Below are 72,089 nucleotides of genomic sequence, written 5' to 3' on the forward strand. Positions count from 1 at the left end.
AAAGAATGCCTTCTTACAGATCAAACTGTTGCCTCAATGTTTGAGAAGTTCAGTTCCATAAAGAATATTCTGGATTTATTGAATATGATTTCTGGGCATTTGTCCAAAAATATGCAGGAATTTTTTCTGCTTTTACTGAAAAAAAAAGAGAAATCCCAATTAAGCCCCATGCCTTAGAACAAAGAACCAATAATAATGTTAATAAAGCAGCCATTAAAATAACCTAATAACCTAATTCATCAATACCTATTGTGATTTGTGAACATTAATATTGGTAGTTTATACACTCTAAAAATTCTTTAATTTCAAAATAAGGAGCTATCCCTTGCACACAAAATTGCTTTCTTCAAGCAAAACAGATTTCTCTTCATATCTGTTTGAACTGACTCAGTTCTGTTTGCTATGTCTCTAAATGTCATAATAACCTTGTGAGACAGAGGAAGATCTGTAGCCTAGACAACTATCAGATAAATTAAATCTGAGTCCAAGCGAGAAATATAACCTGAGAAAGCATCTCAGAATTGACCCTCCTGGAAAGTAAAGTGCGGGGTAGGAAGTGCTTTCAGATTTGCAAGATTACCATAATCTTAATAATAAAAGTAGTACCTGTATTAGTATTTATGATTTTGGTTTTCAGTTTTAGACTACCTTCTAGGACTGACATCAATTTTGCATCTGTCCTGGAATGCACATTTTTCTTATGAGGCTAGTGTTTCTTGCCAGCATTGTTTCATTGTATTTAAGGTGTTTTTTCATTCAAAGGGAGTTTATTATATATTATGAATAAGACAAGTTAGAGCAAGTTTAAATGTCAAGAAATTAGCTTTCAGTTGAACAAGAAAACAAATTAACAATATGAGTACCAATGGAACAAGACTGTCTTGGGAGATGATGCACTCTTAGTTGTTGGAGGTGTTTCAACAGGGTTGGGCCATCTATCAGGGACATCACAAAAGTAGATATTTAGACAGAGTTGAGAATTGAGCTAGATCCCATCTAATCTTTCTTCTTTTGTGGATTAAAATATGAAACTCTAGAATGCAATACTACAAGAGCACTTTTAGTGATTGGATGTTGACAATGTGAACCACAAGATAGCATCAAATTATCACACTTCTAGCAATTTAAAAGGAAATACTGTACACTACTCAAAAAATAAATAAAGGGAACACTTAAACAACACAATATAACTCCAAGTAAATCAAACTTCTATGAAATCAAACTGTCTACTTAGGAAGCAACACTGATTGATAATCAATTTCACATGCTGTTGTGCACATTCAACTTTGTACAGAACAAAGTATTCAATTAGAATATTTCATTCATTCAGATCTAGGATGTGTTATTTGAGTGTCCCCTTTATTTTTTTTGAGCAGTATACACTTAGTAAAAAGAGATTAAATTGTCACTCAGTACCCTGTTGAAAAATAACATAGATGGTTTAGCTGAAATTGTGACAGGATGTATTCTTTAATTGCCACAATAAAAATTGTTTTTTATAGTTTTAGTCTCAAAACACATTATTATTATATTGATGGTGTTTTCAAGATTGCCTTATGAATTAAAAAAAAATATAATTGGATAACTTTGTTATTTATTAAATAGAGATTTATTAATGGGTTTGTTTTATGCTACTGTCATAGATAATTAGAAATTATGCTGTTTATTTCTGCTTCTAGGAAGTGGAAACATAATAGAAATGAATAGTAACTACTTTATTCACTCTAATCAGTGTCCGGCAACAAACTTGATACATAGGAGATTTGACAGTAGTTTTAATGTGATTGTTATGTATCTCAATTGTTTCTGAATAATCCTTTCTACCTTTGAAATGCAAATCAGTCAGTCAGCTAGTGCAAGTTTTCTATTGTCTCTATGCATGAAGATGAATCAAATGGACACTGGCTGAGCTAACCCAGTTTTGGTAATTAATAAACACTAGTATTCAAGTACCAGTTAAGTTTAACATAGGTCCCCCTGTCTTTGCATCCTATAAACTAATAATTATGGCTGTATATAGTGAGGAACAAACGACAAAATGAGCATCATAATGTAATTATATACTGATTTTTTTTTCTATATGTGTCCCAATAGCATGTGAACCTTAATGCACATGAATAGTCTCAAGCAAAATCTTTATTCTACATTGCAAGAATCTCAACAGACTGACTGACTGACTAGGAACAATCAGATAAGGCTTCAGGGATTCTGAGGGAAGTCAGCCCTGTGTCAGTTCCTACAGTGCAAAGTACTAAACTTGGTCTTCTTTTATCACCTCACTCCAGTCTTGCTAGCGATTCTATCAAGGCTTATTATTGTTCATCTTGGTTTGTGATGGTGGATGCGATGTGCTGGTGCCTGGAGGCTGTGAGGATCTGGATGGATGTCAACAGGCTCAAACTCAACCCAGATAAGACTGAATGTCTGTAGGCATTGCCTCCAAAGGACGGTTCAATCTATCCATCCTTGGCTTTGGAAGGGGAAATATTAACCCCCCCAGAGCAGGTCTGCAACTTGGGTGTCCTCCTAGTTCCACAGCTGAGGTTAGACCACCATCTCTTGGCTGTGGCTGGGGGGGGGGTGTCCTTGCAAAAGTTCATCTTGTGCACCAGTTGCAGCCCTACTTGGACCAGGTATCTCTGCTCACAGTCACTCAAGCCCTTATCACCTCACATTTCAACTATTGCAATGCGCTCTACATGGGGCTACCCTTGAAAAGTATTTGGAGACTACAATTGATCCAAAACGCAGCCTTGCGAGCTGTCATGTAATTTCCGGTTCCGGTGGAGGGCAGAAGGAGGGAGTAATTACTGCTCCGCTAGACTATGGTGAATAACATCGGAAAATATAGGAAATTGCATTATTATTATTATTATTATTATTATTATTATTATTATTATTATTATTATTATTAATTGGATTTGTATGCTGCCCCTCTCTACAGACTCTTAACTCAATGGCTTCTCTGCAGTCTGGAAAGGTGAGCACTCGCTGTGCAAGAAGATGCCGATACCCCACCTTTCCGTGGCATTTTTGTCTTTTTTAGCCGCGGAGACTTGCCAGATCAATCAGCTGGGGTTCAGAAATGGCAACTGCTAGTTAGATCAGAGTTGCATGTCATTCACTGCACGTTGCCTGTTCTTTGTATCTGCATTGAAGGAGATGGGGGTTTGGAACCCGGAAGTAAGCAACCTTTCAATTTCAATAAGACCTCGATGCCTTGTCACTCCGTGGCGTTTTTCCAGAAAATTTCCGCCATGGAGATATTGTTGACTTATCAGCTGGGGCTCGGAAAATGCCAGCCACCAGTAAAAACAGAGCTGCCTACCATCTGTTTGCTTGCCGCCTGCCATTGTTGCATCACTGTGAGAACTGAGCAAGACTGCCAGATCTTAGCCACCAAACCTAATTGTCCTGGGATGCTGTGGCGCTGAATGGTGGGGGCATCCGACGTCGGAAGGACCATCAGAATGGAGGTCGCTATGCAAGACTGGAGTCGAAGGGATTGTTGTGAGGCTACAAAAAAAGCAAAGTGCAGAGAACTGGAGATGCCATCCGGGAAGAACAGCGGACGTTGGAGGGTGACTGGAGTGAATGATACAAGCCAGGAGGGACACAAAATTAGGGAGGTCCGAGGTAACAACAGCCAAACCATTTGGACATGGACTGGGGGTGCTGGTCAGGGGTTGTGGCCAGCATGTCAGTGATTATTTTTGTCCAGAGACTTGGACATTTGGTCACTTGGACGCTCATACTGGATTCTTCAAGAATTTAACTATTTCAGAGTCTGGCGCCATCTTTCTGTTGACTGCTTAAGAACTGCTGATTAACTGCTTTTCCTATATTTTTTATATTTAGCTATTTTTATATTTACCTGTTTTTTACTGCTTTTAAACTTTTTAACTGTTTTAGCTAACTTATTGGGGGTTTTTTAGAGATGGATGTTTATATGTATTGTATGGATGAGTATGGAGCGAATGGATATAGTATGGATGAGATGTACAACATACGTGGCAATAGAGAGGCAGGGGGGCTGGGGGAGCCTGTCTCTGTGGTGGCAGAGGGCCAGAAGATCCCAGTAGTGCTGGGGAGAGGCAGATATGGTGGGAGCCATGGAGCAAGCTGTTCTGGAGGAAGAAGGGAACGCTGATTGAAAGCGATCCCTTGTTCCAGCTCCATGAGCTCGTCTTGGGGTACTGGTGATGGGTGTAATTGGGGCCCTGGGCTCAAGCTGCTACTGCTCAATGCCAGGTCGGTAGTTAAAAAGGCTCTCCTCATCCAGGACTTGATCCTGGAGGAGGAGGCCGACCTGGTATGTGTGACTGAAACCTGGCTGGGCCCAGAGGGAGGAGTTCCTCTCTCAGAAATCTGCCCAGCTGGGTTTCAGGTTTGCCATCATCCGCGACCCCAGGGAAGGGGGGGAGGACTGGCTATTATTGCCAAGGAGACTTTTTGCCTACATGAAGTTGGCCCTAGGGGTCCAGGTGGGCTTGTTGCTCACGTACCTGCCTCCCAGCTGCGTGTCAACAGCCCTGCCTGTGCTGCTTGAGGAGGTGGCCGGGTTGGCAGTGGAGTTCCCTGGACTTATTGTTCTGGGGGACTTCAACCTGCCTTCACTCGGTGGATCCTCTTCACTGGCACAGGAGTTCATGGCCACTATGACAACCATGGACTTGATTCAAGTAGTTCAAGGTCCAATTCACGAGGGGGGGGGGGGCATGCACCTGACATGATATTTCTCTCGGAGCAATTGAGTAATGGTGTGAGATTAAGCGGCTTATGTGTGTTGCCTTTGTCATGGTCAGACAATTTTCTACTGCGGCTTGGCTTCTTGGCTCCAATCCCCCCCCCCTACATGGAGGAGGAACCAATTAAGTGGTTCCGCCCCAGACACCTAATAGACCCAGAGGGCTTTCTGAGGGCACTTGGGGTTATACCAGATACACTCATCCACAGTTTGGCAGAGTCTCTTGCTGTGGGCTGGAACAAGGCTGCGATGGAGGCTCTTGACTGGTTTTACCATTGTGACCTCTCCATGGCGCTAGACCCCAGAGAGCTCCTTGGTTTACCAAGGAGCTCCAGGAATTGAAATGTCAGAAGAGATTTCTGGAGAAGCGGTGGAGAAAAAGTAAATCCGAATCTGATCGAACACTTGTAAGAGCTCATATTAAGACTTACAAAGTGGCTCTCAAGGCGGCAAGATGCGCGTATCATGCCGCCTTTATTGCATCAGCGGAATCTCTCCCGGTCGCTCTGTTTAGGGTGACTCGCTCCCTTCTTAACCAGGGCAGAGTTGGGGAGCCCTTGCAGAACAGTGCCGAAGAATTTAATACATTTTTCGTTGATAAAATCGCTCGGATCCGGATGGACCTTGACTCCTATTGGATTGCAGAGTCGAATGACAATGAGTCAGTCGAGGTGACTGGAGTCCGTCTTTGTCCATCTGTCTGGGAGGAGTTTGACCCGGTGAAACCTGATGAAGTGGACAAGGCCATTGGAGCTGTGAGTTCTGCCACTTATCTACTGGATCCATGTCCCTCTTGGCTGGTTTCGGCCAGCAGAGAGGTGACACGGAGCTGGGTCCAGGAGATAGTCAATGCTTCTTTGGGGAGAGAGTCCTTCCTAGCTCCCTACAAGGAGGCACTTGTGCACCCCCTCCTCAAGAAGCCTTCCCTGGACCCAGCCATTCTTAACAACTATTGTCCAGTCTCCAACCTTCCCTTCATGGGGAAGATTGTTGAGAAGGTGGTGGTGCTCCAGCTCCAGCTGTCCTTGGAAGAAGCCGATTATCTAGGCCCTCAACAGTCAGGATTCAGGCCCGGCTACAGCACAGAAACTGCTTTGGTCGCGCTGATGGATGATCTCTGGCAGGCCCGGGACAGGGGCTTGACCTCTCAGAGGCTTTCGATACCATCAACCATGGTATCCTTCTGTGCCGGCTGGAGGGGTTGGGAGTGAAGAATTTCTCCAATTCTTTGCTATTTCTATGGGTCAGGCACACATGCACAGAAATGCACAGCGAACAGTGTATATAATTTGTACTGTTTGCTGTGAGGCAAATTGCTCGGAGGCAGAAGCAGAATTTTTTTAAAAAAATTCCTCCCCCAAAACTAAGGTGCATATTATACTCCGGTGCATATTTACTCTGAAAAATACGGTAAATAAATGACTATCTTTCAGGGTAACTATTAAACAATATAAAAGGTAAAGATGCCCAATGAGTACATTTCTTAAGTGACTAAACAAATACATTCATACGGCTTTCATGACAAGATAGAAATAGCTTATTTGTCATTTTCCAGGTTTTTGTTTTAACTTTCCCAAACAACCATAAAGGTAAAAATATTGGTTTTCACTTCCAACTCCAGGGGGCAGTGTTCATGTCCGTCTCAAGGTCATTGAACCAGTGCTGTCTGAAAATATTTCTGCAGCCATGTGGCCAGCATGACAACGAAAAGTGCTGTTACCTTCCTACTACAAGCAACTATTTAAAATTGTACTAAATGTTATTCATAAACAAACAGATTCAAAACTTCCAGGAGCCTTCTCACAGATAAATAGATGGAGACAGGCCAAGAACTGTCCACCTCCCTCTAGATCTATCTATCTATCTATCTATCTATCTATCTATCTATCTATCTATCTATCTATCTCTGTCCATCTGTGTGTGTGTGTTAAAAATGCTCTAAAAGTCCTTGACTCTCAAAGATGGCCCACAAATATTGTAAGTAAATCCAATTCCTTGTGAGGAATGGCGCACACAGTATGCTTACCTTTTACCTGAGCAAAGCAATGTCAATTAATGTATGGTTATTATACTGAGTTCTAAGCCACAGAAGTGTTTAAGCAATATAGTGTCAAAACTACTTCTAGTTTAATATTTGTCCTTTATAAAAAGCAAAAGAACAATGAGTAATTAAGGATTTCCCCCCCAGAAAATCCTTCTCCTATAAAATTTATTTTAAAATCCAAACATCAGTAAATGTATTTTATACCATATGTAGGCTTACATACAGATGAAAAGGATCTGTTTATTAAGCTATAACTGCCAAAAAGCAAATAAAATTTAAGATAAACTGTCAGCTTGAATGCCTGCCAACATTAGGCAGCTGTCGCCATATTAAAAAATATTATTTTTTCCAACAAAGAAAATATAAGCCAATCATTTTATGAATATTTTCCTTTTTTTAAGCCAGATTTTTGCAACTTCAAAGGCAGTTGGCTATACAGAGAGATGAAAAACAGCTTCATCTGGCAGGCTTTTCATGATGTTTATCAGGTGCACAGATGGTAAGAAGCTATGAAATAAAGATTAAAATTTTCACAGAGGAAGAGGATAAAATCTATATATTGTCAAGAGGGTGTGGGATAGAAAAGATAATAATGGAGTACTTGTGAACTACTGTACTTTGCCTAACCTTGGTTGACAAAATTGTCATTTGGAAAATGTAATGAACACTTACAATGACTTTTTCAGATTTTATACTCAATTGAGTCATTTAGTTCAAGAATTTTATGCAAAAGGCTGTATCTGTTCTTTATTTTGGAATGATACAGGTAAGTTCTACTAGTGGTGTCATGGACATTAAACACATCAAATACTGACTGCAGAACTCATTTCTCCCACTGACCATTGAAAACCTCTAATAACAATTCTAATTGGGTGAAACATTTAAGTAGAGACTGGTGCTGCAAAGAGCCAATCTCAATCATAGATAACTCAGTCTTCTTCAAACTAGGATATATTGGAGAACAAAGACACAACAATGGCATCAATTATTCAAATTAAAATGAGAGGAATATTTTAATACTTCTTGCAGGTACCAGAATGGGAATGGCCAAAGTGATTGGGCATTTTTTCTAATATATTTGTACTATTTTTCTATTTAATAAATTTAAATTTATTATAATCATTTATTAAACCAATACAAAGATATATTTTTTCCTTTTAAACTTATATTGTTTTCTAAACCAAACCCAACTGACTAAGATGTTTCCTAATAACTTTCTTATTCTGCACAAATGATTGGTTGTTCTTGCTTCCATATAATTATAGGGCTCCAAAAGCTGCCAAAATAAATCAAAGTAATTCATTCATGAACTCACAATAAGGATCTGTACACAAAGCCATTTCAAGAGAATGGAAGCCATTGAAAAAGGATAAGCCCTTATTCTGAATTACTTTCTTCTCATATTTTGGATAATAGTTTTCTCTGGCTTCATTCCATTAATAATGCATGGGTCAGCTTTAGAGGTATAAGGCAGTTTCACATTGTAGAAAAAGCAATATCATTTCCTTAATGTGTCTTACTGAGTGTATCCCTACAGTGGTGGGATTCAAGTAACAACCGGTTCTTTTTAATGATCAGCTGGATGGGCACGGCTGGGGAAGGGTCATATGACTGAGTGGGCATGGCCAACTCAACATCACTCAGGGCAAGGTGGAGCAACACAAGTGGTCCAATGCGGCAGTGGCGATTCCAGGAAGCACTGCAGTAGCCAGGGCTGATTCTCTGGTACCTCATGTCTTGCTGGGTCTTGCTGCATGACAGTCAGGGTTTTTAAAATTATTTTTGCAGCAGGAAATGGCAGGTGGCTACTTCCGGTCTTTGTTGGGGCAGCTGGCCATGATTCAGTGCTCAGGGAGCAACCTGCTCTCCACCTGAGACACTGACTGCCTTCTCCTCTTCCTCATTGCCTGCCAACAATGGATGCTGCAGAGACAAGGTGATTTCCTATATACCATTCCCAGCCTCTTCCCCTGCCTCTTGGGCTAACAAAATAAAAGCCCATTTAAAAATCATGACTGCCTACCAAGCCTGTCTGGAGCATGCTGGCAACAGTAGACTAGGGAAAAAAAGAAGGGCCAATGGAAACCCCCTGTTTTCTGCTTCTTTTGGGCTGTCTGTGCTGCACTGGATTGGGATGGGAAGGGGGGGGAAGCAAAAAGCCCACTCAGTCTCCACTCACCAGCATGATGGCAAATGACTCTTACAGCTCATTCGATTTGTGCATTGGGAGCTTGAGGGGTAGATTATGTGTCCTAAAGTCCATCTGTTGAGAGTCCATGTTCCCTGTATTGTCCATGGTGATGTCTCTTCCTTGAGGAAGGGGAGTGAAGAGATCGGTTCACCTCTTTGCCTGGGTTTCTCCTGCCGGATTTCAAGCTCCAAACCATTGCCACTCCTCCACCAAGCCCAGCTCTGGCTGCAGCCAACTATCCAGATTCTAGAGGCCACCAGCCATGCATTTTCCTGCCCAGGCTGCTTTGGGTGAATAGCATGCAACAAGTGCTGGAAAAAAGGGAGCCCAATTGTGCCAGGGAGGAAAAAACAGTGGAGGGCGGGCATTTTCAAGGCCGGTCCTACAAGGAGACAGAAATCTGTATGCCTTGCCTCCCTGAGGCTCTAATTTTTAAAAATGTTAGAGGTTGCACACATGGGGCGCTGGGGGAATCAGTGTCTGGTTTCCGGAGAGGAGAGTGCAGGCTGGGTAGGTGGGGAAGGAGTATTGGAGCAGCCAGGGAATGACTCAATTTCCAGGAGCTTAACGACAGCATGTTGCATACTTTTCAAATTCCCTTCCCCAAGAAAGGGCCATGAGCAATGCAGGGAGCATGTCACTAATTTCAAATCATGTACAGAATTTACACACTAGTATACCATATAGTAAAGCACGCTTTTCTAGTTTATGTTCTTTTCCATACTAAAGATAATGACTTCACCTTCAGAAAATATCCTAGGTACTCTTGTAATCTGCTGACTTAGCAGAGGATAGCCCCTGTAGACAGGGATGAAATCCTCTGAAGTCTGCTACCAGTTCGCTTTGCTACCATGCAGCACTGAAAAAGAAGCCATCAGACTCTGCAAAGGTAAGTAGAACAGTGAGGGGGGATCAGCTGTGATTGTCACAGAGCTGATTGTTGGATATTGGTTCGGCCAAACCAGTAGTAGAAAATACTACTGCTTCTCCTGAACCAGTAGCATTTTCTACTACCGGTTTGACCAAACCAATCTGAACCGATAGCATTTCACCTCTGTCTGTAGATATTTTTAAGTAGAACTATCTACCATAACATAGATATCTGCACACTTGTAAAAATCATGCTATATAAGTTATAATTTAAAAGAAAATACATTTCTGTTTCAGCTAAAATGCAGTGCTTCATGAAGTGAAATATTTGTACATGGATCAAATTTCCATTTGTCAATTGCAAAAGGCCACACTACTTGGATCTGCATATTACACTGATACCTTTCATTACATTCTTGAGAAGAACTTCATGTAAGCACCTGCCCCAGATGATCCCTCAAGAAAGTAAGACTTTTGACTTCATTGAGTTAATTCAAAAGAACTTTTACTGAGATAGTATTGTTGCAGTAAAGTGAGGTGAAATCTGAAAAAGACTGTGAAGCAAAAGTATGTAAAAATGCCAACAAGCTGTCCTCCCCTCCCACTTCCATCAGAATGGCAGGATATGATGTAGACCTCACATGCTGCCCCCATGGTCAGCGATGTTAATCCTGGAGAAGAAAAACAAAACAATCAGAGAGAGTAGAAACACAAAACAAGATAAATTTCATTTGTTTTCATCAGCATACTGATTATGGAAGCATTTGAAAAATTTAGAGTGCTAACATGATGATGGTCAATCCATTCATTCTGAGCAGTTCTGAGCCACTAAGTATTGAAGGGTCACTCTATGGCCACCACTGGCCATGTATTTCACAGTTGAGTGACACACTCTTTCAGGGATGGTATTGGTGGATCATTAAGGGGTAATTCAGGCATTGGGTAAAAATCGTGTCCTGTAGCCATTCCAAAATAAGTAAACCTGTGCTACTGTGAAGGGAATGATTAAACACAGTTTCAGCAAAAGGCAACACATCAGTCTAGTTATCCTGCCCATAATTGATATAACACCTAAGATACAGTTCCAATATTGAGTTCACACATTCACACCTGCCCTTAATTTGGGGATGATGACTGGAACGAAGTCCCTATTCAGTACCAAGCAGGTTAAGAAAAGCTCTCCAAAACTTAGAAGTGAATTGCACTACTCTATCTGAAATAATATATTATGGTGCTCCATGTAGCCTGTAGACATGGTGCAGAGATACAGTACCCTACTTTGTATTTCCTGAGCTTTCTGGATGTTCTACAATAAAATCCATGGATATCTCTCTCCAGGGTGCTGAAAACTCCTCCACAAGTTGAAGAAGTCCTGGGATCTTCCCTTGCCTTTGCTTGGTTAAGTTGTAGATAAGGCAGCTTGCCATATAGCTTTCAATGTCTTTTTTCAGAGATGGCCACCAAAACTGCCTTTTGAACAAATGCAAAGTTTTTACAAAACCAAAATATCTAGCAACCTTGGAGTCATGGCTCTTCTCCAAAACCACCAACCTCTGGCTCTCCGGCACATATATCTTAGTTAATCTGTCCCGGAGAAAGCAAATGTTGCCATGGTTTTGAAACAATTTGTAGTCTTTAAGAGCAGAGGTTACCTTGTTGTCGATTTGTGGTTTCTCTTTTGCTTATGCTTGAATGGTGACGGGCAGCCAGTTGACTGGATGGGAACAGAGGTTTGACACACGGGTGGTATTCAAACAGAGTGGATGGACCAATGCAGCAGACAATAGGATGTGCATCTGCAGCCAGCATGAAAAACAGGGCGGCAATGGCACAGCAGTAGCTTTTTTGATGTGTTTGAGACCTCTGATATTTTTTTGGGCAGTCTCCAGCCAGCTGCCATTGCTAGGAAGTGGTTGGCAAAGAGGTGGCAGCTGAAAAGCTTCTCACAATCACACCAAAAAAGAGAGCTTGCCTTCTTTCTGATACCAGCCACACGGGAGGAAGGTAAGCTCAAAGAAAGAGGTAGTCATGGGGGAGGAAGTGGCGCTAAAGTCGGGGCCTGTGAAGGAGGGGAAATGGGGTGATGCATGCAAGTGATGGAGAATGGTCAGCATGCAGGAGGGAGCCTTTGACCAATTAGGCCAGGCCTGGGCAGAAAATAGGTAGAAAGGCTGCAATAGCTCACCAATTTCATGAACTCCACCTTTGTTTTGGTGCACATTAAAATGTCATTCATATACACCAGTATCCCTTTATATAGGTGCTCATGTAAGATCTGATTTATCAACTGCATGAACATTGCTGCGGCACCCCAGAGGCTAAAAGGGAAGTGTCCCAAAGGGCAGTTGTGTGCATTTTTCTACTCATTCCCCTCCCTCATTCTCACACAATAGGAGGTTTCTCACAGATCCAGCTTAGTGAATATTTTGTCTTTGGCCAGATGGGCTAGCATGTCATTCATCAGGGACAGGAGATAGACCCGTTTCCACATAAACCTGTTTAGCCCCATATAATTCATCCATAGATGAAGCATCCCATCCTTCTTTTCCCAAAACAGAATGGGGGTTGCTGTCTATGATCGAGCCAGTTGAATGAACCCATGAACCAGTTTTTTTATCACAGTTCATCTAACTTTCTTGGGGTCATTTAATACAGCTTCAGCTTACACAATTTAGCCCTGAGTAGGATCTCTGTGGCACATTCCATCAGACAATGAAGGGGAAGTTCCTCTGAACCCTTTTTACTGAACACTTTTCTTAAGTCCCAATATTCTTTAGGAACAGCGGGGAGGTCATTTCCCCACCACTGCACCACTTCCCCAGCTGGGCAAAGATGGCCTTCCAGATTCCCTCCTGCTCTCGGGGAGGGCAATTCATTCAGATTTTTAGCAGTTCCTTTCTGTAGTTTACGTAAGGATTCCACTTTTTTAGCCATGCCAGCCCTAACACCAGAGGCCATTCCATCCCTGGGGCCACTATGAAACTTTAAGTCTCTATGTGATCCCCCATTCATATTTAAATAAATTTGATGATGAACATCACTGGGATGCCATCATCTAGCTAGCAAAATGTAACTGGGACTTTCAGCAGTCTCAAATGGAACCCCAACATCTCACCTGAGGTGGGTTAACCAGGCAACTGGTAGAGTCTGAGCCTAGCAGGGCCCGTAAGGTGGCTTTTAGCCCTGAGGCTTAGAAGCTTAGCTCAATGGGGAGTGTGACTGGTATGACTGGGTCACTTACCTGATCACAGTTAGCCAACGGCCATTGGCTGGTGGAGTCAGAGTTTCCTCATCCAATTTTGGTGATAGGGTGAGCTTGATGACCTCCATTCCCTTCAGTGCCATTATTTCCATGGCCTGTTGCAGTGTTTTGGTGGTCTTTCTTATAGGACCATGAAGGGTTATCTTGTTTGGTTCCCTTTTTTGGTCCAAAGAACAACTTTTATTCTTGCATAAGGTTTTCTTGGTTGGGTGGCTGGCTTTGCATTCTGCTGCTTGGTGCCCCTCCTGGCCACTCTTCAAGAAGACAGGGGAACATGGCCACAGGTTGTATGGCTTTGCTATCTCTTTTATTGGAATAATTTCTTTCATGATTTGACTGTGTGGTACTTATTGCATGTTTGGTCAATTTTCACCTCTTTAGCAAGGATAAAATGTACTCTGCCACCACCCTGTGGCCTTGGTGCATGGTTTTGATGTGGTCCCTTATTTTGCAGCCAGCTAGGGGTTCCTTGAAACGTCAATGAAGGGCCATCATGAAATTATCAGTTTCTCAGTTCTGGTGCATTCATTGTGGAGTGTCATCATCCAACAGGCCTCCAGTGTCAGCAGCCCTGGGAGATCCCCTTGTTACTATGCCTGTGGCAGCTGCAACAACCACTGGGGTCACTGCAACCCCCACCATGGTGTCTAGTGTGACACTCATCCCCCATCTTCTTCCTCTTAGGTCTGATAGGCTTCGCTGATGACAGGCATAATCTGTGGCTCACGTGTCTTCAGGATTTGGAAGGCATGAATCATGAACTGCATGACTTGCTTCATCAGTAGGTTGGTGTGACCAGATTCTCTATCTTCCTCATCCTGAACCTCAAGCTCTTCCAGCACATTTCCTTTCTTATCATTGGCCACCTCGGGTGATGGTCATCCCTTTGGTTCTTCCTTCTCAATCTTCCTTCTTTCTGTCTCCAATGAACCACTTAGATCTTGATGAAACTCCCAGGTTCCCGACCTCCTTCATCTACTCAGAGAGGTCCAGCCCGAGGGGAGGCTGTTGATGAGCTGACCCCCAGCAGTCAGCTTCCTCCTGGCCACTGTAAATTTGATGAGTCATTTTAAGTTATCTTTGGAGATATAGAATAGAATAGAATTTTATTGGCCAAGTGTGATTGGACACAAAAGGAATTTGTCTTGATACTCTCAGCGTACATAAAAGAAAAATATACATTTGTCAAGAATCATGTGGTATAATACTTAATGATTGTCATAGGGGTCAAATAAGCAATGAAGAAACAATCAATATTAATAAAAATCTTAGGATACAAGCAGCAAGTTACAGTCATACAGTTCTAAGTAGGAGGAAAAGGATAGGAATGATGAGAAAAACTAGTAGAATAGAAGTGCAGATTTAGTAAAAAGTCTGACAGTGTTGAGGAAATTATTTGTTTAGTAGAGTGTTTAGTAATATTGAAGAGTAGTGGGCCTAAAATGGAGTCTTGTGGTACCCACTGTTTACTTGTCTCCAGATAGATGTAGCATCGTTAAAGACTACTTATTGACTACGATTTGTGAGCCAGCTACAAATAGTCCTCATTAGCATGATTAGGATGCACATCTATTCCTAAGTTTGGTACTGTAACTGACTTATAGATTTACATTAATCTTTACAAACAAAAATGTGGAAGAGAATACACAGAGTGCAATGATGAGACTCCAAACTTCAGAAAGCCAAACAACCAATCATTCTTTTTCAACTTGATCTTTTTTTAGTTTTCAAATGCATTTGAAATCCAAAAGTACTAATTTTCAATCAGTCAACCAAACTAAAGAAGCTATCAGCAGACCTTTTTGTGAAAAAAAGAGACACCGAGCTAATGGCTTGCTAAACCTAGATTACTAAATGTGCTTTGTACATGAGCTGTGATAGTGTTGACTGTAAAACTTTGAAAATTTATTTGAAAAGGAAGGCTGGCTGATTTATAAAGCTATCCTGAATCACTAAAATAACAGGAAATATGCATGGTTCTCATTTAAATTCAAAAGGCCAATCAAACCAATTAGCACTTCATCTACTATTATCCTGAAGGCCAAACTCACAGGTAGACTTATGGACATGACATTAATCTTCCTCATAGAAATCTTTTAAAAACAAGCAATACACAATAGTAGTAGGTTATCTTCCATACAGTCAGGCAATGGCACAATGAATGAAAGATAATCAAATCCAAAAAGCTCCCTTGCTATGTCAGGTGTGTCTTAAAATACCTGATTTACTCTAATACTTCGCTTGAAGACAGCTACCCACTCGAAGCAAATAAAATATTAGAGACAAGATTGCAAGAGGTGAGATGATTTCCAGGCATTTTGCCTAAAACAGCATAAACAACTTGAGCAATTTTACTTGAGTATTTGGTTTGTTTGTATTTGAAAGAAACCCCACAAAACATGATGCTTGTTTAAAACATAATTGAAAATAAAAACATTTTAAGTTTAAATTCATCTGCATATTCCTATTATATGTTTCTGAAGAAAGTGCAAGAACAATTCTGGCAATATTCTTGTAACTTTAATAAAGTTTTGACATTGTAATTAAAACAGCTGGAATGTGATTTTGGGATTTTAAGATTTTTAAACTGCATTTCTGTAAATTCCTTTAATTTCTGTGTTTGGAGACAAAGACAGATTTTAATAAGGTAGATTAGATATCTAAATAATCAGTGACAGGGATGATCTTATTGCATGAATGCTATATATGTTTCTGCTTAAAATAAAGCTGAACCATGAGCAGGTCAGTTGCAGGTCTACTGTATGTCTGGCCAAGCCTTTGTTCAGATTATGTTCTAGCAGGGCTATAAGGAAGAAAGACTGGGTATACTGCAAGAAATTAACCAAAGCACTGGAAAGTTTTAATACAGTAAAATTGGGAAAAGCTCATCCTTTTTGTTGTTTCTTTTTACTGAACAAAAATACAATAGAGGCAAGATTTAGGTTTATCTTTTACTGCTGCTTGATTTATTGCAACAATGAAGAAGAGGATGAAAGACAGCAATATAAATAACATCTATAACTAACACTTGAATGAATATGTAAACTTTACAAGGTAACCTGCTAATAACACAAAATTATTGTCATATTTAATCAATTAGTAAAGATGATAACATAATGCTGTACTTAACAAAATACAGACCACTTTTTAAAATGTAGGTGTAATTGTGGTTTTTATAGGAACACATATGTCAATAAAGCCAAAATTTTTCAAGTCTATCTGACTCTACTTATGTGCTAACTTAGAGGGAAAGTACTAACAGAGCTAGCACTGGAATTACAGGAATGACTTTATTCTCCAAGCACTTCAGGCACAACTTCTTTTTATCAGTTTGTTCTCATCAAATGGTCAGTGTGTTCTCTCAAAATGTTATCAGGAATAATATTCAATATAAAAAAGAGAATCCTTTTCATACTTTCCGGTGAACTCTCTTGCTAGGACACTTTGTCTAATGAGCAGATGTCCCATTTCATTGTGGGTAGATTTTTTTTTTCAGATGTTTATCTTGAACACTCTCAAATTAGAATTGAGAAGACTAAACCTGAACATAGAATATGATCTAAAAACATCATAACTGATATTTGATTTCCTATTGCAATCACTATTGTTACAATATGCAAATTGAAATTTTTTTATTTAATGTTTTCTTCAGGAATTCTTCGTGTGGCATTCTTGACACTTTGAGCAAACCTTTCAGCCAATCCATTAGTAGATGGATCATAAAAGCCTGTTGTTATATATGATTCTATTTTTTACAAAATGTTTGCAACTATTTGCTACAGTTTGTGTTCATTTTTGTTCTGGAATATATGTTTATTTCAATACATCTATAGTATGTGTATTGAAACCCCTGGAAGCATTTGTGAGCACTATGAATATGCATTCACAACTAAAATGATTGTGATAATAAACATCTTTCAATGAGTGGAAATTCTTTGCTATGGCAAGACAGACCAGTTCCATGAATGAAATAATATTGTTTTGGGCATCCTTTAGATAGGTTGGCAATCCACTTTAAATACTTTTTGTGGCCTTGGACCACTGAGACTTAACTTATAATTTCAATCATTACATTTCTTCAAATTGTTTCATACCCCCCCTGTAATGAAATCAAGACCCCCCCAAAGGTTTTACGAACGACATGTTGAGAACCACTATCTTAGTCTATTCCTAGCTAAGTAAACTTGCCTCCATTTTCACTTCTCCAAGGTGTCAAATAAGAAGCTCCTACAACACTTAATTCCTGAATTTGGATGATACAACGATTCTAAATCCTCACAATACAACCATTGACAAATGTAAAATGGTTACAGAGCTGATCATTTCACAGAAGTCATTTTTGCTATATATTTCATCATTCTAGATTGCTGCATAGACTTGAAAGTATTGGATCTACTCCATTAATGATGAACCTTTTAGGCACTGTCCAAACTGTGTATGTGCAGACATATGTGAATGTGTGCATGCCTGGACATGCACAAATAAGTGCACAGAGACCCAAAGACCAGCTGACCAGCAGGAGGGCATCCCAACACCAGCAATGCAGCAAAAGGTAAGATCTTTTTCTTTCATGAGCTTGTTTGTCATTTATAGGGAAACAGAAGCTCACGAAAGAAACGCCATGGAGATCTGACCTGGGGCAACGGTGCACATGTCAGCAGAGAGGGCTCTGCATGCCACCTCTGGCACATGTGCCATAGGTTTGCCATCACAGATCTAGTCCTTGTAAAACAATATCCAGTGCTCCCATTAAGGAGTGAATGTTTGCTTTATGCTTACATTGTGAATTAAATTTATCAAATGGCATACCTGCTGAACATACCTGGATTACTTTTACATTGTTATGTAATTACTTTTACTTATGCATACATAATTTAGAATACAGTAGAACCTCGACATACGAGCTGCTCTATATACGAGCATTTAGAGATGCGAGCTAGGAGGGGAGAGATATTTCTGTTCTACTTACAAGCCCACATTCGGGATACGAGCGCTCACCGCCTGTCCCTGTCAGCGTCCCAGCCCCAGCCACCTTCACCCACCCGGACAACCGCCAGTGGGGCTCCTCCGGAGGGGCGCACAGGGAAGGGCTTGAGCCGCCGCCTTCTCCTTTCCCCGTGGGAGTGCCATACCTCTTATCTGCCCGGCCTGAGAGGAGGGACGCACGGGGGCTCCAGAGGAGCCCCATCCCGGGCGGAGCGGCGCACCTCTTATCTGCCCGGCCTGAGAGGCACGAAACCGGTGCTCATGCCGGGCGGCCCGCCTGGAACGCCAGCAATGCCGCCGAGCAGATTGCCGAGCGGGGGCCGGGGCGCGGAAGGAGGCGGAGGCGGCGCCCCTCTGGCGGTTGTCCGGGCGGGTGAAGGTGGCTGGGGCTGGGACGCTGATAGGGACAGGCGGTGAGCGCCGCGGTGCTTGACGAACGGAGAGGCGGTCGCCTCACCTGCCGCCCCGCTCTGCTTCCCTCCCTCCCTCCGCAGCCTTTGTGTTTTTGACTGGGGGGGGAGCAGGATGACCTTCCTGACTGCATGGCATCCTGCATGCAGGATGACATGCATGGCAAAGGGGCGGGGAGGTTCGGGAGGCTCAAGCCTCCTTTGCTGGTGGCGGCCGGTTTCTTATTTTTGGGCTTGCACGCATTAATTGCTTTTCCATTGATTCCTATGGGAAACAATGTTTCGTCATACGAGCTGTTTGACTTACGAGCCTCCTTCCCGCACCAATTAAATTAGTAAGTCGAGGTACTACTGTACTGGCTTTCTGTTAGTTGGATCACAATCTCTTACTGTGATATCATATTACAGCAGTAATCTGCAATACTCTCAATAGAGCACAGTATTTAACAACACATACTATCACCTCCCATTTCTATAGTAATGTGCAGGGGTGTTACTATATTTTCTTCAGGATGTTACTCTGGCTCCTCTTTAACAGTTGCAAAACAGCTTCTTCTGCATTTTTAAGTCTGTAGGTGCATGTTCAAGTTACTATGATCTATTAAGAACTGTATAAATGGTACCTTATGGTACCTTGCTAGCTTTGATACAGACAACAGAATGATCCTTACCACACATTTTCAAAAAAAGTTAAAATACAAACTATCAATTTAAAAAAAACCAAAGAAAAACATTAAAAAATACATTTAAAAAACTAATACATATACACATTTTGTTCCCTTTAGTTCAGCGGTGTCAAACTCTATTTCACTGAAGGCCACATCATGGTTGTATTTGACCTTGCCAAGGTGGGTATAACCAATGTGGGCATGGCCAGTTTGACATCACTCGGTCAGCGATGCCTGTGGGGGCCTGAGTGCTCTGCCAGCTAAAATGGGCTCCTGAGCTCCATTTTCAGCCACAATGGCCTCCTGCAGCCCTCTGCCAGAGAAAACAGAGCTTGGATGGGCAGCGTGTGCCTCCTGCGCCCCGTTTTAAATTGCAATGGCTCCCTGCAGCCCTGAGGGTTACAGGAGTTCCTGTTTTTGGCTTCCCAAACCCTCCGTGCATCCCATTTTCAGCCTCCCTGATGCTGGGAAGGGCAAAAACAGGATCTGATGAGGTTTCCGGAGGCTAAAAATGGGCCCATTTCTTTGCCTGCAATGTGCTTCTGGATGCCACGGAGGACAAAAATGGGATGCGCAGAGGGTTGGGAAGTCAAAACCAGGCCTATTTGTAGCCTGAAGAATGCTTCTGGACACTGGGGAGGGCAAAAATTGGACACATGGAGGTCAAAAATTATTTTTTTCTTGTTTTCCTTCTGTAAAGCTAGCTGCATCTTATAGTCTGGTGCATTTTAATAGTCTAAAAAATATGGTAGTTAAGCTTTATGTCAGTTATGTCAGTACACATGCTAAAAAAATTATTTTTCAATGGGGGAAGCTATTTATGACTGTTATGAATCAATTACCTAAATTTCCATTCTGAGCTATAATTGGGGCAATTTAAATCCTTTTTATCATAATTTTAAATAAATTAATAAACTTAATTCATTTTCAGATTAATGTCATGTCATGCTTTTTCACTTATTTGTGTGATAAATTGAGAAAGCTTATATTTCGTTTTTGCAATAACACAGATGAAAAATCCATTTATAATTTTTGGTCTTTTTAAAGCACTCATCCAAACTTATTAAAAGAATACAGTAATAAATATATAAATACAATACAACAGTATCTTTGAAATGGAACTGGTAAAAGGCATTTATTTTCATGCATATTTCTAACGTTACAAATGCATGTATTTACTCTGAGAAACAGTATGTTCTGGTCTCAAGGTACTCCATCCTGCACAAACTAGCGTGCTGTACTGTACCAGCATTTATCTGTAATCTATCTACAGCACCTACAGTACATTGCTTTTAGAGAAGATATCCATTAGATCAGCTTCAGAGTTGGAAGAAAGGAAAAATACTATGCTTTTGCAAAAAAGTGTGAAATATACACTTTTGTATAAATTTTTTTAAAAAACTAATCTTAAGAGAGAGAAAGTGATTGATAGTAGGATTTTATTTCAAGACTTGTGAAGAGTCAGGATCTTCCACCATAACTAACACTATTTTACATAAAATAGATGGGTAGTCTTTATATCCCACTCAATAATTCTCATCTTTCCAGCATCTGCCACTTGAAACAAATTTGTTACTGGTCCTTCCTACATCTTTGTTGTTCACTGACAGTCCTATGTGTTTCTCATACAAACTAATTATTTTCTAGTAATAAGGACCCGGATTGTGGGGGCAATATGCTGGCTGTTAAAAAGTACTATGTTGTAAGCCGCCCTGAGTCTAAGGTGGTGTTTCCCAACCTTGGCAACTTGAAGATATTTGGACTTCAACTCCCAGAATTCTCCAGCCAGGCATAAAAATCGAACAAACAAACAAACAATTTGAGCCTGCCCTGCTCTTTGGGAAATTGACAACATTCTTCTGGAGTAGAATATCCACCATTACCTTCTTCAGATTAAAAAAACAAAAACAGTGTACTGTAGAAACTTAATTGCTTTCTTGGCCTTCTAGTTTCCTTACCATTTATCTTGTGTATTTTCCTGCAACTAACTGCATATGATAATTGGTTGCACATGACAAAAACAATTTTCCTGCACAACTGCCTAGATTAGTTACAGTTGGATAGCCATAGGCCACGTAAAATCGCTTGCCAGTCTCCTCCCAATTTATGCTGGGTAGCTTTTCTTGTAACAATATTCCAATTTCCCCAACTTGCTTAAAAATCTGCGCACAGAAGAAAGAAAACAACTAGGTGCTGGGAAAACCTAGCCTAAGAATGACAAGCGAAACGTCCCCTATCAGCGACATAGCAGCGCATGCCCATTTTATTAGTCATCGATGTATAGGTTTGTGCCCGGATGAGTAAAAAAAGAGAGCCCCCCCAATTGGCCTCTGATTGGCTAACATCAATCCCTGATGTCTTCTGATTGGCTGTATATAAAAAAGCAACGTTTATTTTTTGTTCTGATTGGTTCCTTCCCCTCCTGCCGAGCTGCTGTATCTTTCGGGTAGTACCAGCGCCGATTCTTACTCATTCTATCTCCTCGCGTACATTTTCTGTTCAGGGATTGGCTACCCTGGGAATCCTTTCTCCTCCTCTTTCTCTCGACCGGATAGACTCTGTTCGGAAGAGCGAATGAAGTTCGACGGTTAGAATTGGGCTGTCTCTCTCCCTCACGTCTTCTCTTTCGGCCCCGCCTCTCGGGCTCCTTGCCGCGAACGGCCCCTCTTCTGCGCTCAGTGGTTCGGGTGGGCGGTTGTCGGCTGTGTCTGCTCCAGCGGGCTCTGAGGGGGTTCCTCCTCCTTCTTTTTTGCCCCCCTCAGCCGTGCGCGCGCCTGCCGACGCTTCTGGGATAACGGTAAGCAAGGGGCAAGTTGAGCCGGGAGCGCGGCGGTTGGCGGCGGCACCTCTGAACTCGCGTGGAGGTACGCGGAAAAAAAAGCGGTTCGGGTTGGGAGTGCTTGCGCGGCTGGGGCTATCTGCCTCTCCTCGTCCCTTGTGCGGATCCGTGCATGCTTGCCCGTGAACGCTCGCCCCGTACAAGTGGAGGGGGTAATTCGAGAGGGGATTTGTGCCGGACTCTTGCGCGGGGTGTGCCCAAAGCCGGCTCCAGCCTTGAAGGGATTGGCCCCCGTTCCTGGCACCCGCGTGACCTCCCGGGCTGTTGGCGGAAGGAGTAGTGACCCCGCTGCGCTCTTCCCTCGCGTGGTCCTCGGTGCGCTTTGTTGGGCGGCCAAACGGGATGAACGATCTCCTCCTGGCTTTTTTCTCTCGAGATCCCGAGAATCCACCTGATCGTTCTTTTTATTAGACGAAGTATTCGAGAGCGCACTCCCCCCCTTTCCTCCTCTTTGAAGCCTGGATCTGGTCTATCGCTAAACTTAACGTGTATTTTTCTGAGTGGATGTGTCAAGGGAGCAGTTAGTTCGCTAAGGCAGTGTTTCCCAACCTTGGCAACTTGAAGATATTTGGACTTCAACTTCCAGAATTCCCCAGCCAGCGAATGCTGGCTGGGGAATTCTGGGAGTTGAAGTCCAGATATCTTCAAGTTGCAAGGTTGGGAAACACTGCGCTAAGGCATCCTTTTTACCTAATCTGATTTAAAATAAACAGCGACGTGTGCCGTGAGCGGAACTCTTTCAAGCCCACTTGTGTACAAAACAGAAGGGCTGATGACGGAGTTTCCCAACGCGCTGCTCTGATATTTTACACACCTTAAAAGTCTTTTGCTGTTTTGTGTTTTGATCAACAATTTTTCTTCCGGAAGAAGGAGGCAGTATAAACGTGGTAGGAAAACAGAAGAGTTATCTGGCTGTGGGCCAATTATTATTATTATTTTCTTCTTTATTTTGCGAAACAGGTAACTGTTGAAATATAATTATTTTCTGTGGAATTGAAGAAACAGTAAAATTAGTGGATAAATGAAATGATCTAGATCAGTTTTTCCCAACCTTGGCAACTTGAAGACATTTGGACTTCACCTCCCAGAATTCCCCAGCCAGCATTTAGGGAATATTATAGTAACCTCACTGCTCCATTTTTCTTTCAACTTCTCCCTAATGATAAAAGCTGACAAGATAACTTTAAAGTCAACTTAGACAAAAATATGAGGTTAAGTAAACCATTAGAGTGAAAAAAATGAAATATTTATCTCCTACGGAATGTTGTTCTAATATGCAGATTAGTTTGATTAAAGCTATGATTTGCAGAGTAAAGTAGGGGGAAATAATATTGAATGGTCATAACTAGGCCTCACAAAAACTAGCTACAAGGGAATGATTAATTATAATACAAGTTACTATTTTGAAGGTAGCACTTTTTCTATATAATACTTTTTACTTCAGTGTTAAAATATTCCATTCAGTAGTCTCTCTTCATTGCAAAAAAGACTGGAATCACAATTTTAATTTATTCAGTGACTGATCATTGTAATTTTAATAATAGTGGCTCAGTGTGGCTGAGTGGGATCTATAGTATTTCCTCATCTACTAATTCCATTTCTGTTTCTATATTGAGTCATCTTTTTATAGAAAAATAATTGTCTCAGAATAGCTCTCTTACAATAGGCCAAAAAAAATCATTCCTGGTAGAGTAGCCGAATCACTTTTCAGTCATATTGTTTCATTAAAATATAACTACTGTTTTTTTAAAAATCAAACACTGAATGTGTCCCATAATTGTGCTATATAATATGCTGGCATCAAAATAGACAAGTTTCTTCTGAAATGAAAACTCATCTTCAAATATTACACAATTGCAAAATGTGACTACATTTTTAACCATATACTGTATACCCATTTCCTTTTTTTTCTGAGTTAAATCAGTTGAAAGGCTACAATATAGGTTGCACTTTATATTGCACTTAGGGCTATGATGATTCTTCCTAAGATTTTTTTTGAAATATGCAAAAGAATACCACACACAATTTAAGATATTAAGATATACAGGACTTTGAATAGATTGTATTTAATATTCTGTACACCTGCAACTGCATGGATAGTAGAGACCTTAATATTGGAAACACTTAAATGAAATAATAGATTTTTCTAGCAGAAAAACTTTCTAACATTAAAGAATAAATTCCAGGAATACAAAACAGTACTGAAAAGATGCTGGAACAGTCATAAGTGTAGAAAACAGTCATAACTCACTAAATGAATGGTTGTAAGTTCAGGATTACTTGTGGCAGAAAGACTAACATGAAATATTCTATTTAATTCAACAGATGCAGTTTATGTTACTTTTTAGTCGTCAGGGAAAACTGAGACTTCAAAAATGGTATGTCCCATTATCTGACAAAGAAAAGAAGAAAATCACAAGAGAACTTGTTCAAACGGTCTTAGCCCGTAAACCAAAAATGTGCAGCTTTTTGGAATGGAGAGATCTGAAGATTGTCTACAAAAGGTTGTATTGCTTTTTCCCACATCTGACAAAAACTATTTGGGATAAGAAAAACAACAAATGATTTATTTATTTCCTCAGAGAAAAAGCCTTTTATATAATTCATGCCTAAAAAGCTAATAAATGGCCATGTGATACATTTTAAAATGTACTGAAAAAAATATGAAATTATTTTGCATATGTATCTGTGTATGAGATGATAGACAGATACCGTATTTTCCGGCGTATAAGACGACTTTTTAACCCCTGAAAATCTTTCCCAAAGTGGGGGGTCGTCTTATACGCCGGATACTGATTCCACAGCACCGTTCCCCATAGGCTGCGCCTGCGCAGACCAAAATACCGCCCCGCACGCAGTCCCCATCCCCCTGCCAGCCCATGGGGGGGCGGGGGCGGGTAGGCGCCGACAGTAGAAGGCGCTGCCCCCGCCCGATCCGCTCCCTCGCCTCCTCTTCCGCCGAAAGAAACGCGCCGAAGCTGCCTGCTTAAGCCTCGCATTGCTCCATCCTGCTTCGTCCTGCCTGTAATCCTCCGTTGTGTTTTCGGGGGGGGGGGGGGGAACGGCGGGAAAACCCTGTGCTGGCCAGGAAAGCCGGGTTTGCTTTCTGTGAAAGCAGCGTGCCTTTTAAACACGCTGCTTTCCTGGACCTCTTTCCTGGGGGGGGGGGAGTGGCCTCCTCCCCCACCCACCCAGGAAAATGTTGCAAGAAAGCAGCGTGTTTAAAAGGCGCGCTGCTTTCATGGAAAGCAAACCCGGCTTTCCTGGCCAGCACAGGGCTTTCCCGCCGCTTCCCCCCGAAAACACAACGGAGGTCCAGGATGACAGGCGAAGCGGGGTGGAGCAACGCGAGGCTCAAGCTGGTACCGGAAGACCTCCGTTGTGTTTTCTGCTGGGGGTGGGGGGCAGGAGGACCTTCATGGCTTTTCCGGGCAGCTGGCTTGAGCCTTGTGCATGTCAGCAAAGCCGGAGACGTGGAGAGAAAGGAAAGAGAGGGAGGTATAGAGGAGAGGAAAGAAGGAGGGAGGGAGGGAAGGGAGAGAAAAATGAACGAGAGGGAGAGAGAAAGGGAGGAAGAGAGGAAGGAATGAAGAGATAAATATAAAGGGAGAGAGGGAGGGGAAGGAAGGAAAAGAGAAAGAAAAAAGTGGAAGGAAGAGAGAAGGAAAGAAAGGGAGAGAGAAAGAGAGAAGACAGGAAGGAAGAGAGAGTGAGAGAGGGAAAGAAAGAAAGAGTGAGAGAGGAGAGAGAAAGGAAGAGAGAGAGTGAGAGAGAGGAAGAAAGCAAGAGAGAGAAAGGAGTGGAAGGAAGAGAGAGGGAGAGAGAAATGATAGAAAAAAGGGGGGAAGAGAAATGAGAAAATGATTGAGGCAGAGAATGACAGGAAAGAGAGAGAAATAGAGAGAGAAGTGACTCTTGATTTAAAGCATATGGTAAAAGCACTTAAATAATAACAGAGAAAAAAACCCCCAGCCCTCACCTGTTTTTATTAATAGTTATGTTTTTGGATTTGCTGGTTGTTTTAGTTTTAATAGTAATAGAGTTTGGTTTTGTTTTATTATTAATTTATTTTTATAAAAAAGTAGAGATTTTTTTTATTTATTTATTTATTTATTTATTTATTTATTTATTTATTTATTTATTTATTTATACTTCTATGCCGCCCAGTCCCAAGGGGACTGCCGCTCAGACACTATACTTTTCCGCCGCTTCTTTCTTCTCCGCCTCGCCTCCGCTACTCCCGCTGCCACCTTTGCTCTCCCTGCCGGGGGTAGTCTTATACGGCGAGTATATCTCAAATTCTATATTTTAACTGGAAAAGTTAGGGGGTCGTCTTATACACCCAGTCGTCTTATACGCCGGAAAATACGGTACAGACAGATCTCCTACCTTTTCAGGTTCTTAGAAGTGCATAATACTAGTACACTTCACTATGTAAAATAGTTCTGTATTCAACTGCAATACAGGTTTTAAAGATGCTTATTTGTTGTGGTTTAATTAAAAATTTACTCCAAGCTAGAGTCTAATCTCATCAAATATAGAAAGTCCACCAAAATTTGAGGAAATTATTCTTTTGCACATTAAATAACAATAAGAGCATGGTGTGACTTATAAAATAATGTTCTCTATTTTAAATTTAAATTCAACTTGAGAATTGGAAAATGGAAATTAAATTCAGTTTGAGTTTTGCATTTTGTGATACTAATCCTACTGAGTCATTTCAACTACCACAAAGTAACTGCACAGAACAATTAGCATGTATAAGAAATGCTTGTTTTAATGAAAGTGCAAACTACAATTTAAATTTTCAATACTAAGCATACATTTTTCACAGATTTTCATTATGATACTGCATTTATATCTTTAACTGAAAATTTGTCTGTCACTAATTCTGCATGATTTGAATTTTGAAACTGCTTCCAAATTTAGTACCAGACATCATTTTTGTAACATGTTTTGCATGTAAGGCTGCATTCACTATAAGGATCACCTGGAGTGAAGTAGAAAAGTAAACTGTAATCTTTAATCAGAAATGTTTTATGGCAATTTCTCCAAATAATTCAAGCATAATATTTGAGAATCACTTACTAAATTTATAAATACCTTATTTTCTGGCTCAGTCAAGGGATGGATGCATTTTGAAAGTGGAGTGGCAATGGGTTTTTTTGTTTAATCATAGAGTTGGAAGGGACCTCCAGGGTCATCGGGTCCAACCCCCTGCTACAGTATTCATTGCTAGATGTGAGGCCTTCCTTAGAGAAGTGCCTTTCTAAATCCTGTCCAATCAATTTAATTTACCACAGGTCATTTAGCACATCACTATGTGAAGTTTACTTCCGTATAGATACCTAGACACTCCCCAATTTATGTAACATTCTATTTCAGAAAAACTAACTGATGTAAACATTGACTTACATAACAATGTTTATATGAGTCGTGTATTGAGATATTATATATTTTTTGGTTTGCGTTGAAGACAAATTTTAATGCAATTTGAAATTTTTAGAAATTGTTTATATGCCTTAACTTATAACTTAGCTCTTAGTTATAAGTCAGCTCTAAGAAACTTGTAAAAGGTTGTCTCCTAAGATTGCTAGATCAATCCTTGTATAATAATCATGCAAAAAGTTATATCATGAATTTAATATTATCTTTAATTTTTATCTTGTTTGTGGAGGTAAAACTATACAGTGGTACCTCTACTTAAGAACTTAATTCGTTCCGTGACCAGGTTCTTAAATAGAAACGTTCTCAAGTATAAGCAATATTTTCCATAGGATTCAATGTAAAAGCAAATAATGCATGCAAACCCATTAGGAAATAAATAAAAGCTCGGAATTTGGGTGGGAGGAGGAGGAAGAAGAGGAGGAAGACAGTCGCTGCCGAAAGAAGAAGGTGATATGGGGGGATCAAAAAAATCCCAAACTTTAAGGCTTTAAAAAAAAAAGAGTGACTGAGGCAGCAAGGGGGAGCATGCGCCTCCAATACACCTGGCGCGAGGCTGCCTCCCATACTCTGCCTCCCATACACTGGCTCCTGCTGCTTCTACCTGCTGCTTCTTCCTTCCCATGCTGAAGGGCTCCCCTCTCCTCTCGCTCGCTTGCTTTGTAGATGGCGCTGTGGTGACTCGGCTGCCCAGAGTGAAGGGAGTGTTTCTTTTCTCTTGGCACTGGCAGAGGTTTATTCCTTCTCCAAGTGCCCAGAGAAAGGAAAATGCTTCGTTCGCTTTGAACTGCCAAAGCCTCTTTAAGTGCCACCAAAAGGCTCCTCTGGCAGCCCAGATGGCCTGGATTAAAGGGGAAATGGCAGGAAACTGGCCTGGCTTTCATGCCGCTCTCAAATTTCCTGGGAAATTTATCCGGGCTCGGGTTCTTAAGTAGAAAATGGTTCTTAAGTAGAGGCAAAAAAATCTTCAACACCCGGTTCTTATCTAGAAAAGTTCTTAAGTAGAGGTGTTCTTAAGTAGAGGTACCACTGTATTTGCCATTTTGTATATTTGTATTCCAAAACACTGTTAAATACACGTTTTCTCAAAGTCAGACTGAAAGAGCAGATACAGGAACAATGAACTTGTGTGTTCCTGAAAACAAAGGAGAAATTGCCTCATATCTTTTTTGTGGGAAAAACAACATTCTGATGCAAATTCTGGCTTATGGGCACTACATATTCTACATCAAGGAATATGTAGAAAAGGAATAAGGCTGCTGCTCTTGTCTTTGATTCAATGGGTTAGAGTAGCATAATTGATTCCTTTTGAAAATTCTTAACAATTATGCAACTTTTTAATGTCTTGCTTTTAATGCCTGCTTTTCTTGATGTCATCACTACCTTTCCCTTTTGTTCCTTCCTTTCTTTTAGCTTTGACCATCTGAACTGCCTTTTTTGTAGTTTGGATTATAGATAGAAACAGTAAATTATATTGTAACTGATTAATGTGGTTTTCCATCTTTCATTGTTTTCATTTGACCATCAGTTGCTGGGCATAGTAGAATCCCTTTTGTAAGATTTATTTACTAACCAAGTTTGTACTATTGTCCATCTCATAAAAAAGCTACCTGATAATTTAAGCTATGATGCGAATAAATACTCTCTAGAAGAGATCAAAAACTTTTATTTTTCAACAAACTGTTTTGTTCTTAACAACCATACTTTACAACCAGTATTTAAAGAAAGCAAAGAAAAGGGATTTTAAAAGCATTTTTTCTCAGTTTCTTAGCTCATAGTTACCTTAGGTTTGCTTTTAAATATTAAGTCTAATGTTTAATTGTCAATGTCTGCAAATATGACATTTTAATTTTATTTTAAAGATTGACCATTTTTGTTAAACTCTTATTAAATGTAGTTAAGATTACAAAAGTCTGTTATAGCCCTGTTAAAATAAATATGTATCTTACAGATATGCAAGCCTCTATTTCTGCTGTGCCATTGAAGATCAGGATAATGAGCTAATAACCTTGGAAATAATTCATCGTTATGTAGAATTACTTGATAAATATTTTGGAAGTGTAAGTTATTTCCTGTTTTTTTCCTACTTTTTAAAAGTCTAGGTAGTTTCATTGGTTCTCATTGGAAAAAGGAAGTAGCAGAAAGGTTTCTATCGAATAAAGGCCATTAATAAAATCATTTTCCATAAAACAGCATGAAAAATAGTGATTACATGTTGGGAAAGGAAGAAACCAGACAAAATACTTGTCTGAATTCTTTAGGGAAATCTCTACTGTAGGTATGAAATATTTTTCTATATTTTCATGGCAGAAAATTGAAATTTTGAAATTTGAAAATATGCAATGTGTACATTGAAAAAATATTCAGTTTACAAACTGTCATTATAATTATGATCAGTTACAAAACACCAATTTAATGGAAGTAGCTCTGTCCGAATCTCCAATTTTTTACCCCAACATACTCTGTATATTCCAAGAGATTATGACAAATCTGTTACCGACTGGTGCCTTGCTTTGCAACTCTAACTTTAATAAAAGGATTAAGAAAAGTTGGATGGTCACAGAGCTTGCGAGCAGAGTAACGTTATGAATTCTTTTCATTATGTCTTGTGGCTAAAGAAGATTGACAGGATTGATTATAGAACAATTGATAAAGATATTTTTTGCAGAGGATTAGTCCATAGTTATTTTGCATGTTGTCTTTAAAATGCTACTATACTCACATAATTTTCTTCCTTTATTTTGTCCAAAATTAATAATACAGGAGGTGGACAAAAAAATGGAAACATTTGACTTTTTGGCATCATAATGTTTGAACATTTTCAAATCAATCAAAACTTGACATATTTTAATGTTTTTTTTAATTCTGTTATTTGATATGTTTTTTTAAACTACCTTTTTTTAAACAGAAATTTAAGGAAATTGGTTATAATCTAGAAATGGCAGACCTCTCAGACTTTCAAAAAGGTCAAATTGTTGGTGCTTGAATGGCAGGCGCTCGTGTAACAGAAAGTGCCCGAATGTTTGGCGTTTCAAGAGGTAATGTCTCAAAAGTAATGACTGCTTTTGTAAGAGAAGGGAAAACATCCTCAGCCAAGCACAGGTCTGGTGGAAAGTCGAAGTTGTCTGAGAGAAAACGTCGGACTCTAAAGCGAATTGTTAGAGCGATTCACTAGACCGCAGCTCCTAAAACCACTGCAGAGCTCAATAGACACGTACAGAACCCAGTTTCCACAAAAACTGTTTGAAGGGAGCTTCACAAATCTGGAGTCCAAATCTGGATTTTCAAGGTGTTTCCATTTTCTTGTCCACCATCTATACATCAGTGGGTTTGACACCCCTGATGCAGGCTGTAGGCTATTCAAGACCTTGCAGCTGCTGATCAGATTAACAGTAAATTAAAAATGCAATACATGTAGTCCTTGATTTACAACAGTTTATCTAGTGATCATTCAAAGTTACATTGTGACTGAAAAAAACTGACTTATGACCATTTTTCACATGTATAACCATCAGAGCATCTCCATAGTCACATGATCAAAATTCAGATGCTTGGCAACTAGTTCATATTTATGACGATTGCTGAGTCCCGGGATCATGTGATTACCCTTTGCAAAAAGCAAAGTCTGTAGGCAAACCAGTTTCACTTAACAACTGTGTTCCTTAATTTACCAATTACAGTGGTTCACTTAACAATTGTGAGAAGAAAAGTGTAAAACGGAGCAAAACTCATTTAACAAATGTTTCACTTAGCAACAGAAATGTTGGACACAATTGTGGTTGTAAGTGGAGGACTACCTGTATTACTATTAAGATAATATCAAATATCAAATAGATGTAAATATCAAATAGATGTAATCAATACATTAATAAACTAATGAATTAATAATGAATAAATTGCTAATCAATGAACCATAAATAAGCTAATTTAAGGATTGAATGCACAGGGACAAAATACTTTGGCTAGTTTGCAAAATGCCAACAGTGTTGCAGGGGTGGTGGTCATCCATACTTCTGGAAGGGAAGCATTCCTTTGATCGTTGTAGAGAAGTCCTGTGTGGGCATTGCATCTTTCTTTTTTATTGTTTTGTAGGTCTGTGAACTTGATATCATCTTTAATTTTGAGAAGGCTTATTTTATTTTGGATGAATTCCTCTTGGGAGGAGAAGTTCAAGAGACCTCCAAGAAAAATGTTCTTAAAGCCATTGAACAGGCAGATCTATTACAAGAGGTATATAATTTTCGTTCCTTTGTTAAAGCACATCAGTATGCTGGGCTGATACACATTATTTTGTTCAATTTCTTCCAAGTTGCAGAAAAGCTTTTCATCACTTTTACCATATAATGTTTTTATTTTTTATATATTTTATGCTTACACAATTGTATTCATATGGATCTAGCCACTTTTCATTTTGCGTTTTTGATTAATTGAATAATTGAATAGTTTTGTCATACTTGAATGTCTCTTTACTTTCTTCAGTGAAATCCAAAAATTAGATTCTTTTTAAAACACTTATTTATTTTATTTATTTATTAGATTTGTATGCCGCCCCTTTCCGTGGACTCGGGGCGGCTTGTGATCATTGCTTAAGTGTTTTTTATAAAGTAATTTTGCTAAGGTAATTTGATTAGCAGTAAGTGTTAGTCATGCTGGCCACATGATCACGGAATCGTCATTAAACAGCGCTGGCTCTTAGCTTAGAAATGGTGATGAGCATGGCCCCCTAGAATCCGGAATGATTAGCACATATGTGTGAGGGGAACTTTTGCCTTTAAGTGTTTATCAAATAGTTTTAGTACTAGTCTTAGAATTAGATGAAAAATTGGAACGATATCTGATCTGCTAATTATTCCATAACTTCTATTTTTTCTGATGTGTAGTACCTAAATGTGGTTTAACATTTGAACTTGGATTAGTAGTAGCTGAAATATATTTACTAATTCAGAAAATGTGTTTCCTGTTTATCCAAGTTTGCTGACAGAGCAGTAAATAATTCCTTTCTCATCATTCATACCTATACCCTTTAAATTATAATAACACATATTTTTGGAGTATAAGATGCACCTTTTATGCGGTCCCAACCTCTGGAATCAACTCCCCCTAGAGATTAGGACTGCCCCCACCCTCCTTGCCTTTCGTTAACTCTTGAAAACCCACCTATATCGCCAGGCATGGGGAAATTGATATACCCCTTGGCTGTTCCACTTTATCTTTGATTTGTTTGAATTGCATGATTGTTTCCTAACAAGGGTTTTAAATATTGTTTTTTAATATTGGATTTGTATTTTGTATTGTCTGTTGTGAACCGCTCCGAGTCCTCGGAGAAGGGCGGCATACAAATCTAATAAATTATTATTATAAGATGCACCTTTGTTTGGGGGGAAGAAAATAGGGAAAAATAATTTGCCTACCAGGTATTCATCTGGGTAGTCCTTAGTTTGGCAGCTTCAACATATTAGTTTGCTAGTTCTGAATGTGCGTGCTTGCTGGTTGGGGATAAAAAACAGATACTAAAACACTTCTCTCTCTTCAGAGAGAAAAACAATGGGAAAGGCAGGCAAAGGGAAGATTGCTTTGCTAGCAAAGGACGGAAAATCACTTCATTCCTTAGCACCTTGTTAGGGCTGAAAAAAGGCGGAAGATCGTTTGCTAGCAAAACAGAGAAGATTGCTTCACTGGCATTAGGGCTTAAAAAAGGCTTCTAAAGCACAGAAACCTAGATGATTGTCAGAGGGAGCAACTGTGAAAAAAACAAGCAAAGGAAAGATCGCTTAGTTAGCAAAGCACGGAAGATCGCTTTACTCATTAGCACCGTGTTAGGGCTGAAAAAAAAGCTCAGTAAAAGCTACATTTGGAGTATAAGATGCACACAAATTTTCACTCTTTGGGGGGGGAGGTGCATCTTCTATTCTGAAAAATACAGTACAGTGATCCCCCGCTCGTTGCGAGGGTTCCGTTCCAGGACCCCCCGCAACGAGCGGGTTTTCGCGAAGTAGCGCTGCGGAAGTAAAAACACCATCTGCGCATGTGCAGATGGTGTTTTTACTCCCACAGCGCTAGCGAGGAGCCGAAGATTGGGGGCGGCGCGGCTGTTTGCCGCCGGCATGGAGGGCTTCCTAGCAGCCCCCCAAACCCAGGTTGGGGGTCCAGGGGGCGCTGGCTCTCGGCGCTTTCGAGCTGAGTCCGGGAGCGAATTCGCTTCCGGACTCAGCTCAAAAGCGCCGATAGCAAGCGCCAACGAACGGCTTGTCCACGCTGGCTCTCGGCGCTTTCGAGCTGAGTCCGGGAGCGAATTCGCTTCCGGACTCAGCTCAAAAGCGCCGATAGCAAGCGCCAACGAACGGCTTGTCCACGCTGGTTCTCGGCGCTTTCGAGCTGAGTCCGGGAGCGAATTCGCTTCCGGACTCAGCTCAAAAGCGCCGATAGCAAGCGCCAACGAACGGCTTGTCCACGCTGGTTCTCGGCGCTTTCGAGCTGAGTCCGGGAGCGAATTCGCTTCCGGACTCAGCTCAAAAGCGGCGAGAATGAACGGCGTGGGCGGGCGAAGGGCGGGCGGCAGCGAGGAGTTTGCGTGGGCGGTGGGGAAACTCCTCGCTGACGCCAGCAAGAGGGGGAAGACTCAGGGAAGCCGCCCAGCAGCTGATCTCCCGGTTGCCATCTACGCATGCGTGCCCATAGAAAAAACGGGCACGCATGCGTAGATGGTATTTTGACTTCCGGGTTGAAAAATAGCGAAGTACCCTGTTCGCAATGGTTGGGGACGCAATAAACGGGGGATCACTGTATATTAATATATTATGAAAAAATGAGTTTTGAATATAGTCCTATCATGTTAGCAAAGTCAGTTTTGGTATGTTGCTTTAGGGAAATTGTGTTTGGCTTGCTATTTTAAATAAAAACAACAGAGGGGTTTTGGCAGCATTACATGGCATATGTTAATAGATGTATTAATTTTATTCTGACTCCTCATTGCATTCTGTCCCTATATCAGTTGAAATATAGCTATTTTAAGGGAAATCTAATTGTATTTTTCTGATAAAATGTGGCTTTCTTGGAAATTAGCCATTCTAGAAGGAGCTGTTTGTCTAAAAACTTTACTTATTTAAAATATGTAGACGTTAATGACAAAAGTGGATGTTTTCCACATGTAAGTTATTAACATAGTGACCTATCACAGATATTGGCAGGAAAAAAGACATAAAATTTGCATGTTTGTCTGCTTCAGGGAAGATGCTCAACATATCTTGAAGAATGTTATTGTCTTGAGGATAATCAAGAAAAGGACAGGAGGTCAGGAATTGTTACGAAATTCCCAAGAAAATTCCTGCTTCTAGAGCTCAGTGATTTAGACAAAAGTTAATTATGTGATATGCTAACTAAAATAGAAGGAAATTTAATGAAGTAAATAATAATAATATATATGTGTGTGTGTGTGTATCACATGTTTTTTGCTGAAATTTTAAAATTAAGGGAGACTAGAATGGCACCATTTTGGCCTTGTTCTGGCCTCATCAGCTAGCCACACCCTTACTGGGATTTGATCCGGCAGCTTCTGCCTTGTAAGGCAGAGAATTAGCAGCTGAGCCACCAGATCTGATCCTTTCAGCTCTGTACCAGGGAGGGGCTATATGTTTATATGTTTTTTATGTCGGATCACCCTGTGACGTTCCTTCAATATACCAGGGTGATCCGACATAAAACACACACACACACACACACGTATGTATCTATCTATCTATCTATCTATCTATCTATCTATCTATCTATCTATCTATCTCTATCTATCTATCTATCTATCTATCTAATTATTATTATTATTATTATTATTATTATTATTATATATATTATTATTATTATATATATAGCGCCTTTATTGTCATTTTACATCATGTATACCACAAAATAGATTTAGCCTCTACTGGTGCAATCATAACAGAAAATACAAGACAACATGAATAGTATAAATAATCCTTAGACAAATAATTGGGGGCGGGGGACACACAAACCTAATAATATGTTTCCATATGTATGTAGAGTGCTTGTGATTGTGTTTAGAAGTCTGACAGCCCATGGGTAGAAGCTGTTTATAAACCTGTTTTGTGTAGCTGGCTATATTTTGATGTCTTCTGCCTGATAGTGAAAGAGAAAAGAGACACTGGCCAGGGTCTAAATAACCATACTATAATATTCCCTTTAAAAGTATTTGTAGGAAAATAAATATTAAAAATATTTTATATGTAAAACCCATGATAAATCTGTAGCTTCTGTTCTTGTTCTGTTCCCATAGAAATTAATTATACATGCATCTGCTCAATATTTTTTAAGTAATAAAATTGTCACTGAATTCATTTATATACTTATAAATTTCTGAATAATAGGTATTCTTTTTTCATTTGAGGTGTATTTGTAATCACATACTTTACTTGTAGAGTCTAGAAATATAATATCTCTTGGATTTCTACTATTTAATAAGGGACTCTGTTAGGTGAGTAGAAATAAAAAATACCTTAAAAGTTTAAAATTAGTAAGTATTAACTTGAGCTCTACTTAATACATTTTATTATTTTGCTTATGTAAATAATACATGCATTATATTCAGTGACTTATTCAGTAAATAAAAGACTGCAAAATTTAGGCAAAGATAGATTTGTGTCAGGCACAAGCAACCAGAGCCACATGTGTAGAGCCAACTAACTACTTCATTGAATTCTGCCAAAATACAGGAATCTCCATAGACTGCTTGCCTTTTCTTGGTAATACATAAGTTCCCATGGAGCTTGGAAGTGGAGGATCAGTCTTGGATCTCTTATGGCTGCTCTACAATTCAAGGTTATTTCCCCCCTTGAATCTTCTTCCCTTCCTGCCTGGGCATTTTCCAACAATTTGCTTATCTCATATTTTTCATTAATACTGTATAATCTTCCCTCTTAAGAACTTAAGAAAGATTATTTGTTTTTTACACTATTTGATGGACTTCATTGCTCATCACTTAATTACAGGGATAAAACCTAAATGCTCTTCAATGAAATGTTAGGATAAACTAAGGGCAAATGTGGACATTATCATTATTAGTAATATAATGAAATTAATTTTAAAATGCTATCATCCCTAATAAGTACTTATTTAATATGATCATGAAATGAAGAATATTTTTCACTGGAACTTTATTTTATTAAACTGGTATAGCATTGGTTTACTGGGGGTTTTTTTTTTTTTGGCCAGGTCTGCAGGTAGATAGCAGGCCTGGGCTGCGAGCCAAGAGTCATAAATCTCAGTTCTCGAAGTATCTCTGATAACTTGACCAAAATTACAGTTCAGTGAAAATCAACAGCACATGAAAATTGGCATGAATAAGAAGTCTATGAAAGCAGAAAGTTCTCTCAGCTTTGATTCACCAACCACCATGATGATAAACATTGTTCATCACTGCCACTTCCCCTCAGAATGTCCCTTATATACTGGCAAGGCGTGGCCAAATGTCCTATAGATCTATTAATGCCAAGAACCCCTTCTTTTCAGATTGTCATGTCTAGACCATGTGCTCCAGACATTTGCCTCTAACAGGGGATCCTGCTCCTCTAATTCCCCATCGGCCTCTGACTCACCAATCCCATAACCGGGGATGCTACAGTCTCTGGTGGTTCCTCAGTCCCTAAATCTCCTTCACTCTCGCAAGTGAGAGTGGCAAGAACACCTACCTGCGATGCCAGCACTCATTTGTCTCTTGATCCTCAAAATCCGTGACCAGCTGAGCTGGATGTGGACAACTCAACAAAAATGGGACATGCAGAGGCAAAAAACCTTCTGGCGGTTGGGCCAGCTTTGGCAGTATTTGGTCTATAAGACACAGAGACATTGGAGAGTGGCGTGGCCAAGCGGCATGGTGACATGGCGTTTCCCACACTCCGCTGGAGAACCCTAATATCTGTGTCACCTCGGGAAAGAATAAGGGAGACAGAAGGGAGATCCGGGGGAGGGGGGGTGTATGGCAAACCCACCCAGGAGCTGATGGCACCAGAAAACAATGTGCTACAAACTATCTGCTACGGCCACAAACAGACTAATTTGTTTGGATTGGAAGTCACCTGGAATGAAACTTAAAAGTGCTGGACAGATGAGTTGGAGAGCATAAATTGAGCTGGTGAGTTACTCTGTCGACGAGAAGATTTGAGAGTTTAAAAAAAAATTAAAATGGGAATAAAAGGACTGCAAAACAAAAATGGAAGCAGCTATTTAGCATAAAAGTCTATAGAAGAAAAAAATTCCTAAAGAAAGCAGTAATTAAAGCCCACCTTTGAGAACTCTTGGAAATATTATACTGAATCAATTTTAAACTATGAAATTAAGAAATTTCGGAATTAATATGAACTGATTTAAAATATTTATTCTATTAACTAACAGGAAGAATGGACTTGGGGAGCCAGTGTAGAGTGCCATCTGTTGGTTGGAGGAATTATTATTTTGGAAAAAATTGGTGGATGTTTAGACTGCTGCTGACTTTGGATTGTGAGCACCAGGACTATTTTACACTCTGAGATAGATATTGCTGGCAGCTGGATTGACAGTGAAGATATAATATATAAAATATTTAATATGAATTGATATTTCATTTTTGAAGATAAGTAAATTTGGAAAAAATGTTTTTAGAGGCATTCAGTTACGAGAAAATAGGGGTTAAGAAAAATGAATGATGAATAAGGAAGTAAGGAAATGATTGAAGCACAATGGCTTAGAATTATTAAGCAAGAGAGAACAACCAACAAAGGAAGCAAGCAATAACGTAACAATTTAATTGGAAAATATGTGTAATCAGGGTGATGAAACTAGATAAAGAAGGAAGCATGAGATTAATGTCATATACTGAGAGTAATGGATAAGAAATTAAGAAGTATCGATGCACTGTTCTACAGGTTAAAAGTTGCAAGCATGAAAACAGCTGTTCTTACATAATTTTGGGGTGCTAAAATTGAAAATAATATTTAAAATTGTATATTGGTTCTAGTTTCCATGATACAATATTATATGGTATACATATGATATATAATGCAGCTGTATTGCTTCATAATGGCAATCAGCTACCATCCGTTCCAGTTGCTTATGCAGTTGCAATGAAAGAAACATATACAAACTTGAAAGTGATCTTAAAGTGTATTAACTATGGTCAACATCAATGGTTACTTGGTCTTCAAGGTGGATATATTAAGTATTGCTGCTTCCTGTGAGAATGGAATTGGTGCGAAAGAATTGCACTATATCAAAAGAGACTGGTCACTACGGCAGACACTGCAACCAGAGAATAAAAATACAAAGTATCCAGCACTTGTAAACAGCAACAAGATTTTATTACCTCCATTATACATCAAGTTGGTATTAATGAGAAACTTCATGAAGGCAATGGACAGGAATAAAGCAGCTTTCATGTTCCTGATAAGTAAATTTCCATCACTTACTGCTTCAAAAATAAATGGTGGAATTTTTGTTCGCCCAAAGATCCATGAACTTATTAACGATGACAAGTTTCTTTTTCTGTTGGCATGGCAAGGAAAAGATTGCATGGATAGCATTCATGTCAGTGACATCAAACTCTCTTGGAAACAATAAAGCATCAAACTACAAGGAAGTGGTTGAAAAACTCGTCCAGGCCTACAAAAATCTTGGTTGTAACATGTCCTTAAAAATTCATTTTCTATACTCTCATCTGAATACACTCATCCATCGAATTGTGGAGCCATGAATGACACGCATGGGGGCGCTTCCATGAAGACGTTGCAACTATGGGAAAAAATCAAGATAAATGGAGCCCATCATTGCCTGCAGACTACTGTTGGACAATTGTAAGAGACAATCCTTTCCTTGAATACAAAAAAAATGTCAAGGGAAGCAAAAAGGGACACAAATTGAAGGCAAGATTAATGAGAAAATTTAAACTTTCGAACATTTTAAAGTTGTTTACTAATTTAGTTTTTCTTGTTAAACATATACAATAGATTATTTCATGTATTCACTGTTGCACAAATAATTCACTTATTTTTATAAAAATATATGGGTTTATATATATGTATTATTTATCTATTACCTGTAGTTGGAAAATATAAAATGTCCATTGCATGAAAACACATTTCAATATTATATTTGAATTCAGCATCTAAAATTCATTAAGAAATGACACATTTCATTTCTACAACAAAAAAAAAATTAACCTCATTCATAATGCAGGAAATTCTTCATGTAGAAAAAGCTTTATAATCTCAATTACAAACTTTGGTTTTAATTTTTAAAACTGTCACCTCCCTTCTTAAGATGTTTGGTGTTTCAACTTAAATCACAGAATTTTTAAAGTATGCAAAGGACACTGATAAAACTGTTTCTTTCCATTATTTCTTGTGTTTGTAGTTTCTTAAAGTAAATTTAGATACAGTGTTAATAGATATCTTATGATAAATAATTGGAGCAGAATCTCCATTTGAGTATAGAATCAGTTTGAAGAGGATCTTAAAAGAAACTTGTGGAAGAACAATGCTGAACTTTTTATTTTCTTGCAGCTTCATTGTGTTTCCCCCACCCCAGTCAATTAAAACTGCAATTTTTATGTTTCTGGATCCACTGCAAATAGTTCCCAGCATATCACTATGATTAGGACTGGAATTTCAGTTGTAAAGAGATGTAGTCATTAAGTGAATCATATGAGTGGGTCTGATTTTACAACCACTTCTCCTGTGATCATTAACCTGCAGGTGTTAAGCAAACCATATGATTATTAAGTGAACCATGTGGTTGTTAAGCAAATCCAGCTTCTTGAGTTGATTTTTCTTTTGGAAGTCAGCTGCACAAATTGTGATCATATAAAACATTACAGCCATCATAAATGTGCCAGGTACCTGAATTTTGATTAGATAATGCTTCAAGGTAGTGCAATCGTCAAAGCTTTAAGGAGGAGTTGTAAGTTGCTTTTCCCAAGACCATAATAACTACAAACCATCAAGGACTACCTCTATTAGCATTGTGAAAGAGAATAGGAGGATTCAATCTTCTCTTACTTAAAAAAAATCCTTTTACCCATCATCTTTTTATATGTGAATGGGGTAGGCAATGAAAAAAGAAAGATGTCTCCGTTACTGATACATTTCCTATAGCTTTTATAAGCAATTCTCTTGCTGTTCTGAAAATAGTACCCTAATTAGGAATTTAGCAACCCTCTGGAAAAGTGAAGACTCACTGCATATCATATCTGTGTAATACATTCATTTTTCTTCATATTTTCACTAGCTTTGTACTTGATAATACTCAAGTAGAAAAACCTAAAGAGTATTAATATCTATAAACCTATGTGAAGTTGATTATCTTTACGCAAACATGCAAAATGCACTTTAAAATTTTCAATTGTGCTTAATTTTGTTTATAGAGCCAGAATGAAGACTGGGGAGGTTTGTCTGAGGATATCTTATGATTAACAACAGTCTAAAGCCTTAGTGCTTTGGCCCCTACCTGTACAATTGGTAACTACCAAATTTATCTTTTGGTGGCATGGATTACATTAGTGCTTTGCAGAGGTTTGCACGTGTAAAAGAACCCTTGCCTGTTGAGCAAGAAGAGGAACAGAAAGTGACGAGTAATGGACTTATTCTTTGTCATATTTGCTTGACTGAATGGACATTTGCTTTGGGTGTTATACCTTTATTTTTCATACTAACGGCATCAATTTTAAATTGTGTGGTGCATGGTTTTGTTCTAGTGATGTTAATGATTTTTGTATGCTGAAAGGGCTTAAAAGATCCCCACATTGGCCAGTAAACATCACTGATCTGATAAAGCAGTTTAATTTATTTTTTGGAATACAGTGTCTATCATGATTTGCAGAAGAAAAAAGATAAGTGTGTTAAATACAGTTTAGTGTGTAAATGAAAAAAGCTGCAGTATTTTACAATTAACTTAATACATGAATGAATTGCTGACATAAATATTTTTTTTATGTCAGCATATACTTGACAGGAAAAGGGATATTCTTGTCTCAATTTATTTCAAAATATAAATTGCTTAAAATATAATTGTGTAATTGCCACTTTTAAATCCCCTATTCCATAAAAAGGGGTGGGTGAGGAAAAACAATCATCCAAAAATGTTTTTAATGTACTGTATTTTATTTATTTTTAATTAATTTATGTTTCTCTTAAATAATGTGGCTTAAATGCATTAATTAAAACTAACCATATTCAGTCCTGCATTTAAAATGTTGAGAAAGCAGAAATTATAAACATCAAATAAATCCTATTTATCAATGATAGAACTTTACAAAAATGCTCTTTAATCAACCGTAATGGCTTCAATACAAGGCTGCATGATTATACTAATATGAATAGCATCTTTCAGGTAAAATTCTCAAACTTCTGGAATAGCTTTTCCGAAGCTGAAATAAGACAAAATTTAAAAAATATTGATAGGAAGTGGTCTAAACATGTGACTCTCCATCAAAAACAATAAATTAACATAATAGATTATCTATTGATATGTGTAATTATGATTTATTGTGATTGTCTTGTAAACATGCATGTTTAAATACACAACTTGACTAAACCTAAGTAATTATAATTTTATAAGTATAATTTTAACTGATTTAATAAAAAGTTGTGCTTTTCTTCATAGAAATCAATGTCATTTTAAACGTTAATATTTAGTTGTGGATCAATAGTATGGAAAAGAGAATCTTAAATGTGATCATCATGTTACATTGTGAAGTTTGCCTCAATACTAGTGTTGGTCTCAAAATGATTTAATATTTCATCAAGATTCTGGGGTACAGATTATGTTTTAAAGTATCCTACAAGATAGTGACAATTTTAACAATCATTTAGTTTTGTTAAAACATTACTTTATATATTTATAAAATGGACAAAAAGATTCTCGGTTCTGTTCAGATCAGGAGAAATCCTTTGTAAAATATTTTGCTCCTTTTTAATTTCCCATATTAAATTTCCAAGAATACATGTGTTGAAAAATAAAGTCAGTAAAATTTAAACAAAAAGGTCATGAAGAAAGGAAGAAATGCCTCCCACTATTAATTCAGCAAAGATTTTGAAGTAGACATTGTGGCCTATACTGTGACAAGAATATTAATTATTCTCCAGTGTGGTTGCGAAAAAGTCCAGAAATGGGTTGCTACAGTCTGATCTGCCTAGTTACGGGGTCTGTATTTTTCAGCCACTACTCCTTGCCTCTCTGCACATGCCCCAGTTTCCGACTCAGTGAGATCTGAAACAGTTGTCAGGGTTGGCTTGCCACCACCGCACCTTGCCAATTCCAGCCTCTAGGACTGTAAGTGTCTGTTCAGCACTCTCCCAGATGAGGGCTGTTTCTGCAGCCGTAGTTGCCATTTCCAACCACTTTCCCTGGTGGCCATTTTGGAGACATTCAACTGAAGGATAATTTTTTCCACTGTGTAACCCTTTGCTTCAGTTTTGTAGCTGTGTGTGTGTGTGTGTGTGTGTGTGTATACATAAACACACACACATATATACACATTTTTGCTGATAAGTGAAAAGGAAGGGAGTCTGTTATAGATCTATTTCAACCTTATTAGGTATCATCAGAGAGACATACCCTTAACCTGGATTTGAACTTATAGCCTTCTGCATGCAAGGCAGGATATTAACCTCTAAGCCACAAGCTCCTCTCTGAATCAGCCTTTTTACCGGGAAAGAGTTATATGGTTGTTTTTCTATTGGGGATTTTAAAAAAAATCTGCTTTGGAAATGGCCCCTGCGTGGGGCCGAGAGGCAAAAGGAAAGCAAAAAGTTGCTTCCTCCCATATTTGGGAATACTGGGGTTATTTCAACAGAAAAACAACCATATAACTCTTCCCTGGTAAAAAGGCTGATTTTCATTTTCATTCATTTTCAAATTCAGCAAAAATATATTATACATATAGAAGTTTGTCGGCTATGAAAAACAATTAATAAACTGCCTTGGAAATGGCCTTGGATTGGGGCGAGGCAAAAGGAAGCATTAAGCTCCTCCCATATTTGGGTATAACAGGGTGATTCGACAGAAAAAACATACAACACTTCCCTGGTACAAAGCTGAAGGGATGAAATCCTGTGGCCTAGAGGTTAATTCTCAGCCTTACAGGACAAAAGCTACAAGTTCAAATCCTAGTGAGGGTATGGCTAGCTGATGAGGCCACAACAAGGCTGAAATAGATCTATACTGGTCTCCATTCAGCAAAAATATCTTACATATATGTATATGTATGTATGCGTGTGTGTGTTTATACACACATGTTTGTCGGCTATGAAAACCAATTAATTAACTGCCTTGATTATGGCCCTGTGTTGGGGCGAGGGGCAAAAGGAAGCATTAAGCTCCTCCCATATTTGGGTATACCAGGGTGATTCGACAGAAAAAACATATAGTATATATACAGTATATATACAGAATGTGTTTGTGTGTGTATACACACACACATATCGATATCCATATATTGATGCTAAGGAATTAGACATTCTACTTTCCCTCCTCTTTCACTGAAAGAAGATAAGAGCCAGCCTGAGCGATAGAAAAGGATAAGATAGGAGATGCTTCTGTGAGACAAGCCTGAGGGAGAGAAGGGAAGAGGAGAGGCTGATTATAATTACTCATTAATGTTCATGCTTTAAGTGTCAATTTATCAAGCCCGATCACATAGCTTTGCAGCAAAGCATGGGTATCTAGCTACTAGCTAAGTATAGGTCATAGAAGGTTGTATGAACAAACCTTATATATATACCAGTAGTCACATTTCTACAGAGGACTTATTCATCCCGCTTAATTGACCATGGAAATAGTTATATGTAGTTCTCAACTTACAATCACGAGTCCAAAATTTATGTTGCTAAGTGAGAAAGTTAAGTGAGTTTTCCCCCAATTTGCAACTTTTGTTGTCACATTTGTTAAGTGAATCACTTCAAGTGTTAAATTAATTGTTGTTAAGTGAATCTGACTTTGCTTGTCAGAAGATCACAAAAGGCGATCACATGACCATCATAAATGAGAGTGAGTTGTGAAGCATCCGGATGTAAATCACGTGACCACGAAGATACTATAATGATCATAGGTGTGAGAAACAGTCATAAGTCACTTTTTTCAGGGATGTAATTTTGAATGGTCACTAAATGAAATGTTGTAAGTCAAGGACTACCTGTATTTTGGATACAGAATTCACTCCAATCATCTTGAGGGCTATAAAAGCCATGCCTTTTCTATTGGTGTTTCTCAATTGTTGCAAACAAGTTGATTTCCAGAATATGATCTCTAGAATTCAACTCTCTCAAAGTGTATTATTTATTCCACATTTTGACATAGCTCCATACACAATACTTGCTTAGATGCTTGACAGGATGTTCACCTCTTACCCTACATTTGTAATGAAGGAGAGATTATGAAATTCAGTTTCTTCAGGTTTAAAATAAGCGCTTTAACTCTGTTGGCTTTTCAAATTTGAAGCTATTTGTATTCATTACAGTATATGTACATTATATGTATGTAGAAATTTGAGGTATTTCATTAAGAACAAAACTGCATCTTTTTTCCACCCAAACCTAGGATTTTACAACTTTCTAATTGAATGTATTTTACTGGTTTTCACTCATTGTTTCTACTTTTCAAGATCCTTTTGAACCTTATTAATATTATCATCTGTTTGTTATGTGCCCTAACTTTGCTTCATCTAGAAATGTGATAAGTATATGTTCTAATCCTTCATTCACTTTTCTATATGTGAAATAAATTGGGGTAGACTGGAGCTTTGTAGTATGCTGCTTTATACTTGTTTCCATCCTAATGTGAAGTCATTAATGCAATATGATTGTTCAGCTAGCTCTGTATTTATTTATTTCTATCTATCTATCTATCTATCTATCTATCTATCTATCTATCTATCTATCTATCTATCTATCTATCTATCTTGCCTTTATTACTTTTTATAAATAACTCAAAATGGCAAACATACAGTACTTAATACTCCTTCCTCCTCCCATTTTCCCCTCAATATATGTTTATATTTATTATATAATTTCCACCCTTATTATTTTAATAAATAATACAAGCTGGTAAACAGACCTAATGCTCCTTCCCCTTTCCCCCCCAATAACAACTCTCTGACAGGGAATGACTGAACTAAGCCAGCTTTCATGCCTAAAGTGGGATTAGAACTAAATCTCCTGGTTTCTAGCTACAAAGATGGTCAAAGTTGCACTTGAATTTGATTTTTAGCAGGTAAAGTTGAGAATTGTTCGATTTTGACTACACAAGATGCAGATAGTTTATTTTCACTTTTGAACCTTTCCATAGAAAGGTTTCAATATTTTCATAAAACAAATTAAAAATAATGTAAATAAATACATTAACACCAAACGGTGTTATTTCACTACTTTTGGTTAAAATCTGAGCATCCAGGAAATGAAAATTCATATTTAAGATGATGTAGTCATTAGGTCAACTAAAGGAAACTGAAGGAAAAAAATGTATTCCTGTTACACCAGTTTATAAATATTGAAAGAATGTGGAGAAGATTGCACATATGCAAATTAGGCATGTGGAGAGTATTTACTTTTATGAATTTGGATATATTAATCACAATCTGTTGGGGAGGACAAAGATAATTGAATATTTATGTTCATATGATGTCTAGGAAAATGTACTTTGCCAAGTTAACATGGAAATTTATAAAATGTTCTCTATTAACTGAATTAATCTTAGGATAGCTGTTTTAGGAATACTTTCCATTTCATTATTTTCAGGGAGACCTATATTTCTGAAATGTAAAATATTCATAGTTAAAATTCAGTAATTTACATAGTATTGATTAATATGATTGAAAGCCTACACATTATTATATACAAAAAAAACTATAGTCATTTATAGAATTAGCTTTATGAATGGTATATTATTTTTGGTCTTAAAATAAGCTCAAAAAATGTAGGAAATTAATGATGCTAGTTCACCATCCCTGGATAGTTGGATTAACAGCTAGCTGGCCTGGAATGTTAATACAGGTAGTTTTAAAACAGATAAAAAGAATGAGTTTATTGTTATGATTGCAGCCCTTAAAGACATAATTTATACCGTAATTGCACCATTGAAGAAAAATAAAATTTAGACATAAATTAATTGTAGTTTACATACATTGCCATAAAATTCAGTAATTATACAACTGAATATTATTTGATACAACATCAGAAACATCTTTCAAATAGCTTGTGAATATTGCATGTGCATTATGTTTTCTGTAATTAAATATTCTGCTGTGCAAAAAATGATGGCTGTCTGAAAGTAATAGTGTACACATCCAATCATCACAAATTTAGTTTAAAGCAAACCACCCATGATATTAAACGTTTGTTAATTACCGGTATCCACTACAATAAAATATATTTTCTTAAACCTCTAACATTATTATTACATAACTAAAAAATCACAATAAGAAGAATGGAAGTAATATAAATCCATTTGTTTTATTATATGCATGCTAATTTCTATACTGTTTATAAAAAATATACATTTCTTTTATAGCCACGTCATGAATACTTTAATGTCCCAGTATACTAAATGACTTCATTCATCATGCATACAGAGAGGCGCTAGAACTGGTTTACTCATGGCAGAACGCTTTTCCTCAGCTTGGTGAATCCAATCATCTTGAACAAACTAGTGTATATCACAGTTGTGTGTTTTGTTTTTGCTGTTTGTATTTTTCTTTGTCCTTCCATTTGCAATGTTTGTTTTTCTTCATATGTTTGTCAGCATGCTGTAATTTTCATGTTAAAATATTTAAACTTATCTCTTTAGCAATTGACATAGCATGTAAAACTTAAGCTTGAAATATTTTGCTTAGCTTCACTTTATCATTTAAATATTCAATCCTATGGTTCAGTAGTCTGTCAAAATGTATATAAATCTAATTTATGCAGCTTTCACATAGAAATCCACTGATGTTAACTTATATACTTTATCCCACTAAACAAAATGTTTTCTAAATAGCGCCTTCTAAACTTATCATGAAAAACAAGCCTGAAGGCCACAAATTGTGATACATGTATATTAAACAGATTTACTTCACTACTAAACACATTAAAAAAATAAATAAATTGATCTTGCATTCTCTAAAGTGTGCATAAGGTATTCCTTCTGCATGCAGTTTTTCATTAATTTCACTATTTTAGAGTAGATTTTTATGGATAACTTCAATGCATATACGGAACTGATCCAAATGTTACAATAGCAATAAAAATGTTTATAAATGTACAGAAGCAACTACCAAAAGTATATGATTAAAAACCGCCCTGATTTTATTCTAAAACAAAAAGTCATAATAAAAAGAGAGACATGACTGTTGTTACAAAGTTACTTTCAAAATGGCAGTTAAAAAAGAAAATGGTTTCTACAATATAATCGAATATAGATAAAGCATACTAGAGAGAATCGTGTTTCAAACATGGGATTAATGTTACTTCCCATTACATCTGGGAAGCATGCAAAAAGCATTTATATTGCAGATCTCTCTCTTCCTGTCTGAATGTATATGGTGTTGCTTCTGTGAATGTACATGATAAATGCTGCTTTGCATTCTTTTAATGTCTGGCTCTTCAAACTGCTGCAAATGGAGTGCTGATGGTGGTGCAGTATTGTTGCACCTTTATATAGCTGCATGCTTGTAAATTACTGTGAATTTTATTTGGCATGACTGTAATAAAATATTGCATGCACTTCTCATGTGACTGGCTTTTTTCCCCTCCATTTCTTTGCTGTGAAATAATTCATATTTGTGGAATTTACCTTAGTTCTGATTTGCAGACATATGAAACCCTTCTGATAAAAGATCACCTATTTCTAAAAAGTTGCACATTCCCAAAGACCTATTATTTTATATCCCTTGAATGGTACAGCTACTTTCCCCAAGTAATATTTGAGATTTAGGTGTTGAAGATGTGCTGTATCATTGCTCATATATTGTACATTATTAAATTGTACATTATTAAAAGTGTAAAACACAATTTTAAAAAAATACTATGATACAAAAATGCATATAGCAATATGCATGTGCAGATTTTTATTAGATAAAAATAGTGTATCTTTGTTATATTATGCTGGCCTATGGGTGTAATAAAGATTCGGTTTGATTTAGAGTTCACATAAAGAGATCTATTAATGCAGGTGGAATCCAACTACATTTCATTTATTGGATTACAGTTCTAATTTTCATGAGAAATTGCCAGAATCTTGAAAGGGAACCATTGTGGGATATTGTCCGCCCTCTAAGCTAATCTTGTTTTTGGAAGTTTGCATAGTGAATGAGGGTGCATTTCCTGGTAGCAAATTTGCTGAATGATGAATCTTCAGAATGCTGTATCTAATAAAAACTTATTTTTCATAACAAAAGTATGATAAAATCCAATCCTTTATGTGTCAGCACAGAATAATATCTAAATAGAACATTTGCTGCTACTTATTAACACAATTCAGAGGTGTTACAATAGTGCCTTCCTTTTGAGAATTCAGATTTTTTTAAATTTGTTATACAGTGATCCCTCGGTTAGCGCGGGGGTTACGTTCCAAGACCTCCCGCGCTAACCGATTTCCGCGTTATACTGGATGCGGAAGTAAAAACACCATCTGCCCATGCGCGCCCTTTGTTCCATGGCCGCACATGCGCAGAAGGTGGAGCGACGCAAGTTCGGAGGCTGGCAATGCAATGGTGATTTTTCCGGGCTCCTCGCCGCTACCCACAGGGCAGCGCTGGCGGCAATGGCAATGGCAACCCTCCCTCCTTCCCTCCTTCCCTTCTCTCCCTCCCTCCTTCCCTCCTTCCTTCCTCTCACCGGCTTTCTTGGGGCAGCGCTGGCGGCAATGGCAATGGCAACCCTCCCTCCTTCCCTTCTCTCCCTCCCTCCTTCCTTCCTCTTCTCTCCCTCAGTATGACGTCATCGGGCGGGAAAAACCGTGGTGTAGGAAAAAAAACGCGGACTTATTTTTTAATTAATATTTTTTGAAAAACCGCGTTGCAGCGTTTCGCGCTAATCGAGAACGCGCAAATCGAGGGATCACTGTATCCCATATTTACTATTTTTTTAAATAATTCAAGATGGCAAACACATCCTACACACCTTTAGTCTATATTTTCCCACAATTGTGAGGTGAGTTGTACTAAGAGTGACTGGCCCAAAGTCACCCTGTTGGCTTTCATGGTTAAGGCAGGCCTTTAACTCAGGGTGTCTTAACCACTAGACCAAATGGGCTTTCATGTTCTTACATACTTGTTACATACTTGTTGCATTTATATGGAAATATTGCTAAAATTCTGATTTTCTTTCTTTTTGGCTATACCTTTTTAGGATGCTAAAGTAAGTGCTTTTATACAAATATTACTGGCTATGCTTTGAGTACATTGGTATCTTATAAGAAAAATATAGCCTGCTTTAACATTTTATTTGAAATTGAACATTTAAAACATTGATCACTAACTTCAATAGCAAAAATAACATTTTAATTGGCTTTTACAATTATTTTCTAAATATTTTATCCATATTTGTTAAATATTTACGATTTTTATCTCAAATTCTTTAATCAGATCACACATTCACACTTATCAAAGTGGCTAGTGCATGTGGGAATAGTTCAACTTTTTGTAAGTTGCTTTCTCTCCTTTATCAACCATAAACATTTCACATAATAGAAACTGTTTCTAGTCTATTCAGTTGACTAAAGAAAGGAGGAAAGAATTGCAGGAATTGGGAAGTTGTCAAATACAGTTTATTAAAGAAAAGGTGAGATGTAATTTCCTGAATTTCATTTACTTTTTAAATATGGTATACCTAAGCTTGGCAGAAATGAAAAAAACCCTGTTAATTCTCTTTTTTTCTTTTCTCCACAGGAAGCAGAAACCCCTCGTAGTGTTCTTGAAGAAATTGGACTGACATAAATCTTTTCTGGTGTATTTAGTGTCCCATATAAGTGTAAATCTTCACTGCCTCCATGTAATGTTAGCTAATGGTGTTATGATGCTATTTGTCAGTATTATTGTTCTGCTAAGCTACTTATAATCAGGTCTATGAGAAAAAAATCTATTTATTATAAAGTTTAAAAAGGGAGCAAAGGTTTTAAACATTTGAAAATTGGGAAAAGGGATTTTACAGCAATTTAAGCCACATTAGTTTTAAAATATTGAGTCATAAATGACAATTTCAATAAATTTTTTTTGTGAATTACTTTGCCAAAACATAATGTATCTAGTACTGTAATTTGTGTTACATGCTGAAAACTATTACATGTGGTAATGTGAAATGTGTTAACAAAGGAACTTGGCTTTGTATAGCCAAATACTTTTATTAAGTCATTTTAGGTTGTCACAAGATTAAACAAGTATCATATTTACAGTTATTTTATTTATACCAAAGAATTATATAAAGATCTCCAAGTGAAACTATTGTAAGCTGTCATGGCAGATTCATCTCTAAAAATTCAGTTATAAACATTGTAAAAATTCCTTGGAATGAAATTCTAACTTAATTAATATTTTGCAAAGGGAATGTAAATTGAAGTTATATAAAGTGTGTTAGTTTTATAAGCATAAGTACTGAAAGTTTTTTCAAAAGGATAAATTTCAGATATTGAAACACACTTGACAAAAATGAATTGTTAGAAAATATCTACTTGTTACCAGTATTATCTGCTGTTTGAAGTCAAACTGAACAGCTATTTTACTAAATGTACCTATCCGTTAATATTCCACCTTAGATTCTAGATTTAATCATAATACATTGTGAACACAGGATACCTTACACCATGCCTTTGCTCAGCTTGTTCACAATTTTGGCTGCCATGGTATGTATATGCACATATCAAAACAAAATAGGACTTCTAAATATGAATAGGTTAAGGACTTCTAAATATGAATAGGATAAGACTGCATGGATATTTCAAAGCCATATCTTGTTAATCCTCGTGCATTTTGCTAAATATCCTGTGATATGTTTGAAGCAAACTTTGTTCAGAGCATTTTATTTCTGGAAGTAGGTTGCTTTACATATGTTTGTGTGTGTATATGTGTACTTTCTCATATGTAGACCTCTTTGATAATGTAACTACTAAATTGCCTTCAACTTGGGTCAACTTGCTATAATTGATATTCTCAAATATTGTAATGCATTCATATGCTGCATCAGAAATATACTGAACTGAGTCCAATAGAAGTGTTATGGAATTACCGTAGTAAAAATTACATGAAATACACACACTGGAGTCCTATGCTTAACTTAATGGGAACTGGAAGAATGAAGTGCACGTGGCATAAGAATGGTCCATTTGCTATGTGTGGGGTTGAAATAGGGTGGTATTATTTATGATTTTAAATGTCAAAAACATTTTAGTGCATTAAAATCATGTTTAAGGTCTGCACTGTGGACATGTGTTTATTTTAAAAAGCATTGTGATGTAAGGTTGTGTAGTATCTCACTGGTTTAGTTGTAATAAATGTCCATTTTTACTCCAGTATTGTGCCTGTGTATTCAAAAATGTACGGAATGTTTGTGTAAGCAGACTACTTTATACCAATATTGCCTTCTTTTAAAGGTAAGTTTTAAAACTTGTAAATCATTGTAGCAATGAGTTAACAGCCAATTTCTTTAAAAAGTAATGGGGCTGTTAAACATCAGTTCATTTCTATTTTGCCAGTGCATGGAAGTAATCTATAGCCATTTGCAATGATAAATATATGGACTCTATATGTATGATACAGCTTTATATATTTGGAAATAAAGCAGTGTTAAACTTATAAGTGTTTCTGAAAACTGGAGTACAAAATTGCCAACTGAGACCTATGTTAGTCTATGGTAGCCAAACATGACTTTTGTAGCATCTTTTTAAATTTTATTATAATTTTTTGTGAGCTACACGTCTGTTCATGAGATAATACAACAGCTTAACTGATAAAGAATTTAAATGCAGCAGAATGAGGCAATCAAGAAATATGGTGCAAATCGCAAAGTCTATGTCTTACAATAAAATTTCTTAAATCTTACAATATCACATTCTGGTTTTCTACATTTTCTAGTTTTATAGTGCTATAATAGACTGAAGTATGCTTATTTTGAAAAAATGTTGCAATAGGTAGTTATTAAATCTGAGGTAAATTTCATATCTGCTCCCTTAACAAAAAGAAATTCAACATTTTGGGATTCATAAGTCTTTTGTAAAGTTTCAAAAAAAATCTAAGGGTTTATTTGTAGAGTGCTTCAGAAATGATTTGAGAATCATGCTGCAAAAACTACAGCTCTATTAAAATTAAAGCTGTAAAGCGGAAAAGATACCCACGGCAATCCACAAGTATGCAAAAAATATTATTGACAAGGAACTTGAACAGCATGGGAAACAATGAAAAATTCAAAGATCAGCAGCTATGCATGGAAGATGCTCTTCTCCAATGCACTTGCAAGGAGAGTCCAGGATGGGTTATTCTCCAATGCACTTGCAAGGAGAGTCCAGGATGGGTTATTCTCAGCCTGATTGGCTGGGACTGAGTTTAATTTAAATATTTAGATATTAGTCAGGCACCGCCCCTCTTAGCCCTCCAGTCTAAAAAAACTCAGTCGCAGAATGGGACTTAGAGTTTTCTTCTCCTGTTAATTGTTTTTAACAGGGGTATTTACATTTGGTTGTTTTCCTTTTAGATATTAAATTAATTTGTGTATTAATATTCTCTCTCTTTTTCTTACTTTTCAGGCACTGGGGGAGGCTTCGTTCTTCGGGAGCAGCGTGGGTTAATACCCTCCGCGGGGTTAACCCACTTGGGCTGCAGCTCCTCTAAGCGGTGACCCTACACAGGGGTCTGAGAGGAGCGCCCGGGTTGCTGGCCTCCGCGGCAGCGCCCGGTGGATTTGGCGGTCGGCTGCCGCCATGGGGGGCCTGCCCTCCATGGCGAATATGCCGCAAGAAGAGGAAACACGAAGCCTAGGAAGATCCCCCCCACGGAGAGCCCCTCTGCCTTCCCTCACTTCCCGTCGCTGCCGAGCTCGGAGCAAAGCAATTACCTCAATGACAGCCGGCAGCGACGGGCGCCATTTTGGTGGGGGGGGGCGATCGGCGGAGCGGAGGAGGAGTTCCCGCCCGCTCGATAAGGAGGTTCCCGCCTTCCCTGTGGCCTCCGTTATGAAACCGCTGTCTGAGAAGCGGTTAGCAGGCCCCTTTTTTGGCGGGATTTGGCGGCCGGCCAGGAAGGGGGCGGAGTTCCCGCCTCCCTTCCTTATTGGACAGCAAGTTCCCCCTTCACTTCAGAGCCGGGGGCAGCTACCAAGATGCCTTATGCGTTGCCAAGACAACGCGAGGGCCGGACTTGGCTCCAATAGGCCGACGGGCTTCTCACCTCTAGGTGGGGGGCTGTTTTGCCTGCAGCCTCTTTTTGCCTAGTGCTGCGCAGCCGCAATAGCCTAGGCTACAAAACGATCGTTTTCTCCAAGGCTTTTCTTTCCCTGGAGAATTGCGTGGAGGCTCCTTGCGTGTTACTACACCTCTTTGATAACTGCTCGTGAGTGTTTGCCTTGCATCAGCTATGGCTGAAACTCCTGCCCGTGTTGGGGAAGAGGCCAGTACCATTCCCAGGCCCAGTACCCCGAAAGAAAAGACTCAGAGGGCCAAGACCTCCCAAAGCTCATCTCTCAGGGAGGCTGAGAAGAGAATTAAGGCTCTCGAGAAGCAGCTGGAGGCCTCCCAAAGGCAGGCCTCGCTGTCATCTAGGCCAGTGGGACCCCCAGTGGAGCCAGCCTCCCCCATGCTGATCACAGGGGTTGCAGGCTCGGCCTCTGAGAAGGACTGGTCACCTGAACGCTCACACCAGCCTAACCCTCCAGAGATGGTCAACGTGGGGAGACAACATTACATGTGGCCTGGTTCCTTTCCATCCCAGACCTATGTCCCACCTACGTATGGCCATACGCAGTCTTCCACCTTCACGCCAACGGCCGCTGGATTGCGCAGCTCGCAGGATGTCTGGCAAACCATGCCCCCAAATCTTCAGGAGCTGATAGCGACTACCTTTTCCCAGGGGGTGGATACCGGGGCACAGCAGTTTCCGACACCGGTAGGACTCCCTCCACGTAGACTGAGGGATCCCTGGACGGCTCCAGCCCCGGCTTCAGTCTCCGAGGCGTTGGAGGAGGACTACTCTCCCAGAGAGGATTTCAGCGACCGGGAGGATGACCTGTCGGGGGATGACCAGCCCCCCGAACAACCTGTCTTCGCTGGGCTCTTCAAGTCCTCTCTGTTCAAGGTCTTGCTGAACAAGGCCAAACTAACCATTGAACAGGCAGGGGAGAGTGGACACCAAGATCCATCTGCTACGGCCCAGGCTGCGGGGGGACTTTTTGTCCTTCCCAAACAAGAAACCGTCAACATCCCTTCCTCTCACCTATTCTTGGAAACCATCCAGCGCCCTTGGGAGAACCCAGCGGCGGCTCAGGGACCCTCAAACCTCGACCGCAAGCTCTACTCTTTTGACCAGCCGATGGAGGACTTGCTGGTTTTCCCGACGGTGGACAAGCCGGTCACCAGTCTGGTGTCCAACGCCCTGGTCCCTTCGGAGTCTCAGGAGGGTCTAAAGGCAGAGGACAAACGAGCCGAAAACATCGTACGGAAGACCCATCAGATGGCGGCCTGGGCCATACGGGCCGCCTCTGCGGCCTCCTTCTTTAACAGGGCAACCCTTCTCTGGATCAAGGAGATTCAGTCGCGGGTGGATCCCGAGGACGCCCGCCTCCGACAGGACCTTAATAAGCTTTTGGCGGCCACCGAATACTCCGCTGATGCGACGGCTACCGCGGCGAGGTTTGCCGCCAGGGCTATGGCTTCGTCACTGTCCTCCCGCCGTTTGATATGGCTACGCAGCTGGCAGGCAGACGTCAAGTCTAAATGGAGCCTGGCCTCGGCCCCATTCAAGGGCGGAAAGCTGTTTGGAGAGGTCCTCGATGACGTCTTAGTCGAGGACAAGGATAAAAAGAAGGTCATGCCCAGAGCCAGGAGGCAAGACAGAAGATTCACCCCGTATCAGAGGCGCCAGCCCTTTCGGTCAGAGCCCTCCTCGAGCACCACCCAGGCTTCGAGACCTTTCTTCCAGGGCTCCTTCAATCAGGGGTCCTACAGGTCGGACAGATCCACCCCACAGGATCGCAACAGGGCCTACCAGGGACGCCGCCCTTTTCGAGGGGCTAACCGGGGCTTCCGCAAGAATAAGTGACTCTATCGCCACTACTCCCTTAGGGGGCAGACTAGCTCACTTTGCAGACCTCTGGGCTACGACATCCTCGGACTCCTGGGCGACAGCCACCGTCACCGAGGGTCTGAGACTCGAGTTCCTATCTCTGCCCCCTCGCCGTTTCGTCCCGTGCCGGGTCCCCTCCGATGCCCAACAGAGGACCCTCTTGTATCAAGAGATTTCCCATCTTCGAGACATTGGAGCCATAGAAGAGGTGCCTCCGGAGGAACGAGGCAGGGGATTTTACTCCGCAATCTTCTTGGTTCCCAAGAGCTCAGGAGGGGTCAGGCTGATTCTGAACCTGCGCCACTTGAACCTCTTCGTAAAATACAGGAGGTTCAAGATGCACTCCCTCAGCTCTATCCTCGCATCTATACGGCACAGGGACTTTTTAACATCCATAGACCTCAGAGAGGCCTACCTCCATGTGCCTATCTTCCCACCACACCGGCGGTTCCTGCGGTTCAGTCTAGGCGGAACTCATTTTCAGTATCGGGCAATGCCCTTTGGTCTCTCGTCGGCACCGAGGACATTCACAAAGCTCTTGGATGTTCTCACGGCTTCCCTACGACACCGTTCGGTACGCCTCATGGCGTACCTCGACGACATCCTTATATTGGCAAAGACAAGAGAAGCAGCCTATCAGGACCTGCACTTGACTATCAGGACACTCGAACTCCATGGCTTCACGGTGAACTGGGAAAAGAGCCATGTGACGCCTACGAGGAGGCTAGCTCATTTAGGGACTACCATCGATACCACCTTGGGGATGGTGTTCCTGTCCCCGGAGAGGCGGTCTTCCATCAGACGACTTTTGCGACAACTCTCCGGTCAGAGGTTTCCAACACTCTCCTTCCTCTCAAAGATCTTGGGGACCCTAATCTCCTGCATCGCGGTTGTACCGTGGGCAAGACATCACCTACGACCACTTCAGTGGTTCCTGCTTCCGTTCCAACGGTCAAAGTCCAGCCATCTCCACCGGGGAATTTTTCTCACCACCAAGGTTCGCAACTCGCTTCGGTGGTGGACATCCCCGGCGTTGGACAAGGGCTCTTCCTTTCTGCCCAGCAATCATCTCATCGTGACGACAGACGCCAGCCTAACGGGTTGGGGAGCCCATCTCGAGTCCCACCTGGCGCAGGGCCGTTGGTTACCTCAGGACTTGAGGGACTGCAACATAAACTTTCTGGAGCTACGGGCGGTGTTTCTGGCCCTCCGGAGCTTTGCGCCCTGGGTGAGGGGACACCACGTCCTGATCCTTACAGACAATGTTTCCACTCGGGCCCATATCAACAGGCAAGGGGGAACCCACTCACGGCGACTCATGACGGAGTCGGAGTCTCTGCTGAAATGGGCGGAGGCCAATTTAGCCTCACTCTCGGCGGAACACATCTCCGGCGTCGACAATGTATGCGCAGACTGGCTGAGTCGGGAGACTCTGGACCCGGGGGAGTGGCGCCTGGACCCCACCATCTTTCAGGAGATTGTCGAGAGGTTCGGCTGTCCGATTCTGGATCTGTTTGCGACCCCCCAGAATACCCAGCTTCCCAGGTTCATCTCCCGCTTCCCCTCACCAGGGGCGGAAGGGGTGAATGCTCTGCATCGACCCTGGCCATCCGGACTGCTTTACGCCTTTCCTCCTGTTCCATTACTCCCGAGGGTGATTCAAAAGCTGTTGGAGGACCGGGCAGAGATTCTCCTGCTGGCTCCGTTTTGGCCGAGACGCATCTGGTTCGCCGATCTGATAGCTTTGTCGGTAGCGCCCTACTGGAGGATTCCGTCTCATCGCATACTCCTCACGCAGGGGGCAACACAACATCCAGACCCTCAGTGGTGGCAGCTGACCGTATGGCGCTTGAGCGGGAACATCTGAAGAGCCAGCTCGTGCCAGAAGGGGTCATTGCCACTATACAGGCTGCCCGTAGACCGTCTACCAGGCGAGTTTACCAAGCCACCTGGGCAGCGTTCTGTGACTTTTGTCAGCAACAGCAGGTCGACCCGCAGGGAGCCTCGCCGTTGATAGTCCTTTCGTTTTTGCAGGCGGGTCTGGAGAAAGGACTGGCGCCCAACACGCTTCGTCGCCACGTCGCCGCCCTGTCTACCGTCCTGGTCAAGGATTACTCCCGTCCGCTTACGAGACATCCCTGGATCAGGGACTTTCTCAGAGGAGCCGCGAACATCCGGCCTCCCGCACTTCACCGCTTTCCGTCCTGGGATTTGTCACTGGTGTTGCATGCCCTGACGGGTCCCCCCTTTGAACCGTTACGCCAGGTTTCACTCCGGTTCCTCTCGATTAAGACGGCCTTTCTGGTAGCCATAACCTCGGCCAGGAGAGTGTCCGAAATCTCTGCTTTATCCACCAGGCAGGACCTCTGTCGCTTTTATCCAGACAGGGTCGTACTACGGTTGGACCCCGCATTTGTGCCGAAGGTTAATTCCACCTTTCATCGATCCCAGGACATTGTGGTCCCAGATTTCTGTTCACATGGCAGCCACCCATCTGAGTTGCGGTGGCACAAACTGGACGTTAGACGTGCGTTAAAACTATATGTCCGCAGGACTCAACCGTTCAGAGAGTCCGAAGCTCTCTTTGTGTCCTTTGCCAGTAACTCCTTGGGGAAGAGGGTGTCCGCTCCATCGATTAGCCGTTGGTTGCGAGAGTGCATTTCGGAGGCTTACATCGCCAAGAAAACGCCTATACCTCCAGGGATCACTGCACATTCCACTCGCAGTGCAGCCACTTCCGCGGCTTGGAGGACTCAAGCCTCTTTGGAGGACATTTGTAGGGCGGCCACGTGGGCCCAACCTTCTACATTCATAAGACACTATAGGGTTGATCAGTACGCGTCTGCGGACGCAGCCTTTGGGAGGAGAGTTCTGCAGGGGGTGTGTTCCTTTCCGACGCCCCTGGTCCAGCCTTCTCCCTCCCTATAACGGTAACTTGGGCATATCCCATCCTGGACTCTCTTTGCAAGTGCATTGGAGAAGGACCGTTGACTTACCTGAACGGTCTTCTCGATGCACTGCAAGGAGAGTCCAGACCCGCCCGGCTTGGGGACCAGGGTATTAGTTACTTAGTTCATGTTGGAGTTTTCCTTCTCTCCAGTTTTTGTGGTTCAATAAATGTTTGTTGGTTCATTCTGCTCCTTCGTATTATTTAGACTGGAGGGCTAAGAGGGGCGGTGCCTGACTAATATCTAAATATTTAAATTAAACTCAGTCCCAGCCAATCAGGCTGAGAATAACCCATCCTGGACTCTCCTTGCAGTGCATCGAGAAGACCGTTCAGGTAAGTCAACGGTCCTTCTCAGCCTGATTGGCTGGGACTGAGTTCAATTTAAATATTTAAATATTAGTCAGGCACCGCCCCCCCTTAGCCCTCCAGTCTAAAAAAACTCAGTCGCAGTAATGGGACTTAGAGTTCTCTCTCTCTTACACTTATTGTTTATTTGTGTAATTTTAGTGTTTTTACCTTCCTTGTGATGTAATGTTATTTTCCTGTCTTTCTTTTTCTTTCAGGCACATCGTGGGGCGGTTTCAGGTTTGGCAGCGTGGGGTTATTACCCTTCGTGGGTTTAACCCCCCCTGAGCTGCAGCTCCCTTGGGTCGAGGGTCCACACCCCCAGAGGCTTGTAGGTGGACCCAAAGGGAGCGCCCGGGTTGCTAACCTCCGCGGTAGCGTCCGGAAGAAGGCGGTCGGCTGACGCCATGGGGGGCCTGCCCCCCAGGGCGGATATGCCGCATGAAGAATCAAGGAGCCTCAAGAAGCCCGAGGAGTCGCGCCCCCCCCCACGACCCACGCCGCGCCACGAGCTAAATAAAGCCTCCAAATTCACCTCAGATCGTCGGCTTCGCAGGCGCTGGATACCGCCATGTTTGGGGGGGGAGCAGCAGGGCGGGAACGGAGGAGGAGTTCCCGCCCGTTTTGGCTTCGGTAGCCATGTTGGAGCTCTGCCGAGACAGGCTGCTTATTAGGTAGCCATGGCAACGGTGGCCTGATTCTCGGCAGGAGATTCCCGCCCACAGCCCTGATGAGGCCAGATCGGCTTGCAAGCCGGGGGCCAGGTCTATCGGGCTAATGAGTGGGCGGTTGCCAGGGCAATGGCACGGCCAGCCCCTTTTTCGACCAATTAGATTGCTTGGCAGATCGGTCTCTGCCTACTGCATTTTCCTGAGCAGGCCCTATTCTGCCTGGTGATGAACAGGCGCACTAGGACCTTGTTTTTTTTTGAAGGAGCCGTTATTCCTTGCTGCTAGCTTTCTCGAGAGAGACAAGATTCAACTCGGTTAGCAATTTCCTCTGGCTTATTGTTTTTCATCAACTGTAAGTGTGTGGAAAAAGCACTATGTCTGAGACTCCATCTCACGTGGGGGAGGAGACCACTACCATCGTTAGGCCCAACACCCCCAAGGAAAAGAGTCAGAGGCCTAAATCCTCACAGGGCACCTCTCTCAGAGAGGCTGAGAAAAGAATCAAGGCCCTCGAGAGGTAGCTGGAGGCGTCACAGAAGCAGGCCTCTATGCCCATCAAGGCCTTTGGCCCTACACCTCCTCCAGCCTCCCCCATGCCAGGGGTAGCAGGCTCGGCTTCTGATAAGGACTGGTCACCTGAACGCCCCACACAGCCTACTCCTGAGGTGGTCAACTGGGGGCGGCAACAGACCATTTGGCCTGGCACTTTTCAGCCTCGGACTTATGTTCCTCAGCAATATGGCCCACTGCAGTCAACCTTCACACCAACGGCGGCGGGTCTACGCAACGCCCAAGACTCCTGGCAGAGCATGCCTCAGGCTCTGCAGGATTTGATTGCCAACGTGTTCTCCCAGGGTGTTGAGACTGGAGCTCATCAGCAGCAGGCCACAGTGGGGCAACCCCCACTGAGATCCAGAGACCCTTGGACTGCCCCGGCCTCATACTCCTTGACCGAATCTGTAGAGGAGGATGACTCGTTCAAGGGCGATTACAGTGATCGGGAAGATGACCTGTCAGGGGATGAACACCCCCCGGAACAGCCTGCCTTCACAAGTCTTTTTAAGTCCTCCCTGTTTAGGGTGCTGCTTAATAAGGCCAAGCTCACCATTGAGCAGGCGGGGGAGGTTGGTCAATCGGCTGCCGCAGCTGCGACTCAGACTACTGGGGGTCTTTTTGTCCTGCCCCAACAAGAGACTGTGAATATCCCTTCCTCACATCTCTTTTTGGAAACTATACAACGCCCTTGGGAACATCCGGCAGCTGCACAGGGTCCTTCCAATCTGGACCGCAAATTATACTCCTTCGACCAACAGATGGAGGACCTGTTGTCCTTCCCGGCAGTGGACAAACCGGTCACCAGTTTGGTTTCCAATGCCCTGGTACCGTCGGAGTCTCAGGAAGGTCTAAGAGCAGAGGATAAGAGGGCCGAAAACATCGTGCGCAAAACCCACCAGATGGTGGCCTGGGCCATGCGGGCCTCCTCTGCGGCCTCGTTCTTTAACAGGGCAACTCTTCTCTGGATTAAAGAGCTTCAATCAAGAGTGGATCCTGAGGACGGGCGCCTTTGCCAGGACCTAAGTTCTCGGCAGACGCTACAGCCAACGCGGCCAAGTTCGCGGCCAGGGCCATGGCTTCGTCAGTGTCTTCTCGCCGGCTCATATGGCTACGCAGCTGGCAGGCAGACGTCATGTCTAAATGGAGCTTGGCCTCAGCACCATTTAAGGGCAGCAAGCTCTTTGGGGAGGTCCTCGATGACGTCTTGGTCAAGGACAAGGACAAGAAAAAGCTCATGCCCAAGTCCAAGAGGCTGGAGAGACGGCTCACCCCCTATCAGAGGCGCCAGCCCTTTCGCGCAGAGCCCTCCTCGAGCACTGCCCAGGCATCGAGGCCTTACTTCCAGGGCTCCTTCCACCAAGGGTCCTTTCGTTCGGATAGGTCAGCCCCACAGGACCGCAATAAGCCCTATCAGGGACGCCGCCCCTTCAGAGGGGCTGGTCGGGACTTCAGAAAGAACAAATGACTCCCTCATTTCTGTCCCATTGGGGGGAAAACTACTCCACTTCGCGGAGTCCTGGACCTTCACGTCTTCAGACGCCTGGGCGGCGGCCACTGTGTCTCAAGGCCTCCGGATCGAGTTTCTTTACTTTCCTCCTCAGCGATTCATCCCATGTCGTATCCCCTCGGACGCTCACAAGAGGAAACTTCTTTTCCAAGAGGTTTCTCATCTCTTAGAGATAGGGGCCATAGAAGAGGTTCCCCCGGGGGAACAGGGCAGGGGGTTTTATTCCCTCGTATTCCTTGTCCCCAAGACATCCGGAGGGGTCAGGCTCATCCTGAACTTGCGTCAACTGAACATATACGTAAAATACAGGCGGTTCAAGATGCACTCGCTGAGAACCATTCTGGCATCTATAAGACAACACGACTTATTAACATCGATAGACCTCAGAGAGGCTTACCTGCACGTCCCCATTTTTCCGCCTCACCGACGATTCCTTCGGTTCAGTCTGGGCGGATCCCACTTTCAATACCGATCAATGCCTTTCGGGCTTTCATCAGCTCCGAGAACGTTTACCAAGCTCTTAGACGTTCTCACGTCTTCTCTGAGACAACAATCGGTACGCCTCATGGCGTACCTAGATGACATTGTTATACTGGCAAAGACAAAGGACCAGGCGCTTCGGGACTTGTCCTTGACCATCCACACTCTCGAACGCCATGGGTTCACAGTGAACTGGGACAAGAGCCATTTGAAACCCACCACCAGGTTGGCTCACTTGGGGACCACCATAGATACCACCCGGGGTATGGTCTTCCTCTCCCCGGAGCGACGGTCTTCCATCAGGAGGCTCCTATGGGATCTGGATGGTCAGAGGTTCCCCAGTCTTTCCTTCCTGTCCAAGGTCTTGGGGACTCTGGTCTCCTGTATCGACGTGATACCATGGGCAAGACATCACTTGAGACCTCTGCAGTGGTTCCTGCTTCCTTTCCAACGGACAAAATCAAGTCACCTCCACAGGAGGGTTTTGCTTCCCAGCAGGGTTCGCACCTCTCTTCGCTGGTGGACCTCCACAGCCTTGGACAAGGGCTCCTCCTATCTGCCAAAGAACCACCTTACCGTGACGACAGACGCCAGTTTGACCGGATGGGGGGCTCATCTTGCCTCTCAGATGGCCCAGGGTCTATGGGACAGTCGGGACTTAAGGGAGTGCAACATCAACTTCTTGGAGTTGAAGGCGGTCTCGCTGGCCCTCCGGAGCTTCGCCCCCTGGGTACGGGGACATCACGTCCTCATCCTCACGGACAATGTCTCTACCCGGGCCCATATCAACAGGCAGGGGGGAACACGATCGCGTCGCCTAATGGCGGAGTCGGAGTCCTTGCTACGGTGGGCGGAGGCCAATTTAGCCTCACTCTCAGCGGAACATAGATCTCGGGTGTGGACAATGTTTGCGCGGACTGGCTGAGTCGGGAGACTCTAGATCCCGGGGAGTGGTGCCTGGAACCCACGATTTTCCAGGACATTATCAGGAGGTTCGGCGAGCCAGTATTGGACCTGTTTGCGACCTACCATAACGCCCAGCTTCCCCGCTTCTCCCGTTTTCCCTCCCCCGGGACGGAGGGTGTGAACGCTCTATGCCAACGGTGGCCGTCAGGCCTGCTTTATGCCTTTCCGCCGGTCCCACTGATACCAAAGGTAATTCGAAAGTTGCTGGAGGAACGAGCGGAAATTCTCCTGATGGCTCCGTATTAGCCGAGGCGCGTCTGGTTTGCCGATCTGGTGGAACTATCGATTTCAGCCCACTGGAGGATTCCGGACCATCGAATACTCCTCACACAGGGGACAATGAGACATCCGGAGCCTCACTGGTGGCAGCTGACCATATGGCACTTGAGCGGGAATATCTGAAAACCCAGCTCGTGCCAGATGCGGTCATAGCCACCATGCAGGCAGCCCGCCGACCTTCCACCAGGCGGGTTTACCAGGCAACATGGGCGGCGTTCTGCGACTTCTGCCAACAGAGACAAGTGGACCTGCAGGGGACCTCTCCTTTGATGGTGCTCTCATTTTTACAAGTGGGCCTGGAAAAGGGCCTCGCTCCAAACATCCTTCGACGTCACGTGGCGGCCTTGTCAACTATCTTGGTCAGGGATCATTACCGGACCCTCTCGAGGCATCTTTGGATTAGAGACTTCCTCCGAGGGGTGGCCAACTTGAAACCGTCTACGGTTCATAGATTCCCATCCTGGGACCTGTCATTGGTACTTCATGCCCTGACTGGTCCTCCATTTGAACCTCTAAGACAAATTTCCCTGAGATTCCTGTCAATTAAAACTGCCTTCCTGGTGGCAATTACCTCTGCCAGGAGAGTCTCGGAGATCTCAGCATTATCAACCAGGCAGGACCTTTGTAGGTTTTATCCGGACAGGGTCGTGCTGAGATTGGACCCGGCGTTCATCCCTAAGGTGAACTCCTCTTTTCATACATCGCAGGACATTGTTGTACCGGACTTCTGTACCCACGGCAGCCACCCTTCTGAACTGAGGTGGCACAAACTGGACGTTCGAAGGGCTTTGAAAATCTATATACGTCGGACTCGGGTTCAGAGCTTCCGAAGGTCTGTTCGTATCTTTCTCCACTAGGACGATGGGAAAGAAAGTGTCCCCTCAGACAATCAGTCGTTGGTTGAGGGATTGTATTTCCGAGGCGTACGCAGCTAAGAACACTCCCGCTCCACAAGGGATAACAGGTCACTCTACCCGGAGTGCGGCCACGTCATCGGCCTGGAGGACGCAGGCATCACTTGAGGACATCTGCCAAGCTGCCACTTGGGCGGCTCCCTCCACCTTTATAAGACATTACCGGATTGACTCATTTGCTTCCGCGGAAGCAGCGTTTGGGAGGAGGGTTCTGCAAGGGGTATGCTCTTTTTCAGCGCCCCTGGTCCAGCCTTCTCCCTCCCTTTAACGATAACTTGGGTATATCCCATCCTGGACTCTCCTTGCAAGTGCATTGGAGAAGGACCGTTGAACTTACCTGAACGGTCTTCTCGATGCACTGCAAGGAGAGTCCAGACCCGCCCGACTTTTGGACCAGGGTCGTGGTTTTCATTATGGTTCTTGTTAGAGTTTGTGGGTTTGTTTTTGGCTCAATAAAGTTTTGGTTTGCATTACTGCTCCTTCGTGCATATTAGACTGGAGGGCTAAGGGGGGGCGGTGCCTGACTAATATTTAAATTGAACTCAGTCCCAGCCAATCAGGCTGAGAATAACCCATCCTGGACTCTCCTTGCAGTGCATCGAGAAGACCGTTCAGGTAAGTTCAACGGTCCTTATAGAAGCATATTTATATTGCCTGTGTTCGGGTCACAGCAGGTGGCAACACCCTTGCTAATCTTAAAATGTCTGAATAAAATTGGATGGGAAGCCACTAGGCTTAAGATAAAATTATTTAATATGTTTAAAATGGTGTTTTAAATGACACATCATATAAATGACTTTTTGATTCTAAAGTAATCATTTTATGCAATGGTGCTATAGAGAAGAAAGCTTTTCATAATTTTAATATTCCATAGCAATCTGAGAAACTCCCATGGCTAGCTCAGTCAGATATACTATCACATTTCGAAAGCAGGATGGAGAAGGCATGCTAATGCTGGATGCTGGCACTTCTAGTAAAGTACTGTTTTTCTTAGGGGTTTGGTTCCCCCCCCCCCCTCTATTTTTGTACTATGGAAATATAATCAAAATGTAACTTTGGGCAAATGTGAAAGTATAGTAAACTTACTTAATACACTTATTTATAAACAAAGTGTAAACCAAAGATTTTTGTTACTTCAGTTGGTCAACTTACAACACAATACGTATTTTAGATAAAGAATTTAAAAAAGAACATCCACTTTCTACCGCATGTTAATTAAACAAGTCCCAGGGAATGTGTTTCATTTTTTTCTGATAATTTATTGCAAAACTTTTAAGATATGGTATTTCATAACAGCTTTATTTTAGGGCACAACAATGTACAGCTAATCTAATAGAACTATAGGTAATATTTTTCAAAACACATCCAAGTCTTAAAAGTAATTCTCCAGCAAATTCAGCTATTCCTTCCTTTGCTGCTAGATGTCTTTCTGCTTCTATTTCTTGTAGGAGATGGACTTCTACTACGACTACATGTCAGGCTCCTATCGCGATTTCGTCTTTTCTTTTTACTGTGTGACCGTTGCCTTCCACGACTGTCCAATTTCTCAGAAACATGACTTTTCTTATGCTTATGATGAGATTTTTTTCTGTCAGATTCTCCGTTTCTTTTATTGTATGAATGATCGGGACTTTGACTGTTCCTTCTTCTTGATCTGCTATAATGTTCTTCATAGTACCCCAATCTATTTCTCCTTTCAGAGTTTTTACTTGCCTCTTTAGCCCAGTCATTGGAAATGTGAATATCTCTGTTTGCTTCCCAGAATTCATTATTTGGATTTTTGAATACATGAAGAAAGTTACAGTGCTTTCCTCTTGGGCACTTTTGCCTTTCAAACAAACCTGAAAAAGGATTGATATAGTTATCGAATTTGAAATCAAGATTATGTTTCCATCCAGTACTCTTTATGATTTATCTATGTCTGCAAAATATTTCATCATTTCCTACTTAGTTTAGAAATATTGATTTTTAGGGAGGTTCACTGCAAAAATGCAAAACGAATCCCCCATCGCAAAGACAGAAATTATCAAGGGTTTCAGTAGCTTACCACAAATAGCTGTTTTCCACCTTGTTACTGGACAAAACTCACACTGCAGCTGCCGCCCTGCATACCACCGACCATTGAATAAAGTGAGAGCTTCTTGACATTCTTGTTCTCTTTAAAAATCAAATTGAGAACATATTGCTAGACTGTCATGAAACTAGAAGCACTAAAACAAGAGATACTGCAAAGCAAATAGAACATCTTGATATGCTTCATCCTACACTAATTCACTGGCTTAACACTTGCAGTTATTATCATAACTTGTGATATTTGTTATGTAAGTCACCGTGTGACTGTCCAATTTTATAACAATTGTTGAGCAAACAGCGGTTATGAACATTACAGTTGTTAGGCGAACCAATTGTTCACTATGAGGCAATTTTTTCTGGAAACTAGAACTAAATGCTGCTTTTTGGCAAAAATGTGAACCACAGGATACAAATATATAAATGTAGGTAGGTTGCTGACTGCCCAAATTCCAGAAAGGGGGGGATGGGCTTGGATCTTTAAATCTGGACATGCTGTATTTTTCTGAGTATAAAATGCACCCTTTTCCTCCCTAAAAGAGGCTGAAAATTCAGGCGCTCTTTTCGAAGCTTTTTTCTCCCAGCCCTAACTAGGTGCTAACGATCTTCCCAGCTCTTATCTTGCAGGTTCTTTCACTGAATGTTTTTCAAGCTCTAAGTCTTTGCAGAGTTTTTTCATTACTCTAACTTGCTCCAAGTAAATTTCTTTCCAGCCCTAACCAGGTGCTAACAATGTTCCCAGCTGTTACCGCTTGCAAGCTCTCATTATTACTCTCTGCTAAGAATGTTTTCCAAGCTCTGTCTTTGCAGGCTTTTTTTCATTGCTCTAACTTGCTCCGAATAAGTTTCTTTCCAGCCCTAACCAGGTGCTAATGATGTTCCCAGCTCTTACAGCTTGAAAGCTCTTCCATTGTTACTCTCTGCTAAGAATGTTATCCAAGCCCTAGGTATTTGCAGGGTTTTTTCATTGCTCTGACTTGCTCCAAATGTTTCTTTTCGGCCTTAACCAGATGCTAACAATGTTCCCAGCTCTTACCCGCTTGCAAGCTCTTCCACTGTTACTCTCTCCAAATAAGGTTTTGTTAAAAGTCCTAACTAGGGGATAAAATAATGTGCTGAAACTGATCAGACTAAGGATGTTAGCCAGATGGTAAGCAGATTCTTTTCCCTATTTTCCTCCCCAAAAACTAAAGTGCATCTTATACTCCGAAAAATATGGTAAATATACCGGTATTTTTAAGGGTCTGGCTGCAAATGAAGGATTATCTGTGCAGATCAAAGCAAATGAGCACTGAATTACCTTAATCTAATATTTAACAGGATGGATCAGAGTATGATTACAATTCTTTGTGATAGGAAATCTTAAAAAGGAACGGTTCCTGGTTTGGTGAAGGAACTCCCATTCACATAATCCATTGCAGATATTTTAAAAAACAGGCCAGAGTTATAGGTAATTAATGCTCAAAAGGGGCAACTGACATGCTGAAATATACATTCTTTGATCACAACCCATTAATGCTTTACCTTAAGCTTTTTGTAAGATCTTTATTAAGTTAAATTGTTTATTGATAAATACTTACGACTGATACTGAACATACACATTTCCTCGAAGATGAGGTTCAAAGTTACAGCTCACCTATGTAAAAGATAAAACATCATTCAAACTACCTATATCTGGAAAGAAGTAATCATCGTAGCATTTTCCTTAATTTTGTAAATACAATTTCTTTGTGTTTATATTAAGCTTTAATGTTATGCATACTGTATTGGGAATTAGATTGTCGGGTCTTAGTACTGAACAAGGGATTACACAATAATACATGTTTACAAGGTACACTATTTATAGCAGCAAAGCATTAATTTCATCATCCTATTCAAAGAGCTGTAAGCTGGTTGTGTGTTTTTAGCTTAGCTTAGTAAGCAAACAGCTGTTTCATAGGTACATGGTAAACTTGTAAAATTCAAAACCATACCTATTTCACTGTTAAAATTAGATTTTCCTTGAGTTCAATAGGTATTTGAACTTGTTTTGGCATTAATTCAGTTAAACCTTCATGACTTAAGAGCAACCGAGTCATTAGCTCTTTTTGCTGGAATAGAGTCAGAATATAAATGGTCCTTATGTGTCCAAATTACACCAACCTGACAACGCAAGTTGGGATCAAAGAAGACATTAATATGCCAAGGCTACACAGAAGGGTAGAAAGGGAGAGAAAAAAAATGCTTCTTTATTGTCCACTTAACAAACTGACCAGAGGGATCATCATTTTTTTTCCAATTTTGTTTGGCTTAGGCCCTAAGCCAGGGGTCCCCAAACTTTTTACACAGGGGGCCAGTTCACTGTCCCTCAGACTGTTGGAGGGCCGGACTATTAAAAAAATGTGTGAACAAATCCCTATGCACACTGCACATACATTATTTAAAGTAAAAAACAAAATGGGAACAAATACAATATTTAATATTTATTCTTCCTTTCTCTCTCTCTCCCTTTCTCTCTGTCCTTCTGTCTTTCTAGTTCTCTCTCTTTCTCTCTGTCCTCTCTCTCTCTCTCTTTCTTTCTCTCTCTTCTCTCTTTCTCTCACTCACTCTTTATATCTCTCCCTCTTTCTCTCTCCCTCTCTCTCTCTCCCTTTCTCTCTCTCTCCCTTTCTATCTCTCCTCTTCCTTTCTCTCTCCCTCTCTATCTTTCCCTCTTTCTCTCCCCCCTCTTTCTTTCTCTCTCTCTTCTCTTTCTCTCACTCTTTCTCTCTACCTTTCTTTCTCTTTCTCTCTCTCCCTTTCTCTGTCCCTCTTTCTTTCTCTCTGTCCCTCTCTTTCTTTTTCTCTGTCCCTCTCTTTCTTTTTCTCTGTCCCTCTCTTTCTTTCTCTCTGTCCCTCTCTATCTTTCTCTCTGTCCCTCTCTCTTTCTCTCTGTCCCTCTCTTTCTTACTCTCTGTCTCTTTCTTTCTCTCTGTCCCTCTCTTTCTTTCTCTCTGTCCCTCTTTCTTTCTCTCTGTCCCTCTCTTTCTTACTCTCTGTCCCTCTCTTTCTTACTCTCTGTCCCTCTTTCTTTCTCTCTGTCCCTCTCTTTCTTTCTCTCTGTCCCTCTCTTTCTTTCTCTCTGTCCCTCTCTTTCTTTCTCTCTCTTATCTCTGTGTGGGGGGGGAGGCGGCTGCTTGAAAACCCCTGACCTCCATCGCCTCCCCCCCACGGCACAAGGCGAGCACACCTCGCCGCTGACACAGGCGGCGGGGACTGCCCTGTCCCCGTCCCCCTTGCGCAAAACTACGCAGCCCCAGATCGCTCGCTTCTCCAGCCAGCAAAGCCGACTGCCCGGCTTTGCTGGCTGATGCAGGAAAGGAAAGCCTCACATTTAAAAAGCACGCCACTTTCTGGGACTGCGGCGCCGTGGTGGCCTTCAAGCGCGGCCCTTCGCGGCGCCCCCCACCCGTTCCTGCAGGAAGAGATCGGGCACTTTACCGGGAGGTGGAGGCGGCGTGGGGCCGGACGCTGGGTGCCGGGGAGGGCGAAGGCATGGACGCGCCTCTCAGCTGCAGAGCGGAACGGGGATGGAGATCCGCGGCGGAGTCCGGCGCTGGGGCCATGCGGGACCGCTCATCCAGGCGCGCGTGGACCGGCAAGCCTGGATGAGCGGTCCCGCATGGCCCCAGGCTCCCAACGCCGGACTCCGCCGCGGATCTCCATCCCCGTTCCGCTCTGCAGCTGAGAGGCGCGTCCACTCCTTCGCCCTCCCCGGCACCCAGCGTCCGGCCCCACGCCGCCTCCACCTCCCGGTAAAGTGCCCGATCTCTTCCTGCAGGAACGGGTGGGGGGCGCCGCGAAGGGCCGCGCTTGAAGGCCACCACGGCGCCGCAGTCCCAGAAAGTGGCGTGCTTTTTAAATGTGAGGCTTTCCTTTCCTGCATCAGCCAGCAAAGCCGGGCAATCGGCTTTGCTGGCTGGAGAAGCGAGCGATCTGGGGCTGCATAGTTTTGCGCAGGGGGGACAGGGGGACAGGGCAGTCCCCGCCGCCTGTGTCAGCGGCGAGGTGTGCTCGCCTTGTGCCGTGGGGGGGAGGCGATGGAGGTCAGGGGTTTTCAAGCAGCCGCCTCCCCCCCCACACACAAACTTAGCCATGGTGCACTTAGCTGTGACTTTCAGTGGACAGTTTTTCACTCACCGCGGAGGAGGAGGGGAGGAGGAGGTGGAGAGGCAAGGGGGCGGGCAGGAAAGCGGCCCTGCAATTGGCCAATTTCTTTCTCGCCTTTAGGGAGAGGAACTGTTGCTGCTCTGCCATAGGGCAGCAACAGTTTCTCTCCCTAAAGGCGACAAAGGAAGGGGCCAATTGCAGGCCCGCTTTCCTCCCCACCCCCTTGCCTCTCCACCTTCTCCTCGCTGAGCAGCCGACCGCGGTGAGTTGACAGGAGATTCGGGAGCTTATTTTATCGACCAGTAAAATCTCGTGAGCTTGCCACGGGCCGGTTAAAAGACCTCGTTGGGCCGCATCCGGCCCGCGGGCCGTAGTTTGGGGACCGCTGCCCTAAGCGTTAGGGGCAGGGTTTTTTTCAGCAAGAAAAAGCACATAAAACTAATTTATAGCCAACATACAAACTTATTCTGCCTCCCCACTTCTTTCACACAAGACTGAGAGCCTACATTTTTCACAATTTCTGAGTTTATAAATGCACAACTAAGGCATGCAGAAAATGCCAAACTAAATCTTTTCATACCTTGAACTGTATAACCTTCCCCACATTTTTGAATTCAGGAAGTACGTCTTCATAAAAATCTACGAACTGCTGATAAATTTCCTCCTCGCTGTATTCTAAACTTGCATCTGTGTCATAGTCATCTCTCTTACACTGTTCCATCCCAAAAGTAACAAACATTCCCCTGATAAGAAGGGTTTGACTAGAGCTTGGATAATGGTGTTTCCGTGAACACCTACAATTGAAAAGAAAAAGGCACTGACCTTACTAAAAGTGATCATGTATGACACGTTTCATTAGAACATTAAGCCTAGTAAAATATAAATGTTAGCAAAATTTATCACTTACTTTTAAAGCCTTTCTTGGAGCAACTGTTCCTTATGTGTCCAAATTACTTTATTTTTTAAAGAAATTATGGGTTTTTAGTTTTTTAAATATTACATTTGTATTTTACATTGTTTTTTACTATTGCTGTGAGCCGCCCCGAGTTTGCGGACAGGGGCGGCATACAAATTTAATTAATAATAATAATAATAATAATAATAATAATCTGACATTTTAATTTTGTATTATTATATAATATACTTATGGAGTCCCACCAATTGATTTTAGTAACTCTCCAGTTATTAATCATCCTTAATTTGCTCCCTAATTCTTGTAGCATACACAGAAGCTTCAGATAAAATCTTCTTTCACTTGTGATAGGAAATTGAAAGACATTACTTCATAAACGATTTCTTTGATTTATCTGAAGCGCTACCTACATGCTCTCCATTTCCAAAGTGTCCTCAAGAATACAAACTTCTGAGGAAAGATTGGCTAGTTGAAAGATGTAAAAATAACATATATGGCTCATTTCAAATGCATTCTTTAAATGTTTTTTCTTTCAGGACACAGGTTTTATTTTTGTCTATAAAAAGTGTCCTG

The 72,089-nt window shown here is 41.5% G+C and overlaps 2 protein-coding genes across 9 annotated transcripts in view; one reads left to right on the forward strand and one right to left on the reverse strand.

Annotated features, from left to right (window-relative positions):
* Positions 1 to 21,599: 21,599 nt before the first annotated feature.
* Positions 21,600 to 51,978, forward strand: AP1S2 (adaptor related protein complex 1 subunit sigma 2). 8 transcript variants are annotated; one of them, XR_011559023.1, is made up of 7 exons: positions 21,891 to 21,975; positions 24,343 to 24,521; positions 29,414 to 29,522; positions 31,555 to 31,692; positions 40,865 to 40,958; positions 45,598 to 45,708; positions 47,005 to 48,202. XR_011559023.1 is itself a non-coding variant. In XM_070750646.1 (6 exons), the coding sequence occupies exons 2-5, from the start codon at positions 24,343 to 24,345 to the stop codon at positions 40,907 to 40,909; spliced, it is 471 nt and encodes a 156-aa protein (XP_070606747.1). In that variant the 5' UTR covers positions 21,891 to 21,975; the 3' UTR covers positions 40,910 to 40,958; positions 47,005 to 47,092. The 8 variants fall into 8 exon arrangements, 6 of the variants coding, with proteins under 6 accessions (XP_070606748.1, XP_070606743.1, XP_070606747.1 ...); XR_011559022.1 differs by lacking the exon at positions 40,865 to 40,958 and having other exon boundaries at positions 21,865 to 21,975; XM_070750646.1 differs by lacking the exon at positions 45,598 to 45,708 and having other exon boundaries at positions 47,005 to 47,092.
* A 13,644-nt stretch (positions 51,979 to 65,622) lies between these two features.
* Positions 65,623 to 72,089, reverse strand: part of ZRSR2 (zinc finger CCCH-type, RNA binding motif and serine/arginine rich 2) — a 19,679-nt gene continuing 13,212 nt past the window's right edge. The window contains exons 8-11 of the mRNA XM_070750648.1: positions 71,184 to 71,397; positions 68,056 to 68,111; positions 66,453 to 66,562; positions 65,623 to 66,246 (exon numbers count right to left, since the gene is read on the reverse strand). Of these exons, the coding sequence (XP_070606749.1) occupies positions 65,801 to 66,246; positions 66,453 to 66,562; positions 68,056 to 68,111; positions 71,184 to 71,397 (826 nt within the window). The 3' untranslated portion in view covers positions 65,623 to 65,800. The remainder of the gene's footprint in view (positions 66,247 to 66,452; positions 66,563 to 68,055; positions 68,112 to 71,183; positions 71,398 to 72,089) is intronic.

This window comes from Erythrolamprus reginae, chromosome 4, assembly GCF_031021105.1.
Source record: "Erythrolamprus reginae isolate rEryReg1 chromosome 4, rEryReg1.hap1, whole genome shotgun sequence".
Taxonomy (NCBI): domain Eukaryota; kingdom Metazoa; phylum Chordata; class Lepidosauria; order Squamata; family Dipsadidae; genus Erythrolamprus; species Erythrolamprus reginae.

Bases quoted from the DNA above. Each gene is read 5' to 3' on its own strand.
- AP1S2 (XM_070750640.1), top strand. From the start codon at position 24,343: ATGCAGTTTATGTTACTTTTTAGTCGTCAGGGAAAACTGAGACTTCAA. The intron at 24,522-29,413 runs GTTGTATTGCTT...TGTATCTTACAG, and splicing joins CTGAAGATTGTCTACAAAAG to ATATGCAAGCCTCTATTTCT. The intron at 29,523-31,554 runs GTAAGTTATTTC...ATTGTTTTGTAG, and splicing joins TTGATAAATATTTTGGAAGT to GTCTGTGAACTTGATATCAT.